The sequence below is a fragment of the Colossoma macropomum genome, unplaced genomic scaffold (genome assembly GCF_904425465.1).
Source record: "Colossoma macropomum unplaced genomic scaffold, Colossoma_macropomum, whole genome shotgun sequence".
Classification (NCBI taxonomy): domain Eukaryota; kingdom Metazoa; phylum Chordata; class Actinopteri; order Characiformes; family Serrasalmidae; genus Colossoma; species Colossoma macropomum.
Genome location: NW_023495902.1, coordinates 83,525 through 141,088, shown reverse-complemented (window position 1 = coordinate 141,088; position 57,564 = coordinate 83,525). Strand labels below are relative to the sequence as shown.

The window sequence follows — 57,564 nt, the reverse complement described above, 5'->3', positions numbered from 1 at the left end:
TCTTTCTTCACTACAAAAATATTTATGCATTTACAAACTACAATTTTGCTCAAATGCTCCATATGGAGTGCACTAACACTTCTGTATTGTTCTTAGTTCTACTCTTAAGTCTACTTTTTTTAAGGGAAAAACTCAATTTGGCTATAAAAATGTTATTATAGTGTACCACAGCGCTCAAGCACCAACTTACAAAAGCCATATTTTAGTTTTCATACACTGTCACGACAAACAGTGAGAATAAGAAGTGTTTAGAATAAATTTTTAGTTTTCGAAGCACTTCACATCATTAAAGAGCAATATTTAAGACTTTAAAATACAGTAGATTTAACCAGATCCAATAAGACTGCAAATGTTGTGTGAAAAAAAACACACTTAAGCTTAACCACACCACTGAAACGAAGGTTTTCGAGTCAAAGTAGCTATGTCCTATCTCTGAGCTAACGAGCTAACTATACGCAAATGTGCTAACACGCTAACAGTGAAATAACGCGCTAGCTAACGTGCTAACACACTAATCGCGAAATAACGCGCTAGCTAACGTGCTAATAGTGAAAAAACGCGCTAGCTAACGTGCTAATCGCGAAATAACGCGCTAGCTAACGCGCTAGTGAAATAACGCGCTAGCTAACGCGCTAATCGCGAAATTACGCGCTAGGTAACGTGCTAACACGCTAACAGTGAAATAACGCGCTAGCTAATGTGCTAACTAACATAACTAATATGCTAACACGCTAACCGCGAACTAAGGCGCTAGCTAACGTGCTAACCCGCCAGCAGTGACAGCTGACAGCAAAGTTAGCTAAAGGTAACATAACAAAAAAAGCACATAAATAACAAGCTAACTTAGCTAACGATACATTAAGGTAATATATTTACAATGAGAAAAATACTTCACCTCACCGTTTCTATCACTGAGGTTTACATTACTAACAAATAATAATCGTACAACGCTAACACTGCACTGTAAGAGACACTGTAGAGACAGTTAGCCGTTTAGCTGCCTGACAGGAAGGAGGGAAAGAAAAAGTGCACGGTCTTTTTGCCTCCAGCACATGAGCGGACAGAAAAGCAGCCCTGTTACTGACCTTTATTAATTGACTGTTTTTCACTCAGAGTCAGACTGACATCAGTTCTGTGTAAATAATACATTTTAAACCAACAAGCTTTTATGTTTTTAGTCAGTTGAACTCAAATATCAAATAATTAAACTTAACAATGTCACATTTAAATGTTTCTCTGAACCGGCTCTGTCGTAAAAAAAAATGAGACAGCATCTTTGATGATTATGATGAAGGACAGGATAGTGTTAAACAGAACTTTATTGTCACGCTTAAAAATGGTTTTGTCTGGCCTGTTCATACAGGACAAAGAATCTATAAATTTTCCAGTTACCCAGATAGCCTGAATGTACATGCCAGCAGAACACACCCATATTATGATTACGAAGATTTGTAAAAAGACATTGGTGGGGGTGATGGATGTAATCACTCACATTATGTGGTCCAGATCTGTTTTATAACATTAGCTTTTTTTATATGTGAGCTACTTTTGGCTTACATGCCGTTTGTGTCAGAAATGGCCCAAATCTTTTCAAGTCTGCCACCTTAGGCTCACTTGCACGGTGCCAGTGCCTACAGTGGGCCAGCAGTGCCATATGTCTGCTAGTAGTGGCCCACATCCACTCAGAGACTTAATTTTTATTGCTTAACTATAGCTCGCACTGTAACTCTACCTCTACCTTTTGACATACAGTTACTGTTTATGCACAAGTCTGCATTTCTTGTTTTTGACCTGGCTTTATGTTTTTGCCGGTCTTTGTACTGTTGCTTTAATATATTCATTTTTTAAACACTGCACTGTCCTGACAGTGTTTTGTTATAGTGGTTCATTATACTGTACAACCCTGACAATACAGTTGAATGTAATTGAACTGAATTGAATAAGCAGGGATGCAGTTTGCCCACCCATTCTATCATCTCACATGCTTTGTTCACAGGACCACAATGAATTTCTTTTTGTATTGTATTTTGAACCCCGATGTCAGATTTTTTTAGATGTTTTGAGAACAAAGAGTCATCAGGATTTTGATCTATTACTTTTCAAACACACCGCATTTTATTTCCATGTGTGATTTGTCTGCCCTCTACAGGCGGCAGCGTGTAACTGCAGCACCATTTTATCGGAAGCTGGAGAGAAGAGGGCGAACTGGAAGCCTAGTCGTGGTGGTCGTGTTGGTGTCTGATCCGTATTGGAGTGACTGCGCGCTGAAACTGATGCAGCACAGCTTTCAGATGATCCTCTCCTGCTGGAAACCGACCACAGCAGCACAGTAAGAGCACTAAATCAGCACATTTAGTCAGCTGTGTTATGTAGAGCTGTGATTCACAGCCTGCTTGTTTAGACAAACACTGCTAAGCTAGTTAGCTCGTCTTGAGGAGTCACGTCTATGTCTCTATAAGCTTAGACAGGCCAAAATAACAAAGGAGGCTAACGGTACTGAATGAGGGAGTGAGGTAAATAAGGAGAAGAACAGAACAGCTGCAGCTCTGATAACTTGTGTCAGCTCAGTAAGTCAGGCCAACTATTTTTAGACACTGCAGATAGTTTAATTAAAGAATTAGACATTAACTTTGAATTGGTATCATTCCTTTCATATTCCAAGCTATAGAATTTGAACTATAAAAAAAAAAACATCATCATTAGAAACTTTCACACTTTGTCCCACTCCTCACCTCTACTTTAGGCTAACTTAAACCTCAGAAAATTTGAACACATAAGTAAACTTAGAGATCTCGAGTTCAGATACTATATTAAAATGGACTACAGATATTAAATAATCGTGTGAGCTCAACCGATAAAAACATGCAGTGACACATTCATTATGACCAGCAATTCACAGCTTCAGCTAATACAATATAAAACTCTTCACCCAACCAACGTACAACCCATTAAATGCACTGAATGTGATTTAGCCTCATTAATACATACACACTGCCCAGTCTAAACAGACAATTACTGTCACGCTTCTGTCTTTGGCCTCATATTGATCATTTCTAGTTGGAGATCATGGGCAATTTCTCTGAGATCCTTGGCTTTGTCTTCCCCATCTGCCCCACTGTAGCAATACTTAAAGGGAAATGTTTTAACATTTCTGTTTGTCGGAAAGAAAACCTGCAGCCACACCAGCCCTTTGTGGGTAAGATTGGACAGTCCTCTGGTTCTTATCATCACCACTGTAAAGAAATCTGTAAACAGTCTGTCAGTTTCTCTGAACCATTTCACATCAAACCACTCTAAATGACTGTATCATTTCATTGTGCAGACCAATTGACAAATCGGTGGAATTCCTCTTTGTTGACATCTCATTTAAATACCCAAGCATCCTAAAGGGGACCTATTGTACTCATTTTTAGTGTTCATATTTTCTGTCATGTACTAGAATTGATTTACATGCTTCATTTTTCCAGAAGTACGTCAGTTTTCAAATACTGTACATCTCTATTCACCCTGTCTGAAATGCTCTGTTACAGCCCGTTTCTTTATGCCAGACCTCCTGCTCTGATCGTCCACTCTGTTCTTCATCTTACATCATCTTGTTACAGAGAAAAATGGCTGAAATGTTTCAGTTAGCTGAGAAAAGTAGTTTCTGTGGGAGAAGGTTTCTCCCTACGGTGTATACTTCCTTTATAAGCAAAAAGTAAAAAATGGTTTCTCCAAATTCAACACAAAATGCCAGTTTTAATGATTAATACACTCTCAGAATTATTCAACCCTTTCATTTCAAGCATCTTTAGTATTTAGTAGAGCACCATTTTACTGTTATGATGTGATGCATAGCCAGGCACCAGCTTCTGGCAGCTTTTCTGAGGAATCTTAGCCCATTCCTTGTGGACAGTGGCTTCCAGTTCACTAATAATCTTGGGTTTGTGAGCTGCAACCACCTTCTTCTAATCCCAAAGATTTTCTATGGGGTTCAAGTTAGGAGACTGTGATGGCCACTCCAGAATCTTACAGGACTTCTTCTCAAACCAAGCCTTGATGGAGCTATGCTTAGAATCATTGTCATCGTTGGGAATCATTGGGTCAGTAGAAGCGCACATCTTGGAGTTCGGGCATTGAGACCTTCAGCCTGTAGTATGAGCCTTACTGTGCAAACTGAAGTGTCTGCTGCCACCAAATCTTGCTGCAGGTCTTTTGCAGTCACTCTGGGGTTTTTGATCACCTGTCTCCTCAGGAATCTGGTGGCAGCCAGTGATAGCTTCCTCTTTCTGCCATGTCCAGGTAGTGTTAATGTTCCTTTAACTTTGAACTTGCAAATTATGCTTCCAATTGTATCTCTAGGAACAGTGCCTTTGCTTTCCTTTGTATCTGTCTCTTAATTTTTTGGGCAACTCTTTTGACTTATTTCTAACCATAGCCATATTTCTAACATACAATCAAACTTCACCGTTAACTCACCCCTCCACCCCCAAGCCAGTCCAAGTATTTGATCTGTTTTCTGCTTGATTTGCAAATGTGCGCTCTTCTAGGGGACTCTGTTCAATGGGTTGAATAATTCTGAGACTGCAGTAGTCATTAAAAGTAGCATTTCGTGTTGAATTTGGAGAAACCACTTGTCATATTAGTTGCATTGAGCTATTTAAGTTGTTTTTGTGTGGTTTATTGCAAACAGCTAAAAGTTTGTAAATTTTGCTAACTGATTTGCAATTGGGGTTGAATAAGCGTTTAGGTTGCAATAATGGATGTTTTGAAGAATACTTTGCAGTGCATTAAGCTTCTTCAGTCCCTTGTTTGCTCCTTTGGTTCCTACACATTGAGGTATCTGAGTGATGTACTGACCGCTCCTCAGTATAGCCTACTTATGCGTGGCATGAAGTCATATACAGGCCAAACTACAACTCATTAAGAAACTTTCCATTATTGTTTTCAGAGACTTTAAAGACTGTTGTTCTTTGTGATGCTTAGAGAGAGATTGTTCCTTAAGAAAGAACATAAGACGTGACATAAGATGGTGAATTAAAAATCGTGCATGAAGTTTTGAAAACAAACACACGTATATTAGTCTCATCTTTGCTAACAAGTCTGAAACGTACGGACTTGGACGCCAAGTTATTTTTTTAAATCGGAGTCTGCTCTGCTTTTTGCGTTGTATGGATGTATTAAAAACCAAGCTGATCAATCAGAGCTCTGTTGTCATGGTTGCAGCCCAAACAATTGTGCATCAGGCTGGTGGCACAGCAGCTCATCTTGCCTGTGGCAGGGCACAAAAGCTCATGCAACACAGACATTTGTAGGGTAAAGATCGTATGTCTTGGACCACAGCTGAAAGGCTATGAATGACAGAGTGTGTTACAGTGACTGTATATAACCGTAGTTCATGTGGACATGTGGAAATACCTGCAGAATTACCCATTATACAGCTTCAGCTCTTGTAATAGGCAGCGGAACTTTGTGTATTGTTGTCCTTTTTTTGTAGGATGGGATGCACCCAGTATATGCATAGTTTAGTCGAGGTGCGTAAAAGAAAAAAAAGAGGGTTAAGGCAGAAAACCGCTTTGGACTTGATGTGAAGGTCCCACTACATTAAAAGTAGCATCAGTTTTTTACGTCGGTAAACATTGTACTTGATCTGAATGGACCTTAACAGCACCACCATTTGCCTCACCAAGTCAATCTCCATTTTCGTCATAGGCCAACTAGGTAGACATCACCCAATCCAATTAAGCAGTTTTTCTCAGAGATAGTTTCGGTGATTGGCTTTTCCCGCATCAGATAGAATTGTATTCTTTCTTTATACTTTCTGCTGGTTGATGTAAGTGGAGCATTCATGATTTGGAGCAGACTGCTTTTGTTGCATTGCACGTTGAGTTTATATTTTCTTTTTTTTCTTCTTCCAGAAACGAATGATGTCCTGTTTCAAGTCTTCTCTTGCACTTTCCTTCCCAGCTTAAATGTCAGGATTTTCCACCAGGAGGAATGTTTAGCTGCTGAAACAGGTGATGTATAAGAATATGGCTTCAACAAGAAGTTCTGATACTCAGCAAACGTCATCTGGTACCTCCCACATGAACACATCTCGCAAACGAAAATGGAAACACAGCACGGAGAAAAAGCTTTACTGTTTGGACTGTGGAAAGAGTTTTACTGAACAGAGTAATCTCAGACGACACCAGCGCATTCACACAGGAGAGAAGCCGTATCGCTGCTCAGAGTGTGGGAAGAGTTTTACTCATAGTGGTAATCTTACATCACACCAGTTGATTCACACAGGAGAGAAGCCGTATCTCTGCTCAGAGTGTGGGAAGAGTTTCAATCGACAGGCTAATCTCAGGGAACATCAGCGCATTCACACAGGAGAGAAGCCGTATCACTGCTCAGAGTGTGGGAAGAGTTTTAGTGTACAAAATACTCTCCGAAAACACCAGCGCATTCACACAGGAGAGAAGCCGTATTACTGCTCAGAGTGTGGGAAGAATTTTACTGAACAGGGTCATCTGGATCAACACCTGTTGATTCACACAGGAGAGAAGCCGTATCTCTGCTCAGAGTGCGGGAAGAGTTTCAATCGACAGGCTAATCTCAGAGAACATCAGCTCATTCACACAGGAGAGAAGCCGTATCTCTGCTCAGACTGTGGGTTGAGTTTTACTGTACAGAGTAATCTCAAGACACACCAGCGCATTCACACAGGAGAGAAGCCGTATTACTGCTCAGAGTGTGGGAGGAGTTTCAGGCAATCAAATACTGTGAAGAGACACAAGTGCACTAAGAACAGAGGTGGAGATGAGCAGTAATGAAACATTAACACATTTAAAGAGTACAAGTATGCTGGAAATGGTGGTTCCAGCCCCAACTTTTTTCAGAGTTAGACCTCCTATTGTTAAATAATTGAACCTTCACTCTCAACAATGAGTTTTTCCTTTCTAATTTAGTGCATCTAAGCTGATGCAGAACTGTATAGCTAGTATAATAGCTAATATGATGGAAGTTTTGGCAAACATTTGATAGTGTGCTTGGCTCCTTTATTCTTTCTTTTTCCTCTTTTGTTACCATCATGTTAACTAGTTAATGCTTGTTGCAAAGAAAGTGCCGCTTTGTCTTCCCATGTAACCTCTAAAGCTGTTTTTGGACCGGATTAGTATGAGCAATTCACACCGAATAAAAATTCTTGGTATTGATGACAGAGATGGGAGCGGCTAATTGCTACATGCGCTGCCCTCACTGTCTTTTAATAAAATATTAAAAGATTCAAATTAGCTGTTATTTCCTTTACGATAACCATTTACCTTTCTGTCTGCATTCAGTACATTATTAGCATTGCCATCCAATTGGGAATTCACAGCTGTCAACTTCAGTGCATAAAATCTTTTTTTTTTCCTTGTAATCATAGCAATTAAAAAAAAAGAGTTGTTCATGTGAGACAGGACAGTAATGTAACATATTGGCCTGATTTCAGCAGAGAAAAACAAGCCAGCTTTGTATTCGGCAGTTGCATGTATGAATTTTATTGTCCTAGCAGTTACTTTCTGGTGCCTTAGGCATAATAATAATAATAACTGCCACGTTATTTAAGGTGGAATAGGAAAATTCAAAAAAGAAGTTGACTTCAACTTATTGAGAGAACACAAGTAAGCACTTCTTTAAGTCTCCATACTAGATATGATATTAATATGATTTGATAAGATATGATACTGTTGATATTGCACAGGATTATTATAATCTGAGGTTATTTTTATGGCTCATTTTACAGAAGGTAAAAAGGTGGTGGAATCTTTACTGATGTGGGAGCGTGCATTCAGTAAAAATGACTGACATTGCACATTCGGATGGGACTAACATTAATAAACGCCAGTAATCATTACACACCTCCCCATATAAAACTTATCCTGTCTAAGGAGGGCTTAAGAGATGTTTTCTGTGCTGTGTGTTCAGAGTGTTCTTGGTGAGGTTTGTAATAACAGAGATGTGACCCTGAAGACTGCAGCAGTGAAGTTGGCATCGTCTTGCTGAAATAAGCAAAGCCTTAGCTGAAAACATATTCTAAATGTCAGCATATATTGTCAAAATATATATATATCGTTCAGCATTAATGGTGCCTTCACAGATGTGCAAGTCACCCATGCCATGTGCACTAATGCGCCCGCATACCATCGTGGTTGTTGCCTTTTTTTTGTGTTGTGTGTAATGTGGTTGAAATGCTATTTAACTGAAACCTAGCTGCACTGTACACAATTGTTTTTGGCTGAAATATTACTGAAATTAAAATACATAAAAATTTATATAATGCAGTTATTGCATTGCATCCAAAATCCAAGTGTTGTGTATGATTGATGAAATCTAGCTGCCCCATACACAGGTGTTTTGAGTGTTGCATGTAATGCAGCAAAAATGCTACTTAATTTTAAAAACAGAAAAAAATATATAGAAGTAGTGCATCATCGCTGCCAACTAGCAACACTGTACACAGTTGATTAGATTGTTGTACGTAATGAGGCTGAAATACTATTTTACTTCAAAATTATATATATATATATATATATATATATATATATGTATGTGTGTGTGTGTGTGTGTGTATATATATACACACACACACCGTAAACAGTTGTTTTTAGTGTTTTATCAAATGCGGCTTAAATGCTACTGAAACCCAAATTGGAAAATCCAGAGGTTGTGTATCATTTTTGAAGTCTAGCTGCACCTTATACAGTTGATTGTTGTGTTGTATGTGATCTGCATTAAATGCTATTCAAATTCAAAATGGAAAAAATAATATAAAGCAGATATTGCCTTATATAAATATTCCATATATATTGTGCATCCTCACTTGCATCTAGCTGCACCATTCATAGTTAACCTCAATATTGTATGTAATTTAAAGTAAATATGCAGTAGTTGTTGTACTACATGCAGAGGTTGTGCACCATTGCTGCAACTTCACTGAATCAAAAGCTGTGAATAAACAGCAACGTCAGCCAGAGAATAAGACTCCAGGAATAAGGAGCCAGACAAATTGGAAACTGCAGATAAGTAGCTAATTTCAGCCTTGTGTAATGTGAGCTGTTGGGTTAGAATATTTGGTTGATAATGTTTTCATAGTTGGGTTTGGCAAACATAGAGCAGTTTGATTCAGATTTATTTGGCAAGTTAGTTCCAAAGACATCAAACATGTCTTTTAGATTGAAATTTAATGATTCTCAGGTTAAACCATGTGCTTCCTGTTTTTCCTTTCTTTGTATGTGATAATGTTATCAAGTCACTCCATTTTATAACAAACTGTAAAGATGAGTCCTTTATGTGCATGACTATCTGCTCCATTCTCAGTCTGAACACATGAAGCAGATCTTATCAACGATTTACGAATAAAACAATGTGTAAAGACAGGTCATGCCATATTGAACATGTAGCTTTAATTAATATAGAAATAGTGATTGATATGCTGACATTATGCTAGATGGGTAGAACTATTTGTGCAAATGTGGTGAGAAAACAGCAGTTTAGAATAATATGAAGAGCTTCCAGAGAGCTGTGAATGTCTGGGTGGTGGTCAATGGCTGGTAGATAAAGAGCAGGTAGGAGTGTCTATGGTGGGTGTTTAGAGGTCTGTTTAGAGGGGGGTGTAATCTGTGAGAGCCATTCAGGAACTCGATGGCCTAGTTCATGTTTCCAACCTCAGTCCTGGAGACTACATGCTCTGTGTATTTTTGTGCTTTCCCTCTTTTAACATTCACAGTCCAGCTTTTAATCAGTTAATGAGTTGAATCGTTACTGCTGGATAAGGATAACGTCAGCATATCGGTCTCTATTTGTTTTTTATTAATTACAGCTACACAATCAATATGGCATGTTTTTGCACATTGTTTTATTAGTGAATGATTGAGAAGATCTGCTTTATGTGTTCAGCCTGACAATAGAGCAGACAGCCATGCACATAAAGGACGTCAGCTTTACAGTTTGTATGAAAATGAAGGAGGTGACTTGATAATATTAGAACACAAAAGAACAGAAGCTCATGAGATAAACCAAGAATCACAAAGCTTACAGAAGTTGGCTGTAAAGCCAAAAAAACAGCATTTTAATCCACTAGATAAGAGCATTATTACCACAATAAATTAACTGACAGGTTACATGTATATAATATAAATCATAAATAAATCAGAAACAAATGCTCCATGTTTGCCAAACCCAACTAGGAAAAGATGATCAACCAAAGCTGCTTTAGGCAAGGCTCACTTTCTCCAACTGCACTGAAGTGGAGAAGAAGAAGATTGTGTTGTGGTCAATAGGCCACACCAGAGAACTTGTAGAGAGAAGTACCACTCTCAAACGCTAGAGGGCGCTCCCAAGTGAGTCCAAAATGAATGGGTTGATATGGAGCATTTGAGCAAAATCGTAGTTGATAAATGCTTTTTTTTTTTGTGTTTCATTTTTTATTATTTTCCATTTAAAGAACAACCCCCCATGCCAGCCCCGACCCACACACATGGGACATACAAGAGATGAGAAAAAAAACAAAAAAACACACATACACAAACAAACATAGCTACAACATAGGACACGGGAGAATTGCATCATTCACAACTTAAACACAGCATATAGTTAAGCAAGCACAAGGGTCCTGACTTTAGAAATTCCGTGAATCCATGTATTAAGAGTTCCAGAGCCAGCATTGCCAATTCTTGCAGATGACAGTTCCAGATATAGAATATCTAGTATGGAGCCAATGACGAATAGACAGGTTATGGGGTAGCCAGTGCTAGACAATGACTTTTTTTGCTGCTGCCAAGCCAGCCAGCCATATCTTCCGGGAACTTTCCGTAATGGGGAACTTGGTGTTATCATTCAGTAAATGAAGTTCAGGGACCATGGGTAAGTATGTCTTATATCAGAGAAGAGATGGAATCAACAACCTCCTCCCAAAAAGCATACACCTTTGGACAAATCAGAATTTGCTGTTTACATGGCCATTGAACAGGTAACTGCAAAAATCCAATTATGATTGGATTACTGAGCGCATGGCGCCTGCTAAATAAATTGTTAATGTTAATTAAAACCATTCCAGATGACTACATCATGGAGCAGAATGAGAGAATGTCAAGAGTGTGCAAGGTTGTTATCAAAGCCAAAGATGGCTACTTTGAATAAAATATGGTATAAAACATATTCTGGTTTGTTTAACACATAATTCATAGTTTTGATGGTCTTCACATTAATCTACAATGTAGAGAATAATAATAGAAAAAACCCTGAATGAGAAGATGTGTCCAAGCTTTTGACTGGTACTATATGATCATGTTATATTTCATGTTATGTTTTAACTGTTGTGGTGGCAGTCTTCAAATAATCACAGTCATTTTTGCTGTGGAGAATCCATCTTAGCCCTGGAATTTCCAGTATTAGCATGATGACTTAAGTGGCCTATATGTCTGTGTGAAGAGTTTGAGTAATTAGGTGATTGGCTTTTCCACATCAGATGGAAGGTTATTCTTTTTTCACACTTTCTTCCAGTTGATGCCAATGGAGCATTCATGATTTAGAGCAGACTACTTTTGTTGCATTGCATGTTGATGTTCTTTTTGTCTTCTTCCAGAAATGCATGATGTCCTGTTTCAAGTCGTCTTCTGAACTTTCCTACCCAGCAATCTGTTATAGTTTAAAGGAAATTTGTATGTTTGTATTTATTCTGTAGAAAGGTAAGAAGGGCTCACTTAATAAAGAGCTGCAGTGGTGAATGTAGTGATCTAGCTCTCTCTCTCTCTGTTTTTCTGTCTGTCTTTGTCCTTGTACAGTGTGCAGTTGCAGCTCTGCAAGATATTTTAACTCTAACTTAATTTAAAAACTTTAATTAAATATGTTTTTTTTTTAAGGAGGGCTAGACTGAGCTGTTTAATGGTTGCCTATCAACCAAATGAAACATGAAGTAAATATAGCTTACTACAGTATAAATACTACAGTATTTATTGGGCTTTTGTGTACTTCTATATTCACTCATTTTAAATAGTGATACTATTTCTCCATTAACCCCCTTTTTTTTAGGATTTAGGACATTCTGGCGCTGCTCTAAGATCACGGGAATAACTGTTTGCTGTAAAAGAAGAAATGATGCAACACAGTGGTAAAAATGCTCCGGTCCCAACTTTTTTGAAACATGTTGCTGACATCAATCTGAAAATAAGCACGTCTTTCAAAAAAATATACAATTTTTCTTTTTCAAAATTTTATACATTGTCTGTGTACTGTTTTCAATTAAATATAGTGTTTAAATAATTTTGCACATATTTTTTTTTTACATTTTGCACAGCATTACAACTTTTTTAGAAACAGGGTTGGAAATGAACTGAATTTAGTTTTTCACACAACTTAAGTTGCACTTCAGTAGACATAATTATGTAATTTGTAGACATAACTTTTATTTTGAACATACTGCTACACTAACGGATGTATATAATTATGCAATTAAGGGCCACATATAGAATTGTACTTATGCACATTTTATATTGTATTTCAATATAAATAAATAAAATAACAGTTAACAAGTATATCATATAAGTATGTGTTCATAAACAGTTACATATACAATTGAATATATTACTGGAATAACTAAACATAACTCATTTATACTTAAATTATTTTTAATGTTGAAGTAAATCATCTAGGTCTGCAAATGCATTTCTGTTCACTTAAGTAACTGGTAAAACACAAGTTCTACACTGAGTGTACAGATACCAAGATTTGACTGCTAGTTAGTTTACCTTGTAGTGCAAAACTAAAATGTACAAAAGTATATTTTAAGGCTAAAACTTTCTGCATGTGAGCAGATCTGAATAACTACACATGCTACAGTTAATGCACCTGTTCTGTGAGCACAGATAAGACCTGCTCGGAAATTAAAGTGAATCCTGACCTCAGAATCAAAATCTACTCAAAATCTTCAAGCTCCTGAATGGCTCTCACACACTACAGCCCCCACTAAACAGACCTCAAACACCCACCATAGACACTCCTACCAGCTCCTAATCTACCAGCCACTGACCACCAACCCCCACCCAGACATTCACAGCTCTCTGGAAGCTCTTCATATTGTTCTAGAACAAACTGCTGTTTCCTCACCACATTTGTACAAACAGTTCTATGCATCTTGGATAATGTCAGCATATCAGTGACTATTTCTACATTATTACAGCAACATGTTCAATATGGCATGACCTCTTTTTGCACATTGTTTTATAAGTTAAAGGTTGATAAGATCTGCTTTATGTGTTCAAACTGACAATGGAGCAGACAGTCATACACATAAAGGACTTGTCTTTAAAGTTTGTTTGAATATGAAGGAGCTGACTTGATAACATTAGCACACAAAAGAACAGAAGCTCAGAGACAAACCAAGAATCACAAAGCTTGTTCCAGAAGTTGGCTGGAAAGCAGATCTTATTTATTCAGATTTGTCTCCAGCTGTTCGTTTCAGTACAGTCAAAATCGATCACGTCGAGTCTCCCATCTTTATTACACGTAACCAAACTGTTTCCTTGACGGTGTGATTTACTCTGCCAAACAAAACCGAATTCAGTGGATGACTCTGTCCTTGTACGGCTGACAGTGACTGCGGGGCGGGATTGGAAGGTGAATGAACGGACCCTCCTATACGGACTTTGGTGAAGCCGCTTCAGGCCAGGTGGTGGCGATAATTGTGTTACTCCGAAATCCTCCAACTCCACTAAAGTGGAGAAGCAGAAGATGGTGTTGTGGTCAGCAGTCCACGCGCTCAGGACCAGAAACCAGAGCTGAACTACTGAAGGTAGGAATCTGTACGACACTTCATGTTTTGTTTTACAGCCCCGTTCCCAGAAAAGTTGGGACGCTGTGCAAAATGTAAATATAACCAGAATGCAGTGCTCACCTTCCGTCTGCTGAACAGCCTGTTAACGGCGAGATGAGTAGAGAGCAGAACTGAGAGAACCAGGGTAGGGGTGGAGGGCAGGGGAGCCTGAGTAGACTGATAAATCAATGTGATCAGTCATTAATCTCAGTGTTACTGAGCTCTGCTAAAGCCTGAGTAGACTGATAAATCAATGTGATCAGTCATTAATCTCAGTGTTACTGAGCTCTGCTAAAGCCTGAGTAGACTGATAAATCAATGTGATGATCAGTTATTAATCTCAGTGTTACTGAGCTCTGCTAAAGCCTGAGTAGACTGATAAATCAATGTGATGATCAGTTATTAATCTGTGTTACTGAGCTCTGCTAAAGCCTGAGTAGACTGATAAATCAATGTGGTGATCAGTTATTAATCTCAGTGTTACTCAGGCTTGAGCAGAGCTCAGTAGACTGATAAATCAGTGTGATCAGTCATTAATCTCAGTGTTACCATTTATTTGCTGAATTCGATATATTTTGAGGGTGAAAGAAAAAAAAGAAACTAAAAATGTGGTGTCTGCAAATATTTGGACACTCAGTCAATAGTGATTAGAGCCAAAAAGCTCAGTATTTGTTTCATTACACCACAACACTTGATTCCAAAATGCCTCTGGTTTATCTAAGAGTTGTGTGCATACTACAGCCATTGACATTTATGATGAGATCACAGTTAAGACCACGTTCTGATAATCTTTACATGTACATAATGTTTGTGCAACAATACTGTGCAGTAGGTTAGCGCCTCACTGTTCCCATGCCAGCCAAATCTTCCTGCAGGTCTTTGGTAGTGGTGAGGGTTTTGCTTTGCATTTTACAGATATTTCTTGGTCTTTCACATCTTACATTGACTTGAAAAGTTGTTTTTAACTTAGATTTCTTAAGGTCATTTCAGAAAATGAAAAGTTATAAGCAGGAAGTTTTTGTATATATTTTATATTCTCCCCTTGCTTTGTAAGAGCCATTTATCCTCAGATTCAGATCCTCACTCAGCTGTTTAGATGAGCTCATGGCTCTGAAGTGTTTGAAGGATCACAAAATGTATTTGTCTGTATAAAATTGTCCATACATAGTTTGGATTAAGACAAATAAGCTTTGAGACGTTACCAAAAAAACATGTAGCAAAATTCATATTTTGGCTTTTCCGAGACCTTGTAAAGCAGAGAATCCCGTAGGATTCGGTGGAATCATTTAATTATCCACAAGATGTGATGGTGGCAGTTTTCAAATAATCACAGTCATTGTTGCTGTGGAGAATCCCATCTTAGCTCTGGAATTTCCAGTATTAGCATGATGACTTAAGTGGCCTATATGTCCATATGAAGAGTTTGAATGATAAGACGATTGGCTTTTCCACATCAGATGGAAGGTTATTCTTTCTTCACACTTTCTTCCAGTTGATGTAAGTGGAGCATTCATGATTTGGAGCAGACTACTTTTGTTGCATTGCATGTTGAAGTTCTTTTTGTCTTCTTCCAGAAATGCATGATGTCCTGTTTCAAGTCGTCTTCTGAACTTTCCTACCCAGCTAAAATGTGCTTCTGTAAACACATCAGCACATTCCACCAGGAGGGATGTTAAGCTGCTGAAACGGTTTAATGTAAGAACATGGCATCCAGAAGATGTTCTGGTACTCAGCAAACATCACGTAGCACCCTCCACATGAACACGTCTCACAGACAAGCACAGAAATGCAGTAAGAAGAGAAAACACTACTGCTCAGAGTGTGGAAGGAGTTTTACTCAACAGACTACTCTCCAACGACACCAGCGCATTCACACAGGAGAGAAGCTGTATCGCTGCTCAGAGTGTGGGAAGAGTTTTATTCAACAGAGGAAACTCAAAATACACCAGCAGATTCACACAGGAGAGAAACCGTATCACTGCTCAGAGTGTGGGAGAAGTTGTACTCGACAGAGTAATCTCAAAAGACACCAGCGCATTCACACAGGAGAGAAACCGTTTCACTGCTCAGAGTGTGGAAAGAGTTTTAGTACCCAGAGTGATCTCAAAATACACCAGCGCATTCACACAGGAGAGAAGCCGTATCACTGCTCAGAGTGTGGGAAAGAGTTTTGGTAGACAGAGTTCTCTCGAACGTCACCAGCTTATTCACACAGGCATTGAACCATATTACTGCTCAGAGTGTGGAAACAGTTTTAAACAACTGAGTCATCTCAGAACACACCAGCTCATTCACACGGGAGAGAAGCCGTATGAGTGCTCAGAGTGTGGGAAATGTTTTACTCGACAGAGTGTTCTCAAAAGACACCAGCGCACTCACACAGGAGAGAAGCCGTATCACTGCTCAGAGTGTGGGAGGAGTTTTACTTACCTGAGTTCTCTCAAAAGACACCAGCGCATTCACACAGGAGAGAAGCCGTATCACTGCTCAGAGTGTGGGATGAGTTTTACTAACCTGAGTTCTCTCGAACCACACCAGCGCATTCACACAGGAAAGAAGCCGTATCACGGCTCAAAGTGTGAGAGGAGTTTCAGGCGTTCCTATGTTATGAAAGTACACAAGGGCCCTAAGAGCAGTGGGGGAAGTAAGCAGGAATGAGTGTAGCTATAACACATTCTGGAAGTAAAAGTCTGCAGGGAACGGTCTTTCCAGCCCTGATATATAAAATCTGGGTAGAGGGGAAATCCACCTTTCGGCGTTCTTTGCTGTTTCTGATACAAGAGCATGAAAAGAAATATTTTATTCACAATGTTAAAATATGGAGAAAACAATTGAGACGTTCCATATTCAATAATACGTTGTTTACCTTCTAATGTAATGTAGTGTTTCTGTTACAATGATGGAAGATTTGACAAACATTTGACAGTGTTCTTGGCTAAATTGAGTCCCTCTTTTGCTTCTTTGATTCCTACTTGTTAACTAGTTAATGTTACTGCTGCTAAGAAACAGATATGAGCCCTGAAGACTGCAACAGTTTGCTGACATCAATTTGAGTGAGGTACCAGTGACCTCTCCCCAGTATGGCTGTTAAACATGGCATAAAGCCACATACAGGCCAGATTACAACTCATTCAAAACTTTTCTTTACTCTTCTCAGAGATTATAAGGACTATTGATGGTGTTTGCAATGCTTGGAGAATGATTGTTCCTTGAGAAAGGCACTGTGACATGATAAGGACTTGTTTATACCCTTTTCCAGTCTGTTGTATCAGGAGTTTGAACTGGTACAGGTGTTTAAACTGGTTATCTCCATCACTGTAGAACTGGCTGAAAGGTGACTCTTTGGGGATGTTTGTCATTCGTTAGTTGACACAGCAGTTATACTGTGTTCAGTTTTGTTTCTGAACCAATCCAAGTCTGCATAGTAATAGTTTTGATTTGTGATGATGAATCAATGTGTATCCAGTTGTATATTTAGATTGTCTGATGTATATTTGGGGAAGGTGGGACAGCTGTGGTTGCTTTGGGGTTTCTTTCTTTAAGCTTTTGTTTTTAAGCCTTTGCGTGTGAGGTTATGTGTGTTTTTGTGAATGTGTGAACCTGTTGAGGTTATTTTCTTGCATTTTTTTCTTTTAATGTTTTCTTTATGGTCCTGCAAACATGAAATATCCTGTTAAATTTTAGAAACTGTTATTTTGAAATCCACTACCTGGTTTTCTGGTTTGGTTTTTGGGATTTGCTGCATCACCTGAATTATGAATGGGTGTTTTTGATACATTTGTACAATTTTTTTCCAACATCATTGTCAAGCTGTGGTAAATTACTCAACATTACATAGGCTTTTACTTGATTTAGCTTCTGAGATCCAACAAGACCAGGTCTTCTCAGTTCGCTTAAGCAAAACTGGCACTGACTACATCCGTACTAAGGATTCCACCACACTATATAAAGTAATATGTTCAGGCTGTTTTTTTGTTGTTCCATAATGTCATCTAATTCAGAATCAGAATCACATTACTTCAGTAAATGTGTTACACAAGGAATCCGTCACAGTGACCACACACATGAAACATATTAAATAGACCAAACAAGTGCATGGATTATAAGAAATATTACCAAAAAAGTAAAAATACAATGAAGAAAAAGAGACTAAGTGTAAAACAACTAATATGAAAGGAGATAAAGTGTTGATTGTGAATATGTAATATGTGGATATGATGTGTAGAGTCTGAGAAAGTTATTTACAGTATATTACAGATGATATGAACATTTGTATGAACAAGGATGGTGGTTCAGATGATTTATACAGTAATACAGAAAGTGAGGTTTGTTGATTATACACAGTGAATATGTTAAGTCTGTTATATTTTAAAGGAAATGTATATGTTTGTGTTTATTCTGTAGAAAGGTAAGAAGGGCTCACTTAATAAAGAGCTGCAGTGGTGAATGTTGTGGTTTAGCTCTCTCTCTCTCTGTTTTTCTGTCTCTCTTTGCCCTTGTACAGTGTGCAGTTGCAGCTCTGCAAGATATTTTAACTCTAACTTAATTTAAAAACTTTAATTAAATATGTTTTTTTAAAGAAGGGCTAGACTAAGCTGGCCCTGCGATGGACTGGTGACCTGTCCAGGGTGTATCCTGCCTTCCGCCCAATGACACCTGGGATAGGCTCCGGGCACCCCACCGCGACCCAGGAGGATAAGCGGTTTAGATAATGTATGTATGTATGTATGTAGACTAAGCTGCTTAATGGTATCAACCAAATGAAGCATGAAGTAAATGTAGCTTACTACAGTACAAATACTACAGTATTTATTGGGCTTTTGTGTACTTCTATATTTACTCATTTTAATTAGTGATACTATTTCTCCATTAACCCCCTTTTTTAGGATTTAGGACATTCTGGCGCTGCTCTCAGCTGGCGGGAGTAACTGTTTATTTCAGTTCAGATGCTTTCTCAGGGAGGTGGAGAACTGTAGAAGAAGCAGTTAAAATGCAAAACCCTGAAGCAGAGCAAATCTCTTAAAAACATTACTGTTCAAAACTTGCAATGTTTTCAGTAATATTGTACTGTCCAATATTTTGGGATAATTTGTATATTTACACTGTAATTAAGCTACTATTAAATACTCAACCTCATTTACAAAAAAAGTTGGGATGCTGTGCAAAATATAAATGAAAAAATAAGACATATCATTTAATCATTATATTTAATTGAAAATAGTACAAAATCAGCATATCAAATGTCAGCAATCCAGAAATGTGCATTAGTGCACATGGTATGGGTGAGTTACACATCTGTGAAGACACCACTGATGCTGAAGGATATATATCGGTTTTGACAACATATGCTGCCATCCAGACGACGTCCTTTTCAGGGAAGGCCTTGATTATTTCAGAAAGACAATGTCAAACCACATTCTGCATGTATTTTAACAGCATTGCTCCGTATTAAAAGAGTCCAGGTGCTAAACTGACCTGCCTGCAGTCCAGACCTAAAAGAAGAGATGATTCAACACAGCGGTAAAATGCTCCGGTCCCAACTTTTTTGAAACATGTTGCTGGCATCTGAAAATAAGCACATGTCTTTCAAAAAACTATACAATTTTTCTTTTTCAAAATTTGATACATTGTCTGTGTACTGTTTTCAATTAAATATAGGGTTTAAATGATTCACACAGTTTTTTTACATTTTGCACAGCATTACAACTTTTTTAGAAACAGGGTTGGAAATGAACTGAATTTAGTTTTTGACAACTTAAGTTGCACTTCAGTAGACATAATTATGTAATTTGTAGACATAACTTTTATTTTATACATACTGCTACACTAACAGATGTATATAATTATGCAATTAAGTGCCACATATAGAATTGTACTTTAACTTATGCACATTTTATATTGTATTTCAATATAAATAAATAAAATAACACAGTTAACAAGTATATCATATAATTATGTGTTCTTAAACAGTTATATATACAACTGATTATATATTTGGAATAACTAAACACAGCTCATTTATACTTAAATTATTTTTTATGTTGAAGTAAATCATCTAGGTCTACAAATGCTTTTCTGTTCACTTAAGTAACTGGTAAAACACAAGTTCTACTCTTGAGAGTACAGATACCAAGATTTGACTGCTAGTTAGTTTACCTTGTAGTGCAAAACTAAAATGTACTAAAGCATATTTAAAGGCTTTATTGCTTTAAAATATTCTTCTGAGTAATAGAAGGTAATGTCTGTTAAATATGCTTTTGTTAAAGTAATATATATATATATATATATATATATATATATATATATATATATATATGTGTGTGTGTGTATTATAAGTGTATTTTACTCCCATAAAATATATGCAATATATCTATATGTAAAATGTACTTTCTGTATTCTGTTATATATTTAATGTGTAATATTGATGTACTTAAGCATGTCTGCACTATAAAGTAACATCATCTTCAAATGTATTCCTAGTCTGAAGGAAAGCATGTTAAGGAAGGCAGGAGGGCTGCAGTCTACACTGAGTGAACAGAGCATTCAGGTCTAATATCTGTATCTTGTTGTAAAACTTTCTGCATGTGAGCAGATCTGAATAACTACACATGCTACAGTTAATGCACCTGTTCTGTGAGCACAGATAAGACCTGCTCGAAAATTAAAGTGAATCCGGACCTCAGAATCAAAATATACTCAGAATCTTCAAGCTCTTGAATGGCTCTCACACACTACAGCCCCCACTAAACAGACCTCAAACACCCACCATAGACACTCCTACCAGCTCCTAATCTAGCCCCACCCAGACAAACACAGCTCTCAGGAAGCTCTTCATATTGTTCTAGAACAAACTGCTGTTTCCTCACCACATCTTGGATAATGTCAGCATATCAGTCAGTATTTCTACATTATTACAGCAACATGTTCAATATGGCATGACCTCTTTTTGCACATTGTTTTATAAGTTAAAGGTTGATAAGATCTGCTTTATGTGTTCAAACTGACAATGGAGCAGACAGTCATACACATAAAGGACTTGTCTTTAAAGTTTGTTTGAATATGAAGGAGCTGACTTGATAACATTAGCACACAAAAGAACAGAAGCTCAGAGACAAACCAAGAATCACAAAGCTTGTTCCAGAAGTTGGCTGGAAAGCAGATCTTATTTATTCAGATTTGTCTCCAGCTGTTCGTTTCAGTACAGTCAAAATCGATCACGTCGAGTCTCCCATCTTTATTACACGTAACCAAACTGTTTCCTTGACGGTGTGATTTACTCTGCCAAACAAAACCGAATTCAGTGGATGACTCTGTCCTTGTACGGCTGACAGTGACTGCGGGGCGGGATTGGAAGGTGAATGAACGGACCCTCCTATACGGACTTTGGTGAAGCCGCTTCAGGCCAGGTGGTGGCGCTAATTGTGTTACTCCGAAATCCTCCAACTCCACTAAAGTGGAGAAGCAGAAGATGGTGTTGTGGTCAGCAGTCCACGCGCTCAGGACCAGAAACCAGAGCTGAACTACTGAAGGTAGGAATCTGTACGACACTTCATGTTTTGTTTTACAGCCCCGTTCCCAGAAAAGTTGGGACGCTGTGCAAAATGTAAATATAACCAGAATGCAGTGCTCACCTTCCGTCTGCTGAACAGCCTGTTAACGGCGAGATGAGTAGAGAGCAGAACTGAGAGAACCAGGGTAGGGGTGGAGGGCAGGGGAGCCTGAGTAGACTGATAAATCAATGTGATCAGTCATTAATCTCAGTGTTACTGAGCTCTGCTAAAGCCTGAGTAGACTGATAAATCAATGTGATGATCAGTTATTAATCTCGGCGTTACTGAGCTCTGCTAAAGCCTGAGTAGACTGATAAATCAATGTGATCTGTTATTAATCTCGTGTTACTTGTGGATGTGTTTGCAAGTAATACGTTTAGTATTGTTCTACTGGACTTCTCAGGATTATGGGAGGAAAAGTGGACTGAAGCAGAAAGAGAAACAGAGAAACAAGTTACAATTTCTGTTTAGATGATTAGGAATTTTTCAGTAAATATATTAAGAAAATAATTACATGAAGAAAACTGCCAACTAGTCACAATCAAAAACAGTTTGAATTCAGTAAAAAAAAATCCATTTGCTTTAGCAAGATGTATTATAAATGTAGTCTGAACATGTTACTTTTTTATCTATTGTATTGGAATGCATTTAGGATGTGTTTTCAGTATTGTACCAGTGTTACTTTTTCAAAGTGTTTGGCCCAACCGTGTTCCTATTTTTTCCTACTGTTCCCATGCCAGCCAAATCTTCCTGCAGGTCTTTGGTAGTGGTGAGGGTTTTGCTTTGCATAGCTGGCCAGTCTAAATGCAGTTTTTCACAGATATTTCTTGGTCTTTCACATCTTACATTGACTTGAAAAGTTGTTTTTAACTTAGATTTCTTAATGTCATTTCAGAAAATGAAAAGTTATAAGCAGGAAGTTTTCATATATATTTTATATTCTCCCCTTGCTTTGTAAGACCCATTCATCCTCAGATTCAGATCCTCACTCAGCTGTTTAGATGAGCTCATGGCTCTGAAGTGTTTGAAGGATCACAAAATGTATTTGTCTGTATAAAATTGTCCATACATAGTTTGGATTAAGACATAATGAGTCAAATAAGCTTTGAGACGTTACCAAAAAAACATGTAGCAAAATTCATATGTTGGCTTTTCCGAGACCTTGTAAAGCAGAGAATCCTGTAGGATTCGGTGGAATCATTTAATTATCCACAAGATGTGATGGTGGCAGTTTTCAAATAATCACAGTCATTGTTGCTGTGGAGAATCCATCTTAGCTCTCGAATTTCCAGTATTAGCATGATGACTTAAGTGGCCTATATGTCCATATGAAGAGTTTGAATGATAAGACGAATGGCTTTTCCACATCAGATGGAAGGTTATTCTTTCTTCACACTTTCTTCCAGTTGATGTAAGTGGAGCATTCATGATTTGGAGCAGACTACTTTTGTTGCATTGCATGTTGAAGTTCTTTTTGTCTTCTTCCAGAAATGCCTGATGTCCTGTTTCAAGTCGTCTTCTGAACTTTCCTACCCAGCTAAAACGTGCTTCCGTAAACACATCAGCACATTCCACCAAGAGGGATGTTAAGCTGCTGAAACGGTTTAATGTAAGAACATGGCATCCAGAAGATGTTCTGGTACTCAGCAAACATCACGTAGCACCCTCCACATGAACACGTCTCACAGACAAGCACAGAAATGCAGTAAGAAGAGAAAACACTACTGCTCAGAGTGTGGAAGGAGTTTTACTCAACAGACTACTCTCCAACGACACCAGCGCATTCACACAGGAGAGAAGCTGTATCGCTGCTCAGAGTGTGGGATGAGTTTTATTCAACAGAGGAAACTCAAAATACACCAGCAGATTCACACAGGAGAGAAGCTATATCACTGCTCAGAGTGTGGGAGAAGTTGTACTCGACAGAGTAATCTCAAAAGACACCAGCGCATTCACACAGGAGACAAACCGTTTCACTGCTCAGAGTGTGGAAAGAGTTTTAGTAGACAGAGTGATCTCAAAATACACCAGCGCATTCACACAGGAGAGAAGCCGTATCACTGCTCAGAGTGTGGGAAGAGTTTCGCTCGACAGAGTGTTCTCAGAACACACCAGCTCATTCACACAGGAGAGAAGCCGTATCACTGCTCAGAGTGTGGGATGAGTTTTACTTACCTGAGTTCTCTCAAAAGACACCATCGCATTCACACAGGAGAGAAGCCGTATCACTGCTCAGAGTGTGGGAGGAGTTTTACTAACCTGAGTTCTCTTGAACCACACCAGCGCATTCACACAGGAAAGAAGCCATGTCACGGCTCAAAGTGTGAGAGGAGTTTCAGGCGTTCCTATGTAATGAAAGTACACAAGGGCCCTAAGAGCAGTGGGGGAAATAAGCAGGAATGAGTGTAACTATAACACATTCTGGAAGTAAAAGTCTGCAGGGAACGGTCTTTCCAGCCCTGATATATAAAATCCGGATAGAGGGGAAATCCACCTTTCGGCGTTCTTTGCTGTTTCTGATACAAGAGCGTGAAAAAGAAATATTTTATTCACAATGTTAAAATATGGAGAAAACAATTGAGACGTTCCATATTCAATAATACGTTGTTTAGCTTCTAATGTAATGTAGTGTTTCTGTTACAATGATGGAAGATTTGACAAACATTTGACAGTGTTCTTGGCTAAATCGAGTCCCTCTTTTGCTTCTTTAAATCCTACATGTTAACTAGTTAATGTTAACGCTGCTAAGAAACAGATATGAGCCCTGAAGACTGCAACAACTTGCTGAAATCAATTTGAGTGAGGTACCGATGACCTCTCCTCAGTATGGCCTGTTCTACCCGACATAAAGTCGCATACAGGCCAGATTACAACTCATTGAAAAACTTTACTCTTCTCAGAGATTATAAGGACTGTTGATGGTGTTTGCAATGCTTGGAGAATGATTGTTCCTTGAGAAAGGCACTGTGACATGATAAGGACTTGTATATACCCTTTTCCAGTCTGTTGTATCAGACATGGTAGTGACCAGTGGTACAGGTGTTTGAACTGGTTATCTCCATCACTGTAGAACTGGCTGAAAGGTGACTCTTTGGGGATGTTTGTCATTCGTTAGTTTACTGTCACCAATGACACTGTTCAGTTTTGTTCCTGAAGTCTGCCTTGTAATAGTTTTGATTTGTAATGATGAATTAATGTGTATCTAATTCTATATTTAGATTGTCTAATGTACATTTAGATTGTTATAATAATAAAAGGTTATAATTGCTTTGACTGTGTATTTTTCTCCATGTTCTCTTTTAATAATGATTGTCATGGTCCTGCAAACACGAAAAATCCTATTGAATTTTAGAAACTGTTCTTTGAAAATTCACTGCCTGGTTTTCTGTTTAGAAATAAATAATATACAATAATAAACATAGTAGAAGAATCAGACACAGATTACAAGAAATATAAAAAAAAGGCAAAGGAAAATACAACCCCACGTTTAGGTGCTAGTTTAGCACCTGGACTCTTTACACTCTTTATACAGAGCAATGCTGTTATAATGCATGCAGAATGTGGTCTGACATTATCTTGATGAAATAATCAAGTCTTTGAAAAAGATGTCGTCTGGATGGCAGCAAATGTTGCCAAAACATGTATATATCGTTTAGCATTATTAGAGCCCTTACAGTTGTGCATGTCACCCATGCATGTGCACTAACGCCCCACCACCACCATCACGGATGCTGGCTTTTGAACTGCACTGATAACGATCCGAGAGGTCTTTAGCCCAGAGGACACAATGTCCACGATTTCCAAAAAGAATTTCAAATTTTGATTCGTCGGATCTCAGGACACTTTTCCACTTCGCCTCAGTCCATTATGAAATGAGCTCAGGCCCAGCAAAGGTGGCAGCATTTCCGGATCCTGTTTATATACACTATATTTCCGAAAGTAGTCAGTCACCCATCCAAATCATTGAATTCACGTGTTCCAATCACTTCCATGGCCACAGGTGTATAAAACCAAGCACCTAGGCCTGCAGACTGCTTCTACAAACATTAGTGAAAGAATGGGTCGCTCTCAGGAGCTCAGTGGATTCCAGCGTGGTACCGTGATAGGACGCCACCTGTGCAACAAGTCCAATCACGAAATTTCCTCACTACTAAATATTCCACAGTCAACTGTCAGTGGTGTTATAACAAAGTGGAAGCGATTGGGAACAACAGCAACTCAGCAACAGCAACAATGAAGTGGTCGGCCACATAAAATGACAGAGTGGGGTCAGCGGATGCTGAGGTGCATAGTGCGCAGAGGTCGCCAACTTTCTGCAGAGTCAATCTCTACAGACCTCCAAGCTTCATGTGGCCTTCAGATTAGTTCAAGAACAGCGTAGAGAGCTTCATGGAATGGCTTTCCATGGCTGAGCAGCTGCATCCAAGCCTTACATCACCAAGCGCAATGCAAAGCGTCAAATGCAGTTGTGTAAAGTGCCGCCACTGGACTCTAGAGCAGTGGAGACGTGTTCTCTGGAGTGACCAATCACGCTTCTCCGTCTGGCAATCCGATGGACGAGTCTGGGTTTGGCGATTGCCAGGAGACGGTACTTGTCTGACTGCATTGTGCCAAGTGTAAAGTTTGGTGGAGGGGGGATTATGGTGTGGGGTTGTTTTTCAGGAGATGTGCTCGGCCCCTTAGTTCCAGTGAAAGGAACTCTTAATGCTTCAGCACCAAGAGATTTTGGACAATTTCATGCTCCTAATTTTGTGGGAACAGTTTGGGACAGCACCTTCCTCTTCTAACATGACTGCGCACCAGTGCACAAAGCAAGGTCCATAAAGCCATGGATGAACGAGTTTGGTGTGGAAGAACTTGAATGGTCTGCACAGAGTCCTGACCTCAACCCGATAGAACACCTTTGGGATGAATTAGGGCGAAGACTGCGAGCCAGTCCTTCTCGTCCAACATCAGTGTCTGACCTGTGCTTCAGGAAGAATGGTCAAAAATTCCCATGAAGGTAACAAGTAAATTATCTTGTTATATCAAGATAACAAAGTTGAAATTAGTGTGCCAGCTATTCAATTTGAGTAATTTAAGAAAAAATAAATCAAATTCAAATAAGCCAAACATTACCAAACCGAAGCTTGTCGTGGGTGTTTATAAGATTTAATCTGTAAAGAATATCGATGTGTCACAGTAATGAGTTCCCAAAAACTTTTAATCAAAGTATATTTTACCAAATATAGGTTGTAGTTTGTGAGTTGTCTTAATACAATACAAATGATTTTAAATAGGTATGTCATGTGGATATTTTACTGTAGCACTTAATTTTAGAATTAATTTTATGTTTGTCAGATGTGTCTCAGTAAAAATAAGTGATGTTAGATCTGCATGTGAAATGATTGTCACAGTGAAAGTTCATTCTTAACAAAAAATTTCCTCAAATTAAACCAAGTCATATTTTTCCAAATTAGGGGTCTGTAGGGGATTGTCGCATGTGTTTGTGAACACTACAAGTGGTTTATTTCGTTATGTTACATGACGACAGAAAGAATGGAAAGGAAAGACAAAAATATTCTAAATTGAAGCAGTGTGTACCCCACTAAACTTAGGAACGTATTGATCTTGGTTACTGAATTGTGCATCATCTGTGCATTTCAGCAGGTTTCAAGTCTTTATAAATATCTCCAACAGGGCCCTCATCTCTGTGAACGTTTTCCGGTTTTAGACAGTAGCCGCACTTTACAGATGGTTCCTTACCCTCTTCAGCGCTTCTGAAGCGATTCCGGCTATTTTCATCTAATGTACTCGGTGAAATGTAATGTTCTGGAACTTTGACCCAATATAGTGGTTGTAGTCTGTTCTCTGTTTCACCGCCACTTAGAAAACGTCATTCTTGTTTTAGGAGGTTTGTGAGCAGCAGGAGGCGAACCGTCCCTGAATACCCATCAACACAACCTTACAGAGCTGTAACGAAACTACTGCACTCCGACCTAGTGACGTCACTTGGCAGGTCTCTCTTCTTTATGTCAAAGGACGCTACTCGACTAGCAGTCTGCTCAAAAGACGCGCGACAACATGGACACCATACCGATCACTGACTTTACAGACTCTGTCACCAACGACGACGTTCCCGGAGAGCAGCTGCAGGAGCTCCGTGATGAAGTGCGGAGGGTCTTCACTGAAGTGGGCTTCGTTTACCTGAAGAACACCGGAATAGAGCAGGAGGAGGTGTGTGCGCGCGCCACATGTACTTCCACCCTCTTTGGACAGGTTCAAGAAAAGTCTGACACGCTTGTTTCTTCTGAGCAGCCAATTAAATAGAGCCGCACGCGGAGTGGGTCCGTGTAGTTGGTCATTCTGGTCACACTTCAGAGCCCAAAAACAGGGAGACGGGGTCTGATTACTGATGGTTCTGTTACTGTCAGTGGAAAAATCAAGACGCAGCTTTTATAGCTTCACCAACTAAACACAGAATCAAACAACAAACTGACAACAATGGAATAAGGGGTGTGTTTATTTTTCTGATTTTAAACTTACATAAACGTGCAGCGCGCACTTTTGGTTGCAGACGCTCAGAAATCGGGCCTGCTACATTAGCCTATATCAAGCTTTATTGGGCTTTGTAAAGGTGTTTGTGTATTTGAGGTGCAGCTTTACTCTGACTGTAAAAACGAACCGAGACAGTAATTAAGGGGGTCTCCTGTTGGTTTCCCGCCATTTGATGCGTTGGCCGATGTTGAGGAGATATAAGGTGACGCTGAATGGCACGTGGTGAGTGGTGAAGTGGGCTGCAGTCAGTGTGTTGGTGCTCCAGGCTGGGAATTGAAGCTCAGAGCTGTGGGCTTTTCTGAGTTTAAAGAGTTTTATAACACTGGTCGTTATGACTGACAACCATTCAGCCCCCGAGTGAGCGTGCGCGACTCCACCAAGCAGCGTCCTTCGTTACAATAAAATGAGACTCTTGTGCTCTTTACTGTGAAGGGAATTTGAAGGTGTAATCTGTGGCGTCCATCTGCCCGCGTGAAGCGCCTGCTGGTCTCACACGCACGATTATTCTATATAGGTGTAGATCACATATACACTCAGTGTAAATGTAATAAACTGTCCACAGAATCAACAAATGAAGTATAATATAACCAGTCATTCTCAAACACACACAGATTGCATTAATAGTGATGCGAGACAGGAAGAGAGAAAGAGAAAGTTTGGGAATGATCTCTCAGACTTCCTCTGGGTCATTATTGGGGGGTGACAGTCTCTGTTCTTCTGGATTGTGGTTCCCCTGTTCATTCATTGAAAGTCCATTCTGGACGTGATTTCCATTCCCTTCTGTTCCCCTCTGCTGATTGTTTGTGCACAGACACACGATCACCACTAATACAACACACGCAGTAGCCACCAGTATAACCACCAGTATAAACACCCACACTGGCACAGAAGGTTCCTGATCTCTACATGGACATGGCTGATTACCTAAAAAACAAAAACACAATGCAAAAATAAATAAATAAATTGAAGATTTAGATTCAACCAATATTTCAAACTGATATTTGATGATGTAGTTATTTTACTTCAGAAAAGCAGAATGTGTGGGACGCTGGGCTACTGTGATGAAATATCTGCATTGTGTGAATATTACTGCATTTCTAACCCTACAGAAATAAATGTTAGATATCTGTATAACGCAAATCTCCTTCAGACTGTGGAACTTACTCTCAGACAATGAGCTAACTCTGTATATAAGTCAAACTTATTCTGTATCATATATGAACATCTGAAGATAGATACTACATATTTGCCCACAATTTCCATATTGGTGCAAACCCATGTGTTGTTATAATCCCCTTTTCTCTGCCCGGTTTCAACAGTTTCACCCAAACACACTTGATCCAGCTCTTTATCAAGTTCTTCATGATGTGGCTCAGTTGTGATGATGTTGGAAATAGCTGAAACCTTGTGGGGCAGCATCAGGAAGCACTGCTCTGTAGTAATAAATCACTGTAACAGATTATAAATCACTGTGCAGTCAGTGCAGACGTCTCCCTACAGAGTGAACAGTAAGGCTTACCAGATGCAGCACTGCAGCAGCTTTCATTGAGCTTGTCGATCCGTCTCTGTGTCTCAGTATCATCTGATAAAAACATCACAATAACATTACAATGCAAGATCTCAACCTGAAGATAAACCTAATTTAGCAGTTCCAGTAGAAACCACTGATTTGGGATCTGTTTGAACATCCTGTGGTCAGTTTAGCGTCTCCACTCTTCTGTAACAATATAAAACCGTTATAATTTATGTCAATCATGAAATCTGATTGATGGAGAGTAAAAATCACATTTAGGAAAGAGAGCTTTAAAAACAAATCATACCTAGGATGGTTACTAAGTAGATACGAATGACCTCTTCATTCTTTTTGTCCATTATAGTGTAAACACCACTATCAGATGGTTTCATTCCCTTCAGCTCGAGAACAGACGACACTCTGTGTGTGTATTCATCTTTGCACTGTGTTGATCGTCCATCCACTGTACAGATGTGACCACTAGATTGATTATCTGCACCTGTGCTGTTATAATGCACCTCCACTGGATCTGATATGTCCAAGCTTAGGATCAGAGATTCACCAGGTTTTATCTGAACTTAAGTTTTCAAGGCTGAGAAGAGAAAAGACATTTTGTTAATTTTCAGCAAATCTGATATAAAGTTCTGTATCTAAATCACTGGAGTTCTACCAGTAATGAGCAGTGAAGAAAGCAGATGGACACTTACGCTCAATAAGTAGACGCGCATCACAGATGTCCTTACCATCACAGTCACAGGTGTACCTCCCTCTTTTAGTGAAATCAGCTTCAGTGATGGTGAGAGAGAGATTCCCCTTCAGGTACTGATCATGGATCATCTGATACCCCTCCTTCACTGATCTACATGAAGTCTGATCACACTCAGCCAGAACATCAGTGGGTTTATGGAACACAGTCCATCTGACCAAACCAGAACATCTCTCAGAGCAGGGCAGAGTAGCAGAGTCATGAAGATTCACCTTCACTGTAGGAACAGCTGGTTCAGACACTGAAAGAGAGGATCAAAACAAAGGTAAGTCTTATTATGAGTGTTAAAATTTTTATCAATCTTTAAAATCTTCAAATCATTGGGAATGAACTGTTTGTACGCAGTCAATTACATTCCAGTCACATATGTCATTACATCATAAAAAGTGTTTGCTTTCATATTAAAATTATCTTGACATTTTTGCTTTTTCGCGTTTTGAAGGCAGCATCTCAACTCAAAAATCAGATCCACAAATCAAAGTGAAGGAAAAATCATTAAGATCTAAAATCCTTAATAAGACCAAACAGAACTGATGTATATTTACCCGTAGTGAATGCAATCAGCAGTAAGAGCAGCATGTAGTGACCAGTCCTGCAGAACTGCATGGCAAGGCTGTAAAACAAAAGGCAAAATTCCAAATTTTGTCAAATTCAGTGAAAAAAAAAGTATATGTGCACCAACCAGTCCACCTCATTTTATCTACACTCAATGTCCATTTTATTAGCTCCACTGACCATATAGGAGCCCTTTGTAGTTCTACAGTTACAGACTGTAGTCCATCTGTTTCTCTGCATACTTCTGTAGCCCAGTTGAAACTTTCGGTTCAGTTTATTTATGTTATTTTTTGATTGAATTATCAGTTCATATATATACTCCCATGAATCTGAAAGTTTGATTGTTTGATTATATATGTTCTGAAATAACTCTTACTTCTTCCTCTTTCTGAGCCTATGACATCTAACGGAGTGTTTTATTAGCCTATCAGCAGGGTCAGTCGGCGGAAAAATAGCAGAAGGGGGAAAGAGAAAAAAGAAGGAACAGAGAGAAAAAAAGGGAGCGACGAGAACACACACAAGAAGGAGCAGGGAAAAGAACAGGGAGACAGAGTGAACTAAATGGCGCTCGTAACTTATATGTGTGACCTAAAGTTTATTTTGTTCGAGTGAGCGACAGTCCAGTGCAGGGTTGGCGAATAGAGAGCCCGAGTAGGAGTTTTACACGCAGTTCATCAAATGTTTAGAGTAAGAGCTTAGCTCGATAAGGTAACTCTGCTGCTCAAAGTATCGCCTGTTGTATTGTTCATAAGTCAAGCTGTAGTAGGCTAACTCAGGCTGCTAAAGTGCCCCTAGCTCTATACTCTGTGTGTTTTTACGTTAACTAGCTCAGTAAATGTAATTCCCCTGTAGTGTGTGTATTATTGTCGCCATCTCAAGTCTATCAGCGTACAGACTTTCCAGTTAGCAACTGGGGTGACCGGCAAAGCCGCAGTTTCCACTGGCTACGTTGGAATACGGATGTTCACTGCCCTGTGTGCCTGGCTGCTGAACTACGGTGCTCCGTTCCTCTGCGGCAGAAAGAGGGAGCAAGAGAGAGAGGTGCGGTAGGGAGACAGAGCCACTCCCGCAGAGGTAACTTTTGTTTTGTTTAGTGCTCTTCAGAGTGAAGAGGCCAATTGCCTTATTTTTCTCGGCCACTACACACCCGAGCCACGTATCAGGCCTGCAACAAGGGGGGTAGAGAACTGGTTCATTTAACTAGTTGAGACGCTACTTAGAGCGAGCTGTGCGTGTGAGAGTATGTGTGGGCCCTTTTTTGTTTTATTTGTTCAGGCTTTGCTGATACAAATATTTTAAACTAAAATCTACAGTGTTGGACGTCTTCTTGTGCATACTCAGAAGTTATTTGTGAGTGATATAATTGTATTTCAAGTTCATATTGAGTGTATAGTGCTGACTTAAAGTTCCATCAGATACCTTTATCAATCACGCCTAACCAAATTTAGAAGTTACTGCATAACCCAGGGCCCCCAGCTGTATTTAATTGTTTAAATAACCACCTATGTACTGGGTACCTAGCTGAGGCGCTACACTTTGTTACCCTGTTCTTCAATGGACCCCCACGGGACCCCCACAGTGAAACAAATGCTCTTTTTGTCAAAGTACAGTTTTAGCATAAAATAATCACAGTTCTTTGTAAGCATAATTTGATGACCCATTTAACACAAAATTAAATGCTCTTTGGTAAACGTATAGTTTAAGCATAAAAGTACATTGGTAACACTTTACATTAAGGGTCGCAAATCAATCATTAATTATATAATAATCAACTATTAGTTTCCCATTATTTAGTTATTAGTTAACTCTTCATTAAGCATTAGCTATTACTTAGTAATTGATTAAGCACTTATCAATTAGTAATTAAGTACACTGTTAGTTGATAAGTTAGTTTGTTGTTAGCTTATGTCTTACTTACTCATTATCTGTGTGCTAACTGCTGCTTATTACAGTGTTAATTAACTAAGTATTTTTCTTCATATAAAGAAGTAACGTGATAACTTACTAGCACTTATGTGTTAATCCCGCTAATTATCTGTTAATTAACTTTCCATCACCTCCATATATTCAGTTGCTTCTCTTTTCTCACTTTGGTTCTTGTTAATTAAAGATGCTTATGGTCACATCTGACCGTAAGATGAGCGCACACACATTCACTGACGGTTTTGTTATTCATCACGTTCATCTTGGCATATCTGTACTTACATCTGGTAGAAGTGCATGTAAATTTGGGCATAAATGCTGGATATGTGGCTAATTAACCAAAACTATTATCAACATAATCTGTAATTGCAAAAATAAGAACAATAATAGAAAATTTCAATAATACTAATTTGTGTGCTTGACAGTCCAGTACAAAAGTGGATGTACTGACTTTACATGCACATTGATATAAACAAGTGCTGCAACTATTTCATGTTCCATTTAAAGACACATTACACTGTGCTTTTGTTTCATACTCCTGACTCACAAACACAGCTTTGGTCATACACTGCAATAATACAGCATTTATTTTAGGGAATTAATTACACTAAACAATCACTCTACTATGTTAACAACACTGAGTGTTTAGTTTTATTTCACATTTTATTTTTTCCAGTTGTTTATATTTTAATACTATTCAGTTTGGTCAGCAGGGGAGGAGTGCACTCACTGCTGGACATCAAACTCCACCCACAAGCACGGCCATTAGCTTTCATGCCAAACACTGCCGTTTTATTGGCTGGCTACTGAAACATCTGCATGAATTAGTGTGTGCTTCATGTAAATGATATGTAAATGAGGTGCTGGTCGGCTGGTTTCATGCACTGAAGCTGATTTATCATTTATGCTCAAATCTCCACTTGTTTCCACATCGTGCAAAATTGTTATGAATCAGACGCAGAGCAGTTCATACCTTATAAAAGGCAAAAAAAGGTGTTCTTTTTTTACATAACTTTGATGATTAATGGCCATTAGATTTTTACATTTTGACCATTAATTACTTCTTAAATTCCACTTAATCAGCCATTCATTGCTTCTTAAATTCCTCTTACTTAATCATTAATTACTGCTTTTGTGTCCCTCCAAGTAAACTGACAACACCAAAGCAGTAATTAATGGTTAAGTAAGAGGAATTTGAGAAGTAATTAATGGTCAAAATGTAAAGATCTAATGGCCATGGGCCCTTTTCACAAAGAGTCGCGATTACGTCTGGATTAAGCATTAGCAGTGAACTATAATGCTCAAATACTGAGCTACAACAGACATATGTCAGTTTTTGTGCACTATCATGACTAAAGGAAGTGAATAGAAGCACTTATTTAACTGTAAACACAGCTGAAATGCTGGGTGTGGTGTAGCCCTGCTTACTGCTGCTGCAGCTGCTCACATCAAGCAGTGTCTCTGTAGTTGTACAACATGCCAGCGATTTCTGTAATATTTCTGTTTTTAAAGAAATTAAAGTTCTTCTGTGTAGTATGAATTTGGCAGACGTTGTTTAGCTGTAGCTAGCTAGCAACGCTAGAAGCCATTTCTAACTGTAGCTGTGTTCCCGAAATAAGGAAGCTAGTTAGCTTTCATCAGCTGCTGCCACCAGCCGGCTAACGCGGAGCAGGTTCTGTGACACATTTAGCTACAGGATGCAGAGACTTCTGACATAAACACAAACAAACACTTTCACATGTAAAGTCTATTTTACAGACCTCGTTTAAACTGTATTAGCTTACGGTAGGCTAGCAGGCTACAGTCGCTAATTAGCTAGCCTGCCATTAGCAGTTTGAGCACCAGCTTCGTATGAGCAACAGACTTTAAAGCTAAGTTAGCTCTAACGCTGGCTTAGCTATGTTAGCGATCTGCCAAACAGCATTATTCTTATAGTTTCATGGCAATTTTTGAAGCAGCACTTCAGAAAACATCCACCTTTCACTGCTCAGTCAAAAACGAGACTCCCAGCTGAAAAAGCTGCTTCATGTTAGCCGGGCTAGTCTGGTTAGCAGTAGCTTCTAGCCAGTATAGCTAGCTTAATATAAACAGAGTCTATAACATTCATGCTACATATAAAAGCTCTTCTTTCTTTTGAAAACGGAAGATTACAGAATCGCTGGCGTGTTGTACAAAAACACAGAGACTGCCTGATGTGAAGCAGCTGCAGCAGAACTGCAGTAAAAACAACACACAGCATCTCAGCTCTGTTTACAGTTCAATCAGCGCCTCCGTCCACTTCTTACTCTCACTGTCACAGCCGAGCAGGAAAACTAAAATACAGCTGTTGTAGCTCAGAGTCTGATCACTATAGTTCACTACTAAACATATTGACATCGCGTCTGCCGTAGCTATATGGAGAGGAAGTGAGTTTTACCCTGCTAATGCTTAAACCGGAAGTAATCACGAATCTTGTGAAAAGGGCCCATTAATCATCAAAGTTACGTAAAAAAGAACACCTTTTTTTGCCTTTTATAAGGTATGAACTGCTCTGCGTCTGATTCATAACAATTTTGCACGATGTGGAAACAAGTGGAGATTTGAGCATAGATGATAAATCAGCTTCAGTGCGTGAAACCAGCCGACCAGCACCTCATTTACATATCATTTACATGAAGCACACACTAATTCATGCAGATGTTTCAGTAGCCAGCCAATAAAACGGCAGTGTTTGGCATGAAAGCTAATGGCCGTGCTTGTGGGTGGAGTTTGATGTCCAGCAGTGAGTGCACTCCTCCCCTGCTGACCAAACTGAATAGTATTAAAATGGCAACAACTGGAAAAAATAAAATGTGAAATAAAACTAAACACTCAGTGTTGTTAACATAGTAGAGTGATTGTTTAGTGTAATTTATTCCCTAAAATAAACGCTGTATTATTGCAGTGTATGACCAAAGCTGTGTTTGTGAGTCAGTAGTATGAAACAAAAGCACAGTGTAATGTGTCTTTAAATGGAACATGAAATAGTTGCAGCACTTGTTTATATCAATGTGCATGTAAAGTCAGTACATCCACTTTTGTACTGGACTGTCAAGCACACAAATTAGTATTATTGAAATTTTCTATTATTGTTCTTATTTTTGCAATTACAGATTATGTTGATAATAGTTTTGGTTAAGTAGCCATAAATCCAGCATTTATGCCCAAATTTACATGCACTTCTACCAGATGTGAGTACAGATATGCCAAGATGAACGTGATGAATAACAAAACCGTCAGTGAATGTGTGTGCGCTCATCTTACGGTCAGATGTGACCATAAGCATCTTTAATTAACAAGAACCAAAGTGAGAAAAGAGAAGCAACTGAATATATGGAGGTGATGGAAAGTTAATTAACAGATAATTAGCGGGATTAACACATAAGTGCTAGTAAGTTATCACGTTACTTCTTTATATGAAGAAAAATACTTATTAGTTAATTAACACTGTAATAAGCAGCAGTTAGCACACAGATAATGAGTAAGTAAGACATAAGCTAACAACAAACTAACTTATCAACTAACAGTGTACTTAATTACTAATTGATAAGTGCTTAATCAATTACTAAGTAATAGCTAATGCTTAATGAAGAGTTAACTAATAACTAAATAATGGGAAACTAATAGTTGATTATTATATAATTAATGATTGATTTGCGACCCTTAATGTAAAGTGTTACTAGTACATTTTTAACACAGTAGTAACAGATGCTCCTACACTGCACCTTACAAAAAGTAAGTATATACAACCCCAATTTTAAACAAGTTGGGACGCTGTGTAAAATGTAAAAAAAATTAAACACTAACAAAATGTAATGATTTGTGAATCTCAGAGACCCATATTTTATTCACAATAGAACATAGAACGCATATCAGATGTTGAAAGTGAGACATTTTACTATTTCATGAAAAACATTGATTATGACTCATTTAGATCTTGATGGCAGCAACACTTATCTAAAAAGTTGGGACAGGGGCAACAAAAGCCTGGAAAAGTAAGTGGTACTAATAAAAAACAGCTGGAGGAGCAGTTTGTGACTAACTCACATGACTATAAAAAGAGTATTTTAGAGAGGCAGCGTCTCTCAGAAGCAAAGATGGGTAGAGGTTCACCAATCTGAGAAAAATGTTACTTAATGTAAAATTGCTAAGACTTTGGATGTCCCACCATCTACAGTACATAATATCATCAAAAGATTCAGAGAATCTGGTGAAATCCCTGTACCTAACAACAAGGCTGACTGTCAATATTGGATGCTCATGATCTTTGGGCCCTGCAGGTGGCACTGCATTAAAAACAGGCATGATTCTGAACTCGAAACCACTGCATGAGCTCAGGAACACTTCAAGAAATCACTGGCTGTGAACACAGTTCGCCATGCAATCCACAAACGCAGGTTAAAACTGTATCATGCAAAGAAGAAGCCATATGTCAACACGACCCATAAACACCGCCGTCTTCTCTGGGCCAAAGCTCATTTAAAATGGACTGAAGCAAAATGGAAAACTGTTGATGAATCAAAATTTGAAATTCTTTTTGGATACCATGGACGCTGTGCTCTGCAGACTCAAAAGGAGACTGACCATCCAGCTTGTTATCAGTGCACAGTTCTAAGCCTGCATCTCTGATGGTCTGGGGTTGCATTAGTGCCTATGGTGTGGGCAGCTTACACATCTGGAAAGGCTCTATCAATACTGAACAGTATATAGAGGTTTTAGAACAACATATGCTCCCATTCAGACAGCGTCTCTTTCAGGGAAGGCCTTGCATATTTTAGCAGGACGATGATAAACCGCATACTGCAACCAGAAGAAGTCCAGGTGCTGAACTGACCTGCCTGCAGTCCTGCAGACCTTTCACCAATAGAAAACATTCAGTGCATCATGAAACAAAATCATCAGTGTTTTAGGCTCTATTGTGAATAAAATATGAGTTTATGAGATTTGCAGATCACTGATTTCTGTTTTTATTTACATTTATTTCCATTTTACACAGCGTCACAACTTTTTTGGTATTGGGGTTATATTTTTACGAGGTAAATCATCAGTGCCAAGATTCAGTAGGTAAAAAGTTAAACATAAAGTAAAAAAATCATTTGGAGCTTCCTGTATAAAGTTTCAGTAGACTAATATCATACTAAATTATATGTCTTTTTTAAATTGGGGTTGTAAAATGGTAGTTTGGTAGTTTATATAAACTGGTAGATGGTGGGATTTGGATTATCCTGTCTAATCCTGTTTAAATGTCAAACTACAGATGTGGGTTCCAGTTTCACTGTTTATGACAGACTGTCTATTTGAAGTCATTATGTTGTCAAACTGATTTATTTTGCTTCCTCATTATTGTAACGTCGTCAGAACACATGACAACTGCTGGTACTTTTTCGCTAAAGCTGGTCAACTCTGCTGCCTACTCTACTGACTCAGATCTGTACTGTAAAGCTGGTGATAGATCAGTTTATTAAACCTGAATGTTGAACAGGAGACCAATGAGGACTGACAGAAGTTTAAATTTTCATGCACATTTTGACGATTTTGAAGGTGTCACAGATGTTAAGTCTGAAGGTTCACCCATTTTTTGCCTTTGCTACAGTCTCACGACAGTGAATGTAAATCTCACCAGTTTTCAAATTCTCAAAATACAGTATGAGTCACAAAATTCTGATGCGATACTCAGCATCAACACAGCTACAGCTCAAACTGGACTCATCTGTGAACTTGGATTACACGGTCTAGCATTACTGACCAATACAGCCACCTCACATCAAACAGACTGACAGATGTTAAGCAAGATCAGCATCCAAACATGTACAGTAGAAGATTCCTCTGATCACAGCATTAACCTTAATACATAGTGAAGTTCATTTTATAAAGAGTTGCTATAAAAATCACTGCGGTTCAGGTGATTGATTACAAAGTGCTTTAATACAAGCTGCATACTTAAAAACCCAGCCCAGCATTCAGGACTTAATATACCCACACAGATTTACAGTCGTTTATTAAGATCAGTGATCAATATCTGTATAAGCTGATTGAGTAAATAAAAATACTGACAGACACATTGTCTTTGTTAGTAACATTGAAAATATGTTATTCAATGTAATATTTAGAATTAAATGGCCTAAACAATGAAAACAAAGAGTTCCAGTGAGGGAGGGCAGGTAGGCTCACAGTGTTTATCAAATTCAACAGTTGTTTTCATCACTTACATTAATACTTCTATTAGGATTAATTTGATAGGTGTGAGCATGTTGTTGCGTTTTACAATCAGCATGTTTAATTATGCAGTCTGTAACTCTGTAAATGAATCAACACTGATGTTAAAGTAAATCAATACTGATAGATTGAACTCTGTATCTACAGAAACCTCAAATCACAGAAATGTATCAAAGCAGCACAAAGTAATAAAGCTTTGAAATCGTTATGGTTTAGAAGACAGATCATATTGTTTATATTATTTTACAGAAATTTTAGTTTACATACAGACTCTGTCAAGTAAAGCACTGAACACCAGCATATAGACTTATGTTCTTTCTCTTTCTCTGCTGTTAGCTGAACAGCACTATTCCATATTCATCAGTATTCCAGTTTTACTCTGAGAATAATAATAATAAAGTAATAAACTGACCTGCAGTCCACTCTTCTTGCCATCTCTTAAACCAACAGGCTGGACTTCTCCTTTCACTCAGTTTCAGGAAGCTGAGATGGACAGATATCTGACAACAGTCTCCACCTTCACCTCACACCTCACTCAACTGAAAGTTTCTTTAGGGAACTAAAAGTGGTTCTTCTGTGGAATTGCCCAAATAATTTTTGCTCACTGTTTTGTTGAGAAACTTACTGAGTCAGAACTGTTCACAGTGGTGGTGATAGGAACCAGACGTCCACCTCTAAAAGCTCCCTCACAGAAAGTTTATACATGAAATAGTTATGAATTCACTGTCTGATGACTGAGACACTGTTTTATGATAGTTTTGAGAAGATTTAGGCCTCTAAAGTCAGTTCACTGTTTAGATATACTGTTACTGTTACTATACTGTTTAGAGTCCTGTCTTTGGGTAACAGGTAGTTCTGCGCATCCTTTAACATTTTTCTCCCACGATATTTCCAAAACAAGTTACAGCTTCATTTTAATTTTATACAATCACTTAATCAAACAGTAAATAAAAATAAAGACAAACACACGTTACTTTCAAGTAAAACTACTTAATTCTATATAACACTTTATAACTTCATTTTATTTAACAAGGCACAAAACTGTGGAATTCGCAAGAACAAAATCATCAAATCCCTAAAAGTACCAAATCTATAGAAAGAAGAAAAATGTATATAAAAAGTATTTAAAGTACCACATTGATATAAAAATATATCAAAATATCACATTTATATAAAAATGTATCAAATGTATCACATGTAGTACTGCATAGTTTTACTGTTCTCTGTCCAAACACACCTGATCCAGCTCATGAAGAGCTCCACAGTCAGTAGATGATCTGGATCAGGTGCTGAACTGAGGAACAGTGAACCTGTGTAGAGCTGAGGGTCTCCAGCAGCAGCATGATTAAGAAACACTGATCTAGAGGACAAACATTCACTCAGTAACATCAGTGGAAGCACTTACACTTCTGTTCAAACACACAGTGCACGTCAGTTCTTCTAAAAAGTGGAGGACACAAACACATTTCACTTCCCTGTGTGTAAAACTGGAAGTGACGAAGACTCAGTAGCTGCAAAATAACCACACAGACTCACATCCTGAACTCAAGCAGAGATTCTCTACAGCAGTGAGTGAACTGAGTTTGGTGTAATCTGAGCTGAGCCTCACTGACATATCAGATTAACACACAGACTCACATCCTGAACTCCAGCAGAGATTCTCTACAGCAGTGAGTGAACTGAGTTTGGTGTAATCTGAGCTGAGCCTCACTGAGATATCAGATTAACACAGACTCACATCCTGAACTCCAGAAGAGATTCTCTACAGCAGTGAGTGAACTGAGTTTGGTGTAATCTGAGTTGAGCCTCACTGACATATCAGATTAACACACAGACTCACATCCTGAACTCCAGCAGAGATTCTCTACAGCAGTGAGTGAACTGAGTTTGGTGTAATCTGAGCTGACCCCCCTGAGTGAGATAGTTGATTCATTCACCTCCACAGAAGAGGATCAGATATTCACCTATAATCATAGAGCTTCACTTCATGGTGAATCTGATCAGTAGGGTACAATTCAGCACTTTGACTAGGCCACTGTGAAACCATCCTTCTGGCCAGTGTTGAGTAACATTTTTACAAAAATGAAATGATTACTTGAAAACTGTGTTTTGTGATTACTCATGTTCTTCTTGTCTGAAGATGTTAAAAAATTAAATGTGACAAAAATGCCAACATAGAAGAAATCAGGAGGGAGCAATTACATTTTCACAGCACCATATAGGCCACTACTATTTTTTTTTCCATCAAAATTGCCAATGTCACTGAGGTTATCAAGCACTTAGACTTGAACGCACTGTAGTTCAGACTGTAGGTGGTACTGGTGCTGACCACACCTGGTTCAAAGAGAAATAAAATGCTTCCAGCAGGCTTTATTGCTGTTATTAACAGTGACAGATGCTATTATAAGCGTGTGTGAGTGCAGGTACTCATTGAATGAGTGGATGTTGGAGATTAACAGTTAATCCAGCAATACAACAAGGAACATTTTAGTAGAAGATAGGAAGGATTGTTTTTTTAGTAATTTACATTGTATATTATATTCCATATTTGCAATGTCACTAATGCAAATACTCGTAAAATAATAAATTAACAACCTGCCTGACTGCACTGTGCCAGCTGTAAAGTTTGGTGGAGGAGGGATGATGATATGGGGCTGTTTTTCAGGGGTTGGTCTAGAACCCTCAGTTCCGGTGAAGGGAAATCTTAATGCTCCAGCACCAAGACATTTTGGACAATTGTACACTTCCAACTTTGTGAAAACAGTTTGGGGAAGAACCTTTCCTGTTCCAGCATGACTGAGCCCCAGTGCACAAAGCAGCTCCATAAAGGCCTGACTGGGTGAGTTTGGTGCAAAGAACTTGACTGGCCCTCACAGAGCCTTGACCTCAACCCCATCCAACACCTTTGGGATGATCTAGAATGGAGATTGCGAGTCAGGCCCTCTGGTCCAACATCAGTGTCTGACCTCACAAATGCTCTTCTGGATGAATGGACACAAATTCCCACAGACACTCTCCTAATTTTGGCATGTTTGGCAAATGTTTGAGCACTTTTCCATTTTTTCCAGTCTGATGACAATTCCAGAGCATAATTAACGAAGGTAATTGATGCCTACAAAACAGAGCAAGGCTTTAAAAAGACATCAAAGCACTTCCAGCTTGCAATTTCCACTGTCTGAAATGTCATCCTGATATGCCAGTTTAGGGGAACTGTGGAAGTTATGAAAAGATCTGAAAGACCAAGAAAACTGCTTGTATGCTGACTAGAAAAGGCAAAGCAAAACCCCCATATGATAACAAAAGACCTGCAGGACAGTTTAGCTGAAAAGAAGCAGTGGTGTAACGTTGCTTGCACAAACATGATCCTTAAGGAAGAGTCATTAGAAGGAAACCTCACTTGTAACCACATCAAAAAAGTCAATGTTGAAAATATGAAAAACAACATCTAGATTAGCCAGACTCATTTTGGAAATGAGTGCAGGGAATTGATGATGTAAAAATTCATACTTTTAATACTTTTTGACTGCAATCAAGTTTGGAAAAGTTTGGTATCTGCCAAAGGGGGTTCAATGTGATGCATTGATGTCTTGATTTGATGCATTTTTTGATTCTGAAAAATTAAACATGGGCTGAAATTTCAGTTAATTAGAGAATTCATGGTTACAAAAGTCCACCATGTACAACAAAAGCTGAGTTTTATGTGTCCTGCTCTAAAGTTCAAGACACAAGCTAATACGTTAGTGACAACACAAATATAATGTGCTACGCTGCAATTTGGTGATAGTTCAATATTTTTACAATTTTACTGTCCTAAACTCCATTAAAAAGGAGGCTGTAGGAGATGTTATTCATTTGTCCTGCATTATCAGTCCCGTCACTCTGCTTTCTCACCTGCAGGCCGCCCTCATGACTTTGGAAGAGAAGAGTGATGCTGCCATAATCTGAGTGCTCCCCACAGCGGAGTTGATCTTCCTTCACGGTCTCACTCTTCACTGGAAGGTAATACAGAGCACGCAGGCTAGTACAGTTCCCTTCACCTTAACATCAACAGAAACAAATGTTAGAACCTTGTTCTCAATCTGTATTTACCTACATGAAGAAAATATGTTCCATTAGATGCCTGAACAAGCTCCAGTTAGTCCAGAATTATGCAGCAGTTAGAATTCTTATGAAAAGCAGAAGGTCTAACCATATTAGTCTCACTGATTACACTATATTACGTATTATAGGGTGTACATTTAAATAAAGTATTGAAAAAAGTGTTGGTTATAGTTGATGCTTAGTGTCAGGCTAGTTTGCAAATATTTCTAATTCTGCTTTTGTATGACTGTGTGACACATCAGTTCTGGGAGACTGAAAATGGAGACATGTCATATGTGCTTCACAGGAGGAGTTCCTCTTTTGATTTTTGGCCCTTTCTCAAAGTTTATTCCATGTGTCATTTCTGGGAGTTTTTCCTTGCCATTGAGGCACTGCTGTCTTCCAAAATTAGGCGCCTAGAACAAAATTTTGTAAAGCTACTTTATAACTACTGTGCAAAACCTGCAAAAAATAATAATAATAAAAAAAATATTAATTTAAAAAGAACAACAGAGTACAGAGTTTGTGTTCATCAAAGCATGTGAGCACAGCTTCATCAGGCTTTATGCCAAGGCTGAGAGCCATCACTCTGAGCACTCGGAGAGAGAGATCCACACAGCGCCGATGAAAGCCCAAGTGGGTGGTGCAAAACTCCTCTGAGGGCCATTCCTAAACAAGTTGACACAAACATGACAAATCATCCGAATTAAGAAATGAACTTTCTGTTTGGAAAAAAAAAACAATATTAAGAAAAATCTACAGCAATCTAGAACAGCGTCGTGTTGGAAAAGAAGATGCAATTACAATATCTGTGGCCAAATAAGTCGTGTTAAAGGCTTCCTTCAAGTCTCCTGGACGGTGAGGATTCAAACTGTGGAAATGAGAATGATACAGATTAGATTAACTTAAATAATCAACAATAACCGATACCTCCTGGTGCCCACAAAAGACATCACAGTAAAGTTGTAGGGAGGCTACCTTTCTGTCTCTAACGAAACCCAGCCATGATTTGGACTGTCTAAAACGGCTGCCGCGACTAAAAGATCTTTTCTTCTCTTCAGGAAGCAGAAAGAACTTCTTGGAAACTGCCATGACATGATCCACCTACAGAAATCACAAGTTTTTATTAGGGTCCAACCATGCAGTGCATAGGACTCTACTTTGATTGCCTGCCCCGCCTTCCCTATTAGTATCCTCACCTGTCTGTAGTCTCTGTCTCCTCCATTTCCCAGGTGTTCCCTATTTGCTGTAGCCTTTATCAAGCCCTTTGTTTCAGTCAGTGTTTGTCTGGTCTACTTGTCACTTTGTCACATGTAGTATTTTCGTGCCCACCTCGTGGTTTGTTTGCTTATTTAGACATTGTAGTTTGCTACCTTGCACTTTGCTAGTTTTTTTTTCTATATATAATATATCCAGCAAGCAAATTCCATCCTCTCTAGCATTGTATGCTGGCAGATGGAAAGCATTTGAGGATTGGTGCACGAATCAGCAGATTGATCCTCTTTCTTGCACCACAGAATCAGTTCTTTCCTCTCTTCAATCATAATTGGAGATCAAAAAGTCTCCTCTGTAATTAAAGTTTATGTGGCTATATTGGCTAGCTATTTATCCTTAGATGAGGTTCCTCTCTGGGTTCTCATAAACTGATTGTTGCCCTCTTGAAAGGGGCAAAGAGGTTGGATCCAACACAAGCACCAAGGTCACTACCCTGGGATCTTCTACTAGTGCTGGAGCTTCTTTGACATGAGTCTTCCCTTTAAACCAGCAGATAAAGATGGCTGTCCTTAAAGACTGCTCTGTCTACAAAGAGGTGTATCTCTGAACTACACACACTTTCTGTCAGCCCCCTTTGGCTCCAGTGGAGTTTGAATGATTTCTTGGTGACATTTTGGGCTAACCTAGCCATTTTGCCCAAGGTGCTGTCTCTGGATTTTATCAATCAGCCTACTGATCTTGCAGCATATACTGAGCAGTCAGACCCCAGAAGACATAGTCTGTGTCCTGTTTGAGTGCTGAGATGCTATGGTACCACTATAATGGAGATACAAGGGACTGATCAGCTATTTGTGCGTCTTACTGTGGCAAAGCCAGGCTCACCGTCCATGGCACAGGCTACAGTTAAGCACTCCTCAGGGATACGTCATCCACTGCAGGGATACGTCATCCACTTGTAAGTCCTGCCCTGGCAGTCAGAAATACTAAACATAACGCTAGTTACGAATGAAACTATGGTTTTGTGAGTGGTGGATGACCACCAGGATTCCTGGTCACTTAGTGTGTGTGAGGAGAGACCGTGTTCATTTTATGGATGAGTGTGGGAATACATTATGGCATGTGGAGTTCTGTGAAAAATTCCAACTCTAGTGTTCTGTTAAGAATTACAACAAACTGATAAAAGCCTTAGCAGTTTCTCTCAGAGCAATGGCTAAAGAAGACATCCTGTTCTCCAAGATCTCTCCTGGGCTGAGACAGCTTTACAATTAACAATGTAAATATGCAGGCATCACAGTTAATACATATACTTCTTCTCTACCCTATTACTATCATATGTCTCACTCACTTGACTCACAGTATGTTACTGTACAGCAAGATATTACTGAAGCCCCACATGAGCATCCAAGATTATTACAGGAGAAAAGTGTAAGTGAAAAGAAAAATATCATTTTACACCATGTTCTGTACTTTTTTGTGTCTGCCCTACTCTAGCACACCTCACCCAGCACATGAGATAAATTCAATAAGAGCCAGTTTGGTCTGACGGCCATTTGGTCTGATGTTCAGTAACACCAGATCTGAGACATGACAATGTTTTTTTCTGGAGACTCAAAGTCGTTTAGTCGGAGGAATGATGCCATTCTGATGCTGAGGTCTGAGGGTGTCCTAAAATGTACCCCGTAGCCCTGCCTAGTGTTAATTAACATATAGTTACATGTTGGTCAACTTGAGAACGAAAAAGCAAAGTGGGAAATGAGAAGTAAATGGCCAGCAGGTGATGCCCATGTTCGTTTCCATTTGCCTTCTTATTCTAACACTTAAAGCACATCAACCCCGAAAAGTGAATCGCAAACTGTCCTTTTATTTTCATTTGGTCAGATATGCAGCCTATCGCTGTGAAAAAGAAATAACAACGCAAACACTGCATTCTGATTTTAGTTTTGACACATATTATGCATTTCATGAAGAAAAAGGAAACCCAACGTGAAGCTTGGATTTTCCATTTTAGATAGATATAGTCTTTTTTTAATTTTAGTCACAAACGACTTGTGTTCATGTGAAAAATGTAATTATAAATATAGATATTTATAATATATTTTATAATATAAAAATAATATATTATTATATAATATATTACATAATATATATATAGAAATATTAGACATTTTCAATTTTACAGTATATTTGCTCAGATTCTTGGAAAAAAAAAAGTTTGAATTTACATTTTATTGTTTTAATTATAATAATGGCCAGATTTCCCTCCCACATATTGCAGGGTTCCCATATGATTCCATCAATTTAAAGATTACCGAAATGTTACTGCAAGGCTCCCTAAGAGTATATATAATGCATGGCCATGACTTAATAATAATAATAATAATAATAATAATAATAATTTATATATATAAACTTATAATAATAGTAATAATAAATGGCCATGACTTTGTAAGATGTGGAAACAAGATCCTAATGTTTGTCCAAAGCTTAATAAGGCATGATCTCGTTCCCAGATTGGAGTGTTTCTTAGCTGTATCTGGAAGAAACAGACGGAGATCAGCTTTTTACCTTTCTCTAAATGTCCATAATTTAACACTGATCTGCTCAGTTCAATACTAACTGCTAGTGAATCACTGATTAATATATGTTTCATCCACATGTACAGTGTCCATAACTGAGCTTCTCTCAGAATATATCTCACAGGATAAACAGATCTGCCTAGAATAATTACCATAAAACTGCATTAACAACAACAGATCCAGTAAATATATTATTGTGTTAGTCGATAAAGTAATATTCATTAAGAATGTAGTCATTTTAATTGCAGTAATCAAGATATCATATTACGTTTTCATTTAGTCAACATGTCACACCATGCCGAGATAAACACGGTGTAATTTAGATTTTCTGAAATATGTTATTTTTAATCAGAGTAAACAGTAAACAGTCTTGCTGATTAAAGTTTCTGTTCTGCTCGTCGCTGATTGGATGAACGTGGGCGTAAAAACTTTTTTTGGACCTTTTCTCTTTCCGTAGTCTGCAGTGTTGCTCGGTGTTGGTTTCTGTTCTGTGAGTGTGCGCGCCCGAGAACCGAATCGAATCGAACTGAATCGGATTCAGTACCGGACCGTTAACGGGACGTTCCCAGAACCATAATGTACAGCCAAACGGGAGTGACGTGTTTCCGTACAGAAAACTTTTCCTGGAGAACAAAATGAGAACCAAACTTTAACTTACAAACTATAAAACTACAAAACCAAACTACTTCTTGATTTTCTGCCTGGCAGCAACAGAGCCTACAAAACTGGGAATCGCCCCCTTTTCTAGGCGTTCAGTACTGGTTTCTAAAATGAATATCAAACGGCCAAAGCTACACGGAGCCCCCGTCAAACTTTTTATCAAACTGCCCGAAGGTGATGAGAGCACATGTAGCACGCACACCTCCTCCTGCTCTATTCCAGTGTTCTTCAGGTAAACAAAGCCCACCTCAGTGAAGGCCCTCCGCACTTCCTCACGGAGCTCCTGCAGCTCCTAATTTTAAAAACATTGTTAAAACTTCTCTCGGATGGCTTATCATGATCGTACTTATTGATATTTGTGTTAGCGCAGTGTTCACATTTTTATTGAAAACAGACTTATCAGTAAACAGTGATTTGTTAGGTGTTGCGTCGCAGCTTAGTTTTGTATGTCATTTAGCTACAGAACATGCTGCACTAATGTAACTAACTAAATTTATCACAATTTTTAAGGCAGCAATAGAACAGCTCCAACATGCTCCAACATTGTGTCCCTTTAGTAAAGGAACTGGTTCTATTTAGGATCCCTTTCATGCTTAAACGATTTTTCAGATAGATGGAGAATGTGTAATATATGGTTCTATGTGAAACCTTTTTGAAAATAGTTTTTTTTTGTTGTTGTTCTACTGTTATTTTATCCTCTGGAGCAAAATCCTCACCACTGATACCACACACACAACTACAAGTGCAATGATGGTCAAAGCAAACATCCACACTGGCACAACAGCTCCCTGATCTCTGCATGGACATGGCTGGTCATCTACAGAACAGAAGGACACACAGATTTGCCATATAGTGAGTTACCACCATCATTACCACCATTAAAGCACACAGAGAGACTTTAAATTATCATATTTATTCTACGATCTACAAGCTTAATAAAGAAGAAAAATACAGCTAAAGCTGGAAAGAAATACATACCATGGACGGTCACTGTGTAGGTGTGAATGACCTCTTCATTCCTGTCGTCCATAATTATATAATCTCCACTGTCAGATGGCTTCACCTCTCTCAGCTCAAGAGCAGAGAACAGTGCCATTCTCCATTTATACTCATCATTACACTGTAGTGAGACTCCATTCACTGTACAGATCTGACCACTGGATGGTCCAGCTGCATCTGTGCTGTTATAAATCACCTTCACTGGATCTAGTATGTCCAACTTCAGCACCAGAGATTCACCAGGCTCTATCTGAACTGTAGTTTTCAAGGCTGAAGAGAAAAAACAAACAGAAACTTCATGAATTGTGTGCACATCAAAGCATTGCGCAAAAATTGAAAGTTCATTAATTTAATTTACAGAAAATTTGGTCATGGTTTGTGAGGAGATTAGATGGAAGATATTGCAGAAGAAATGAGAAAAAACAGGAGCTTCCAAATCTGGACTTCATAAACTGATTAAAAGCTACAGAGAAAATGTCTCTCCTAACAACCACCTGGAAGAGCTGGTCGACCCCAAAACTGCCCCATCAGATAAACAGCACTGAAAGCTTTCATCTCTGAGAAAGAGGAGAAAATCAAGCTGCTTCAGATCTGAAAACATCCACAGGTGTTTCTGTTCATCCTTCCACTGTGAGAAGAAGACTCAGCGCTGTGGGTCTGAAAGGATGTGTAGCTGATCAAGAAGAACCTCACTGAGAAAAGGAGATGGACACACCAAACAAAGAAGCTGAACAATGGACTGACCACCCCAGAGGCCAGACCTCAACACCACTGAATGTGTTTGATTACTTCAGAAAATGATCAGCCAGCTTCTAAGAACTTTGGAGGTGTGTCTGCAGATTCTTTGAGTACTGAACGCCAGTCTTCTGAAAAGTGGTCATTGAGTAAAACATACACTTACGCTCAATCTGTAGACGCACATCACAGACGTCTTTACCATCACAGTCACACGTGTACCAGCCTCTCTTAGTGAAATCAGCGTCAGTGATGGTGAGAGAGAGATTCCCCTTCAGGTACTGATCATGGATCATCTGATATCCCTCCTTCACTGATCTACATGAAGTCTGATCACACTCAGCCAGAACATCAGTGGGTTTAGTGAATACAGTCCATCTGACCAAACCAGAGCATCTCTCAGAGCAGGGCAGAGTAGCAGAATCATGAAGATTCACCTTCACTGGAGAATTTGCTGACACTGAAAGAGAGAGAAAGACAAATGGGCAAAAGTGAATCTCAATAAAGTAAAAAAGAAATAGCCAAAAATAAGAAAAGTTCTTAATTTTTAGAAGAGTAAATGTCTAAATGTCATCATCAGGAATATCAGGAATCATTCTGGCATATTTTAATAGATCAGTATTGGTGATATTAAGCCTCATCTAATGATGATCCTCTTTATGGATATGCTACCCAATTGTGCTCTATAAACATTGCTGTTGTAGAAGTAATACATCCAGTTCTAAAACACTGTTAGAGATTAACAGAACTTTATGAAATTGAGTTGAAGAGTTAGCTTTGGGGATCTGGAGCCCTCTCTGGTGGAAATGTGTAACTGCACAAAACGTGTGGAAGAACATTTAGTAATGTAGGTTATTCTTTGCTCCCCATCCCCAACAGAATTGTGGAAATATATTTGTATACAATGTAAAGTTTTTGAATCTCTTCTTTTGAGCTCCATTTTTCTTATGAATATCACTGACGTCATTGTTGTCATATATTTGTTATTGTTATTTGCGTATTATCTCAAAGATAACTTTTAAATGTTTGTTATTATTTTTGCAGCTCATACTGTCTGAAGCACTTTGTTTTTATAATGTTCTAATATTCATTCAAGGTAAACATCAAATTTATGGTAAATGGATATTGGCCTCAAATTTCGGTTATTGTTATCCTTGATTACTAATAGTTGATATCGGTATAGGCCTTGAAAAAACATATCAATGTACAACTACTGTCCAGTACAGGACTCACCAGTAGTGTGTGTAATGGTCAGTAAGATCAGGACACAGAGAGCAGAACTGCAGGACTGCATGACTGACCTACAAACACACACACACACACACACACACACTATCAGTTCTACTTTGTATTGGAACATTGATTATTGTGGACAAAAACACTGATGTCCTTGAATTCTGAATAGGCCTCTCAGGCACAGTTTTAGAATGGTTTAAATGTGATGTAATAGACAGTTCTTGGTTTCACTGGGAAATCATTCATCAAAAAAGAAAATTTCTTGTGGAGTCACTCAAGGTTCAGTTTCAGGGCTTTTACTTTTCTCTTTGTCAAGTCAAAGTTTATTTATATAGCGCTTTTTACAGCAGGTGTTGTCACAAAGCAGCTTTACAGAAAAAATGTGTCTGAGCCCCATGGTGACAGTGGCAAGGAAAAACTCCCTAAGAGGAAGAAACACTGAGAGGAACTCAAAAGGGGAACCCATCCTCCTCTGGACCACACCGGATGACAAACAGCGTTAGTATAAAATATTAGAATACAAAACGAGGAAAAAAGAATACAAAACGAGTAAAATTCTTGTGCAACAGAAAAGTTTTGAGTCTAGTTTTAAATGTAGAGAGTGTGTCTGAGTCCCGGACAGAGGTCGGGAGATGACTCCACAGTTTTGCAAGAAAATGCTCGACCACCTGCTGTGTTTTTTCTAGTTCTAGGAACCGTCAACAAACTACTAAGATACTGCAGGGCCATTTAACGATGTATATGTTAAGAGAAGGATCTTATACTCAACACGAAATTTATCAGGTATCCAGTGTAATGGAAAAGGTAACATTGTACACGTTACCTCTAGGTGATGTCATTAGGAAAGATAATATTAATTTTCATAGCTATGCTGATGTTACGTATACATTTCTGTTGCTTCTGAAAATGTGTGGAGGGGTTTGGGTTGGGGGTGTGTTCGAGAGTGGTCACCATGGAGAGGGAGCCTATGGCTTTTGATGACCTCCCTGGTAATCGCTGTGAAGTGTGCCTTTCTGCTTGGTGTTAATAAAAGATCACTATTCATAATGGCCAGATGTTGTGCTCTGAATGCTGGTACACTGGTCAACCAGTATGACCATGCTGGGTGACCAGTTAAACCAACTACAGACCAGGATAAACCAGCGTGTAATTCATATTGGTCTGAGCAGTTTTTAGCAGGGGTAACAGATCTTCAGTACTCGTCTGTTTCTGGGTTTAACTTTACACAGTAATTGTGAAATGCTGAATGACACTGTGGGTCACAGAGAACATTCAGAGCTGAATGTCAACACCTTCATTAAAACAATGCTGTCACATTTTGAATGTGAATCTGGTGTGTGGTGATCATAAGTATAAAAATCATTTATATTAATACAGATATGAAGTTTAATGATTTCTGTCAGTCTCAATGTGGATCAATAAGCTGCCCTACCAAAAATGCTGAATCAAGAGTTCACTCTGACAGACTGCCAAGTAGCAGCGACTCACACAGCTTTCATTTTCATTTTCTTAGTGTTTATGAATGCGGAAAAAGCGGAAAAGAACTGAAGATGAACTGCAGCAGTGCTTCAGACTTCAGACTGATCTCAGCAGGTGCTTAACACCTCCTCACATTCAGCACAGTTAAACACTCCCTGTGTACTCACTGTGCTGCTGTGGTTGATCTCCAGAGAGGTTATTAACACAGATGGTGGAGAATGTGAGATCTCAGTCTTCTCAATGCTAAACTGTAGTAAACAGTGAACTTTTACAGAGAAAACGAACACACAGAGCTCTGTTGACCCATATAATCTTGGGTGGGGACAGAATTCCACTCTTGGGATAATTAGTACTTTTGCTACCATGTGTTTCAAGTTTATTTCAACATGACAACACTGGGAGACTTTCTGCACGTCACAACAGCATGGCTGCAGTTCAGTCCTGCCATTGAAAACATGATGCATTATAAAGAGCAAAAAAAGTTGAACAAGGCTCTGTACAGTTGCAGAGCTGAGGTCTTGAAAAACTGAAGAACGGTACAAAATTTCCCTCTTTCAAATCTGCATCAGTGACTTCAGTCCTCAAATGATTACTGAGTCCTGTTTGAAGGAAGGTGATGTAATTACATATTCACACTGTAATTACAGGCTACTTATGTAAACTTTTATAACTTATTTTAGGTTAATTATTTTAATTTCACTATAGACAGCAGCACAGCTGTGTTATTAAGCTGCTATAAATGAGTCAGTACATATTAATTACATTTAGAGAAGGGACTGTTATTACAGCAGGCCTGTGTAGAATAGACTAAACAAGCTGCACACAATTTGGCATTATGTAACTTGAAAATGCATATGTTAAAGCTTTTTTAAAACCCTTATAATTCTCCAAATTGCTGCAGTTGCAAAATTTTGCACCCTGGTCAAATTCCACGTGTTGTTGATGCTCTAAGTGAAAGTACATTGATTATTCCTCTACAGAGAACACATTTCTGTACAATTTAATACACAATTGCTGTTTATTTACTGAATGTAACACATTTAGGAAAAAAATAAAACATAAAATCAGGACTGTGAAAAAGTTATTTTATACATATTTTATATCATTTATATTTAATCTTTTCTCCAGTATGTTAAATTCAGCAAATAAACAGTAGTTGTGCACTAAAACGTGCAGCAGTGCGTCCTCAATAGAAGATGTGTTCACTTATTTACATTCACTTAAATCAACAATTGACCAGGGGTGCACAAACTTTTGCACATGACCCTCAGTACATGTAAACACATATTTTTTGTTTGTGTCTGTCTCTTCCTCCCTCCCTGTCTCGACACGTGCTACAGGTGTATGACAGGTGAACCAGTCTAGTGTAATTGGGGGGAAAGGAGCCTAAAACTTAAAAGGAAGCAGTCATGCTGGCTCGGAGAGTGAGGACTGACACCATGTGTGTATTATAGTTTAAATCTCTTGTGTTTGAAGTGGCTCCTGTTTTGGTATTTTATCAACACCCTTTTCTTTTTGTTTTATAAGATATTGCAGCTCTTGTGTTGGGGGTTTTCTTGTGTTGGGAGAATTATCAGCTCACTCTGACTCTGTTTGCAGGGTCCTTTGTGTCTCTTGTGTTAGGGGTGTTCTTATGTTGCGTAAATCTCACCAGTTCACTCCCAACTCAGTTTGCTTGGTCTTTGTATTGTCTGGGGTGTCAAACTGCTGAGAGGGGCATGTATATATATTGAGTCTGCTCTGTCCAGTGGCCAGAAAAGAGTCGTTAACTTTTGTTTCATTTTTGTTTCTGTAGCTGAAAACTATTCATTTCAGAGTAGGCCAGCGTGACTGTTTTGTTCTTTTCTTTGGTGCCGTCCACAGTTTAATTCTCCCAGAGTGGTTCTAAATATCATAGTACAGCATTTTTTATTGTGGCTGGTTTTAATAAAATAGTTTAAATGTAACTGTAAATTTTGTTACTCTTATTTTGTATTTATTTTTTTATTTTCTTCTAATGCGGCTGCTTTACTGGATTTGTTGAAGACCAAAGACAATAACTGTAACTGTTCATTTAAATTATTTATATCAATAAAAATGCTTTGTATTCTGATCTTTTGGTTGGCCTCTTTATAAATCTGTGTAGTATTACTGTCTCATTTTGAGTTCAACAGAATCAGATGTTGATCACAAACAATGTAACAAAAGTTGGACGATGATGATAATGAAACATCTTCCCTCATTTACACTTACAGCACATAGTCACAGCCTTTCAGGCTTAACCTAACACAGGTCACTGTATGTTTAGGGGTGTACTTATGTTGAGTAAATCTGGGTAACAGTTCTGTGTCTTATTTCTGTTAAGCTGCTCGTAATATTACACATCAACTAAAACTGTGTAGCCACTCCCTCACACATGTAACCCTAGTGAATGATTAGCTGACATCAAACTGACCAACACTGAGTGAATGAATGACTGGACTCTAGGAAGGGTTTACAGTGCTGCTCGGTGAGCGAGGTGACCCTCTGCACCGGTACCTGTTAACGTCCCCCCGAAAGGCCAACTTCACCTGCCAGTGAAGCCACAAGTGCTGCTGCACCAAACGGCTATCTGTGCCTTAAAGAGCCGGTGTGGTCTTTGCACTGTGAACCAGCCCACAGCAAACAACATCACGGTCGCTCGTGCAGGACTCCACAGTTTGGCAGTTGACTGGGATGAGCCCTGAGTTCCACGCGCACACTGAGCTGCACAGCTGACCATCTTTAATACCGCACACTGACCCCAGACTAAACACACAGCGGGCACTGCATTCTGCTTAGCATGTTTTTTCTTGTTCCCTCTTTCTTTCTGTGGTGTGTGTATGTGTCTACTGTGTCTACTTCCTTTTGGAGTCAAAAACAGTAGACAGGTCACAGGTCATCTTTAGCTTGGACAATACATTCTGAAAAAGCCTAATAAAGACTGCAGCGATTAAAGCTTCTTCTGGTACCTCACTAAGATTTTAATTAAGCAACATAGCATTAAATTCCAACATACCACCAGCTCCACAAAACATTACGTGGAAGGTATATGCCGAGGTGTGGAAAGATTTCCGCACAGATTTGAGTGAGTGGATGATTTTTCACATTTAGATGTGGAGATCTTCCTCATCTTCTGTCTTCAGTCTGAGAAATGAGGAACAGTAACTCAGCGCTAGTTAGTTAAGAACACCAAAGACAGCAGCTGAACAATGAGCTTCACTGAATCTGTTTTTGAGTATCTATTTTTCCCCAAACATACAGCATCACTTTATTTTCAGGGACCCCCAGAACATTTGTTTTGAGACATTTAGGGGGTCCACACATTGCTTGAACCTCAGCAAAACCGTGTCTTTATTAGGTTTGAGATAAACCTCAGTCAAACCTGATCAACAGCACCACCTAGTGGCAGATGTGTAATTTTTAAATGACAGCAGATGGGTTCAGGTAGAACTGCAGGTTTAAACTGAAGCTATAAAGGACACAATAATGGAGTTTAAGACTCCTTCAGGTTTAAACTCAGATTAAGCTCTAAACCATAGTGACAGTGTAACTACCCCTTTATGATTTTATCCAGAATGATAAACTGTGTTTGTATGTCGTATCAGCTTCAGCTGTCGTCCCATAGAAGCCTGAGTGATGTGTAGGTGAGTAATAATGCTTCACACCTGTTCAGAGCCCATCAGAGCCCATTTAGAGGATCAGGGACGTTAGGAGCTGGAATAAATCTAAAATATGATAAACTCAACACGGACACAACAGGGGATACTAAACGTGATAAAGTTTTATTCCATTAAAACCACACAAGTGCAGTAAGATAAAATATAAAAGGTAAATGTTTCTTGAACTTTAGAGGCGTTTAAACCTGAGCTCATATGTGCTGTAGCTCTCCATCTGTGTGCAGTAGAGTTTACCATTAACCATTAATATCACCAAAACAACTGAGGTCTGTGACAAGCTATGGTCTGTCGTTCAGTCGTCTTAAAACATGTTTCTGTTTCTCTTTAGAGTTCATGGCTGATCTGTTGTTCTATATAACTGTCATAACTGCAGTGACAGACAGAATTAATGTAGTTTATTGTGACTTATATGACAGTTGTATTAAATGTGTGCTGGAACAGAGTGATGGCTTCTGTATTTAAAGAGAAATCCTGAGAAATGTGAGATTAGCAGGTTGTTTACTGGCTGCATCACAGCACACTTTCCTTTTAAAAACCTCAAGCAGCGCAGTCGGTTCTGCAGGCACTTCCTCTTTACAGACAGGAAATCTAAAAAACAAAGCCTTGAGCTGAGACCACTGACACGAGGAACAAACCCACCAGTTTGAGTAACATCTGCAATATTTCTGCAGTTCCACTGTATAGATTTACTGTATCAGTGAATATGTGCTGTAGCTCTCACTCTGTGTGCGGTAGAGTTTACCATTAACCATTAATATCACCAAAACAACTAAAGTCTGTGACAAGCTGTAGTCTGTCAGTTAATCATTTTAAAACACAAGCAGCAAATGATTCATTTTTCTCCATTAAAGCACTGCAGAATTGCAACAATGATTGCGTATATGTGCATTTAATAATCCAGTAACTGCAGAAAATCAGATTTTGTCAGTAATCCTATCAACACGTTTACATGCACTTGAGTAATCAGATAATGGGAAACTCCGGGTCTATGTGAGTCAGACAATAATCAGATTTCTGCTTTGCAACCAGCCAATAAACTCACAGAAGAAGACGTGACGTAAACGTAACGTAAAACTCAAACTTCATGCCGCCACTTTACCTGAAAACATGAACATACATCATCTAAAAGATGAAGAAAATTTAAATCCTTTATTTCCTGTTTGGTTTCAGCGCCGCTCCAACAGTGTTTTGCTGCGTTTTGTGACACCCACCGTCTGATTTGCGCATGCGCAGACTGAGAAATCTGGAAGAAATCAGAGTAAGAGTTCACATGCACTGAGAAATCAGATCGGAGTATGGTGTTTACATGACCATTTGAGTAGTCGGATAACTACAGAAATCTGATTATGATCGGATTATTGAGTGCATGTATACACACTCAGTAGAACAACAGATAAATGTACTATTCTCTCCCAGACAACAAACAGTCATTGAATACAACATTAAAGCGTCAACAGATCATATGGAATCGATGTTCTAATCTAATGTTCTTGATCACTTTTTTCATCCTGAATTAATATTGGAACATTGAAAATTTAGCAAAAATTCAACATAACACTGATACTGCCTCGATCATTTTTAACCTTTCAGAAATCACATTACTGCAGTAAAACACTGCCAAAGCCACCCTGCTTCATCTTACGCAGCGATACCTCCTAAAACATCACTTTCCCTTTGATTGAATAACAAGAAAACAAGAAAAAGAACTATTCAGTGGTGCAACAAAGTCTCAAATACTGAAGATGTCAGAAATCCATAAACACACAATGACTAGTTTACTTCATGAGATTTGGAGCTCTGAAAAACAAAAACACACAATCAGTAGTGTGTTCATGTTAACTCGTTTGGTGTTAGCAGTCTGCTAAGTTTAAGACTGCTGTGTGTATTTTGGATATTCTGGTTGTTACGATCTCTCAGGTCTGTAACTAAAGCTTAGACTCCATTTAAATACTAATTTCACTTTAAAGTGTAAAGAACCAAGTGTTATGACATCTTTTTCAGTATAAAGGTCAT

The 57,564-nt window shown here is 38.6% G+C and overlaps 2 pseudogenes; one reads left to right on the top strand and one right to left on the bottom strand.

The window, feature by feature from the left end:
* The first annotated feature begins 2,192 nt into the window (after positions 1-2,192).
* Positions 2,193-24,572, top strand: LOC118803443 (annotated as a pseudogene).
* A 7,324-nt stretch (positions 24,573-31,896) lies between these two features.
* Positions 31,897-47,717, bottom strand: LOC118803442 (annotated as a pseudogene).
* Between the last annotated feature and the right edge of the window lie 9,847 nt (positions 47,718-57,564).